The sequence below is a fragment of the Triticum urartu genome, chromosome 4, assembly GCF_003073215.2.
Source record: "Triticum urartu cultivar G1812 chromosome 4, Tu2.1, whole genome shotgun sequence".
In the NCBI taxonomy this organism is placed as follows: Eukaryota; Viridiplantae; Streptophyta; class Magnoliopsida; order Poales; family Poaceae; genus Triticum; species Triticum urartu.
The window spans coordinates 7,991,940-8,062,612 of record NC_053025.1 but is presented as its reverse complement, the minus strand read 5'-3'; the positions used below and the strand labels follow the sequence as shown (position 1 = coordinate 8,062,612).

At 46.8% G+C, this 70,673-nt stretch overlaps 4 protein-coding genes and 1 pseudogene across 6 annotated transcripts; 1 reads left to right on the top strand and 4 right to left on the bottom strand.

Moving 5' to 3' along the window:
* Positions 1-27,831: 27,831 nt before the first annotated feature.
* LOC125553373 lies at positions 27,832-29,286 on the bottom strand (annotated as a pseudogene).
* Positions 29,287-40,057: 10,771 nt separating this feature from the next.
* Positions 40,058-42,338, bottom strand: LOC125550195 (protein PHR1-LIKE 3-like). Its single transcript, XM_048713135.1, has 8 exons — positions 41,835-42,338; positions 41,205-41,374; positions 41,004-41,089; positions 40,820-40,905; positions 40,628-40,688; positions 40,510-40,542; positions 40,384-40,419; positions 40,058-40,275 (listed from the first exon to the last, which is right to left on the bottom strand). Exons 2-8 carry the CDS (start codon positions 41,371-41,373, stop codon positions 40,237-40,239), a joined length of 510 nt encoding a protein of 169 aa, XP_048569092.1. The 5' UTR covers position 41,374; positions 41,835-42,338; the 3' UTR covers positions 40,058-40,236.
* Positions 42,339-42,488: 150 nt separating this feature from the next.
* On the bottom strand, positions 42,489-47,063 carry LOC125550194 (chlorophyll(ide) b reductase NOL, chloroplastic-like). 3 transcript variants are annotated; one of them, XM_048713134.1, is made up of 13 exons: positions 46,617-47,063; positions 46,303-46,371; positions 45,863-45,966; positions 45,689-45,775; positions 45,338-45,405; positions 45,223-45,226; positions 45,005-45,090; positions 44,610-44,667; positions 44,013-44,063; positions 43,718-43,768; positions 43,576-43,617; positions 42,856-42,966; positions 42,489-42,751 (listed from the first exon to the last, which is right to left on the bottom strand). In XM_048713134.1, the coding sequence occupies exons 1-13, from the start codon at positions 46,867-46,869 to the stop codon at positions 42,704-42,706; spliced, it is 1,032 nt and encodes a 343-aa protein (XP_048569091.1). In that variant the 5' UTR covers positions 46,870-47,063; the 3' UTR covers positions 42,489-42,703. The 3 variants fall into 3 exon arrangements, with proteins under 3 accessions (XP_048569091.1, XP_048569089.1, XP_048569090.1); XM_048713132.1 differs by having other exon boundaries at positions 45,178-45,226; positions 46,617-47,058; XM_048713133.1 differs by having other exon boundaries at positions 45,178-45,226; positions 45,905-45,966; positions 46,617-47,055.
* A 4,231-nt stretch (positions 47,064-51,294) lies between these two features.
* LOC125550193 (membrin-11-like) lies at positions 51,295-54,311 on the bottom strand. Its single transcript, XM_048713131.1, has 4 exons — positions 53,889-54,311; positions 52,040-52,160; positions 51,795-51,944; positions 51,295-51,682 (listed from the first exon to the last, which is right to left on the bottom strand). The coding sequence occupies exons 1-4, from the start codon at positions 54,170-54,172 to the stop codon at positions 51,521-51,523; spliced, it is 717 nt and encodes a 238-aa protein (XP_048569088.1). The 5' UTR covers positions 54,173-54,311; the 3' UTR covers positions 51,295-51,520.
* A 2,190-nt stretch (positions 54,312-56,501) lies between these two features.
* On the top strand, positions 56,502-60,686 carry LOC125550192 (co-chaperone protein p23-2). The gene is made up of 6 exons (XM_048713130.1): positions 56,502-56,672; positions 58,286-58,466; positions 58,905-59,061; positions 59,524-59,561; positions 59,664-59,700; positions 60,293-60,686. The coding sequence occupies exons 1-6, from the start codon at positions 56,668-56,670 to the stop codon at positions 60,325-60,327; spliced, it is 453 nt and encodes a 150-aa protein (XP_048569087.1). The 5' UTR covers positions 56,502-56,667; the 3' UTR covers positions 60,328-60,686.
* The last annotated feature ends 9,987 nt before the right edge of the window (positions 60,687-70,673 follow it).

The window sequence follows — 70,673 nt, the reverse complement described above, 5'->3', positions numbered from 1 at the left end:
GATGGTAGCAATTACACGGACTGGGTCCGTAACTTGAGGATTATCCTCATTGCTGCACAGAAGAATTATGTCCTGGAAGCACCGCTGGGTGCCAGGCCTGCTGCTGGAGCAACACCAGATGTTATGAACGTCTGGCAGAGCAAAGCTGAAGACTACTCGATAGTTCAGTGTGCCATGCTTTACGGCTTAGAATCGGGACTTCAACGACGTTTTGAACGTCATGGAGCATATGAGATGTTTCAGGAGTTGAACTTAATATTTCAAGCAAATGCCCGGATTGAGAGATATGAAATCTCCAATAAGTTCTATAGCTGCAAGATGGAAGAGAACAGTTCTGTCAGTGAGCATATACTCGAAATGTCTGGGTATAATAATCACTTGATTCAATTGGGAGTTAATCTTCCAGATAATTGCGTCATTGACAGAATTCTCCAATCACTGCCACCAAGCTACAAGAGCTTCGTGATGAACTATAATATGCAAGGGATGAACAAGACTATTCCCGAGCTCTTCGCAATGCTGAAAGCTGCGGAGGTAGAAATCAAAAAGGAGCGTCAAGTGTTGATGGTTAACAAAACCACTAGTTTCAAGAAAAAGGGCAAAGGGAAGAAGAAGGGGAACTTCAAGAAGAACGGCAAGCAAGTTGCTGCTCAAGAGAAGAAACCCAAGTCTGGAACTAAGCCTGAAACTGAGTGCTTCTACTGCAAGCAGACTGGTCACTGGAAGCGGAACTGCCCAAAGTATTTGGCGGATAAGAAGGATGGCAAGGTGAACAAAGGTATATATGATATACATGTTATTGATGTGTACCTTACTAATGCTCGCAGTAGCACCTGGGTATTTGATACTGGTTCTGTTGCTAATATTTGCAACTCGAAACAGGGGCTACGGATTAAGCGAAGATTGGTTAAGGACGAGGTGACGATGCGCGTGGGAAACGGTTCCAAAGTCGATGTGATCGCGGTCGGCACGCTACCTCTACATCTACCTTCGGGATTAGTATTAGACCTAAATAATTGTTATTTGGTGCCAGCGTTAAGCATGAACATTATATCTGGATCTTGTTTGATGCGAGACGGTTATTCATTTAAATCAGAGAATAATGGTTGTTCTATTTATATGAGTAATATCTTTTATGGTCACGCACCCTTGAAGAGTGGTCTATTCTTATTGAATCTCGAGAGTAGTGATACACATATTCATAATGTTGAAGCCAAAAGATGCAGAGTTGATAATGATGGTGCGACTTATTTGTGGCACTGCCGTTTAGGTCATATCGGTGTAAAGCGCATGAAGAAACTCCATACTGATGGACTTTTGGAACCACTTGATTATGAATCGCTTGGTACTTGCGAACCGTGCCTCATGGGCAAGATGACTAAAACACCGTTCTCCGGTACTATGGAGAGAGCAACAGATTTGTTGGAAATCATACATACAGATGTATGTGGTCCAATGAATATTGAGGCTCGTGGCGGATATCGTTATTTTCTCACCTTCACAGATGATTTAAGCAGATATGGTTATATCTACTTAATGAAACATAAGTCTGAAACATTTGAAAAGTTCAAAGAATTTCAGAGTGAAGTGGAAAATCATCGTAAGAAGAAAATAAAGTTTCTACGATCTGATCGTGGAGGAGAATATTTGAGTTACGAGTTTGGTGTACATTTGAAAAATTATGGAATAGTTTCGCAACTCACGCCACCCGAAACACCACAGCGTAATGGTGTGTCCGAACGTCGTAATCGTACTTTACTAGATATGGTGCGATCTATGATGTCTCTTACTGATTTACCGCTATCATTTTGGGGATACGCTCTAGAGACGGCCGCATTCACGTTAAACAGGGCACCATCAAAATCCGTTGAGACGACGCCTTATGAACTATGGTTTGGCAAGAAACCAAAGTTGTCATTTCTGAAAGTTTGGGGCTGCGATGCTTATGTGAAAAAGCTTCAACCTGATAAGCTCGAACCCAAATCGGAGAAATGTGTCTTCATAGGATATCCAAAGGAAACTATTGGATACACCTTCTATCACAGATCCGAAGGCAAGACTTTTGTTGCTAAATTCAGAAACTTTCTTGAGAAGGAGTTTCTCTCGAAAGAAGTGAGTGGGAGGAAAGTAGAACTTGACGAGGTAACTGTACCTGCTCCCTTGTTGGAAAGTAGTACATCACAGAAAATTGTTTCTGCGACACCTACACCAATAAGTGAGGAAGTTAATGATAATGATCATGAAACTTCAGAACAAGATACTACTGAACCTCGTAGATCAACCAGAGTAAGATCCGCACCAGAGTGGTACGGTAATCCAGTTCTGGAAGTCATGCTACTAGATCATGATGAACCTACGAACTATGAAGAAGCGATGGTGAGCCCAGATTCCGCAAAGTGGCTTGAAGCCATGAAATCTGAGATGGGATCCATGTATGAGAACAAAGTATGGACTTTGGTTGACTTGCCCGATGATCGGCAAGCAATTGAGAATAAATGGATCTTCAAGAAAAAGACTGACGCTGACGGTAATGTTACTGTCTATAAAGCTCGACTTGTCGCAAAAGGTTTTCGACAAGTTCAAGGGGTTGACTACGATGAGACCTTCTCACCCATAGCGATGCTTAAGTCTGTCCGAATCATGTTAGCAATTGCCGCATTTTATAATTATGAAATTTGGTCAGATGGATGTCAAAACTGCATTCTCGAATGGATTTCTGGAAGAAGAGTTGTATATGATGCAACCAGAAGGTTTTGTTGATCCAAAGGGAGCTAACAAAGTGTGCAAGCTCCAGCGATCCATTTATGGACTGGTGCAAGCCTCTCGGAGTTGGAATAAACGCTTTGATAGTGTGATCAAAGCATTTGGGTTTATATAGACTTTCGGAGAAGCCTGTATTTACAAGAAAGTGAGTGGGAGCTCTGTAGCATTTCTGATATTATATGTGGATGACATATTATTGATTGGAAATGATATATAATTTCTGGATAGCATAAAGGGATACTTGAATAAGAGTTTTTCAATGAAAGACCTCGGTGAAGCTGCTTACATATTAGGCATAAAGATCTATAGAGATAGATCAAGACGCTTAATTGGACTTTCACAAAGCACATACCTTGACAAGATTTTGAAGAAGTTCAAAATGGATCAAGCAAAGAAAGGGTTCTTGCTTGTGTTACAAGGTGTGAAGTTGAGTCAGACTCAATGCCCGACCACTACAGAAGATAGAGAGAAAATGAAAGATGTTCCCTATGCTTCAGCCATAGGCTCTATCATGTATGCAATGCTGTGTACCAGACCTGATGTGTGCCTTGCTATAAGTTTAGCAGGGAGGTACCAAAGTAATCCAGGAGTGGATCACTGGACAGCGGTCAAGAACATCCTGAAATACCTGAAAAGTGTTGGAAATATGCCCTAGAGGCAATAATAAAAGCATTATTATTATATTTCCTTGTTCATGATAATTGTCTTTATTCATGCTATAATTGTGTTATCCGGAAATCGTAATACATGTGTGAATAACAGGCACCAACATGTCCCTAGTAAGCCTCTAGTTGACTAGCTCGTTGATCAACAGATAGTCATGGTTTCCTGACTATGGACATTGGATGTCATTGATAACGAGGTCACATCATTAGGAGAATGATGTGATGGACAAGACCCAAACCTAAACATAGCACAAGATCGTATAGTTCGTTTGCTAGAGTTTTCCAATGTCAAGTATCTTTTCCTTAGACCATGAGATCGTGTAACTCCCGGATACCGTAGGAGTGCTTTGGGTATACCAAACGTCACAACGTAACTGGGTGACTATAAAGGTAGACTACAGGTATCTCCGAAAGTGTCTGTTGGGTTGACATGGATCAAGACTGGGATTTGTCACTCCGTATGACGGAGAGGTATCACTGGGCCCACTCGGTAATGCATCATCATAATGAGCTCAAAGTGACCAAGTGTCTGGTCACGGGATCATGCATTACGGTACGAGTAAAGTGACTTGCCGGTAACGAGATTGAACGAGGTATTGGGATACCGACGATCGAATCTCGGGCAAGTAACATATCGACTGACAAAGGGAATTGCATACGGGGTTGATTGAATCCTCGACATCGTGGTTCATCCGATGAGATCATCGTGGAGCATGTGGGAGCCAACATGGGTATCCAGATCCCGCTGTTGGTTATTGACCGGAGAGTCGTCTCGGTCATGTCTGCTTGTCTCCCGAACCCGTAGGGTCTACACACTTAAGGTTCGGTGACGCTAGGGTTGTGAAGATATGTATATGCAGTAACCCGAATGTTGTTCGGAGTCCCGGATGAGATCCCGGACGTCACGAGGAGTTCCGGAATGGTCCGGAGGTAAAGAATTATATATAGGAAGTGCTGTTTCGGCCATCGGGACAAGTTTCGGGGTTATCGGTATTGTACCGGGACCACCGGAGGGGTCCTGGGGGCCCACCAGGTGGGGCCACCTGTCCCCGGGGGCCACATGGGCTGTAGGGGGTGCGCCTTGGCCTACATGGGCCAAGGGCACCAGCCCCACTGGGCCCATGCGCCTAGGGTTTCCATGGGGGAGGAGTCCACCTAGTGGAAGGCACCCCTAGGTGCCTTGGATTGCATATGGGGTTGATTGACTCCTCGACATCGTGGTTCATCCGATGAGATCATCGTGGAGCATGTGGGAGCCAACATGGGTATCCAGATCCCGCTGTTGGTTATTGACTGGAGAGTCGTCTCGGTCATGTCTGCTTGTCTCCCGAACCCGTAGGGTCTACACACTTAAGGTTCGGTGACGCTAGGGTTGTGAAGATATGTATATGCAGTAACCCGAATGTTTTTCGGAGTCCCGGATGAGATCCCGGACGTCACGAGGAGTTCCGGAATGGTCCGGAGGTAAAGAATTATATATAGGAAGTGCTGTTTCGGCCATCGGGACAAGTTTCGGGGTTATCGGTATTGTACCGGGACCACCGGAGGGGTCCCGGGGGCCCACCGGGTGGGGCCACCTGTCCCCGGGGGCCACATGGGCTGTAGGGGTGCGCCTTGGCCTACATGGGCCAAGGGCACCAGCCCCACTAGGCCCATGCGCCTAGGGTTTCCATGGGGGAGGAGTCCACCTAGTGGAAGGCACCCCTAGGTGCCTTGGGGGGGAGGGAAACCTCCCCTTGGCCGCTGCACCTAGGAGATTGGATCTCCTAGGCTGCGCACCCCCCCTTGGCCCTCCTATATATAGTGGGGGAGAGGAGGGACTTGACACACCCAGCCCCTGGCGCCTCCCTCTCTCCCCGTTACGTCTCTCTCTCGTAGTATAGGCGAAGCCCTGCTACTGTGACGCCCTGCATCCACCACCACGCCGTCGTGCTGCTGGATCTTCATCAGCCTCTCCTTCCCCCTTGCTGGATCAAGAAGGAGGAGACGTCTCCCGTCTCGTACGTGTGTTGAACGCGGAGGTGCCGTCCGTTCGGCGCTTGGCCATCGGTGATTTGGATCACGTCGTGTACGACTACCTCATCCCCGTTCTTTGAACGCTTCCGCACGCGATCTACAAAGGTATGTAGATGCATCCGATGACTCGTTGCTAGATGAACTCCTAGATGGATCTTGGTGAAACGAGTAGGAAAAATTTTGTTTTCTGCAACGTTCCCCAACAGTGGCATCATGAGCTAGGTCTATGCGTAGTTCTTCTTGCGCGAGTAGAACACAATTTGTTGTGGGCGTAGATTTGTCAACTTTCTTGCCGCTACTAGTCTTATCTTGCTTCAGCGGTATTGTGGGATGAAGCGGCCCGGACCAACCTTACACGTACGCTTACGTGAGACCGGTTCCACCGACTAACATGCACTAGTTGCATAAGGTGGATGGTGGGTGTCTGTCTCTCCCACTTTAGTTGGAGCGGATTCGATGAACAGGGTCCTTATGAAGGGCAAATAGAAGTTGACAAATCACGTTGTGGCTTTAACGTAGGTAAGAAGACGTTCTTGCTAGAACCCTAATTCAGCCACGTAAAACTTGCAACAACAATTAGAGGACGTCTAACTTGTTTTTGCAGCAAGTGGTTTGTGATATGATATGGCCAAAGTTGTGATGAATGATGAATGATCTATATGTGATGTATGAGATGTTCATGCTATTGTAATAGGATTCACGACTTGCATGTCGATGAGTATGACAACCGGCAGGAGCCATAGGAGTTGTCTTTATTCTTTTATATGACCTGCGTGTCATTGAGAAACGCCATGTAAATTACTTTACTTTATTGCTAAACGCGTTAGCCATAGTAGTAGAAGTAATAGTTTGCGAGCAACTTCATGGAGACACGATGATGGAGATCATGATGATGGAGATCATGGTGTCAAGCCGGTGACAAGATGATCATGGAGCCCCAAGATGGAGATCAAAGGAGCTATGTGATATTGGCCATATCATGTCACGTTTATTATTTGATTGCATGTGATGTTTATCATGTTTTGCATCTTGTTTACTTAGAACGACGGTAGTAAATAAGATGATCCCTCATAACAATTTCAAGAAGTGTTCTCCCCTAACTGTGCACCGTTGCTAAAGTTCGTCGTTTCGAAGCACGCCGTGATGATCGGGTGTGATAGATCCTTACGTTCACATACAACGGGTGTAAGACAGTTTTACACATGCAAAACACTTAGGGTTAACTTGACGAGCCTAGCATGTACAGACATGGCCTCGGAACACAGAAGACCGAAAGGTCGAGCATGAGTCGCATAGAAGATACGATCAACATGAAGATGTTCACCGACGTTGACTAGTCCGTCTCACGTGATGATCGGACACGGTCTAGTTAACTCGGATCATGTAATACTTAGATGACTAGAGGGATGTCTAATCTAAGTGGGAGTTCATTAATATTTTGATTAGATGAACTTAATTATCATGAACTTAGTCTAAAATATTTTACAATATGTCTTGTAGATCAAATGGCCAACGTAGTCCTCAACTTCAATGCGTTCCTAGAGAAAACCAAGCTGAAAGATGATGGCAGCAACTATACGGACTGGGTCCGGAACCTGAGGATCATCCTCATAGCTGCCAAGAAAGATTATGTCCTACAAGCACTGCTTGGTGACGCACCCGTTCTCCCTGCAGAACAAGATGTTATGAACGCTTGGCAGGCACGTACCGATGACTACTCCCTCGTTCAGTGCGGCATGCTTTACAGTTTAGAGTCGGGGCTCCAAAAGCGTTTTGAGAGACACGGAGCATATGAGATGTTCGAAGAGCTGAAAATGGTTTTCCAAGCTCATGCCCGGGTCGAGAGATATCAAGTCTCCGACAAGTTCTTCAGCTGTAAGATGGAGGAAAACAGTTCTGTCAGTGAGCACATACTCACTATGTCTGGGTTGCATAACCGCTTGACTCAGCTGGGAGTTAATCTCCCGGATGATGCGGTCATTGACAGAATCCTCCAGTCGCTTCCACCAAGCTACAAGAGCTTTGTGATGAACTTCAATATGCAGGGGATGGAAAAGACCATTCCTGAAGTATTTGCTATGCTGAAATCAGCAGAGGTAGAAGTCAAGAAGGAACATCAAGTGTTGATGGTTAATAAAACCACTAAGTTCAAGAAGGGCAAGGGTAAAAAGAACTTCAAGAAGGACGGCAAGGAAGTTGCCGCGCCCGGCAAGCAAGCTGCCGGGAAGAAGCCAAAGAATGGACCCAAGCCCGAGACTGAGTGCTTTTATTGCAAGGGAAGCGGTCACTGGAAGCGGAACTGCCCTAAATATTTAGCAGACAAGAAGGCCGGCAAAAAACAAAAGGTATATGTGATATACATGTAATTGATGTGTACCTTACCAGTACTCGTAGTAACTCCTGGGTATTTGATACCGGTGCCGTTGCTCATATTTGTAACACACAGCAGGAGCTGCGGAATAAACGGAGACTGGCGAAGGACGAGGTGACAATGCGCGTCGGGAATGGTTCCAAGGTCGATGTGATCGCCGTCGGCACGCTACCTCTACATTTACCTACGGGATTAGTTATAAACCTCAATAATTGTTATTTAGTGCCAAGTTTGAGCATGAACATTGTATCAGGATCTCGTTTAATACGAGATGGCTACTCATTTAAATCCAAGAATAATGGTTGTTCTATTTATATGAGAGATATGTTTTATGGTCATGCTCCTATGGTGAATGGTTTATTCTTTATGAATCTCGAACGTAATACTACACATGTTCATAGTGTGAGTACCAAAAGATGTAAAGTTGATAATGATAGTACCACATACTTGTGGCACTGCCGCCTTGATCACATAGGTGTCAAACGCATGAAGAAGCTCCATGCAGATGGACTTTTGGAGTCTCTTGATTATGAATCATTTGACACGTGCGAACCATGCCTTATGGGTAAAATGACCAAGACTCCGTTCTCAGGAACAATGGAGCGAGCAACCAACTTATTGGAAATCATACATACTGATGTGTGCGGTCCAATGAGTGTTGAGGCTCGCGGTGGCTATCGTTATGTTCTCACCCTCACTGATGACTTGAGTAGATAAGGGTATGTCTACTTAATGAAACACAAGTCTGAAACCTTTGAAAAGTTCAAAGAATTTCAGAGTGAGGTTGAGAATCAACGTGACAGAAAAATCAAGTTTCTACGATCAGATCGTGGAGGAGAATACTTGAGTCACGAATTTGGCACACACTTAAGAAAATGTGGAATAGTTTCACAACTCACGCCACCTGGAACACCTCAGCGTAACGGTGTGTCCGAACGTCGTAATCGCACTCTATTAGATATGGTGCGATCTATGATGTCTCTTACCGATTTACCGCTATCTTTTTGGGGCTATGCTTTAGAGACTGCCGCATTCACTTTAAATAGGGCTCCGTCGAAATCCGTTGAGACGACACCGTATGAATTATGGTTTGGGAAGAAACCTAAGCTGTCGTTTCTAAAAGTTTGGGGATGCGATGCTTATGTCAAGAAACTTCAACCTGAAAAGCTCGAACCCAAGTCGGAAAAATGCGTCTTCATAGGATACCCAAAAGAAACTATTGGGTACACCTTCTACCTCAGATCCGAAGGCAAGATCTTTGTTGCCAAGAATGGGTCCTTTCTAGAGAAAGAGTTTCTCTCGAAAGAAGTAAGTGGGAGGAAAGTAGAGATTGATGAAGTGTTACCTCTTGAACCGGAAAATGGCGCAACTCAAGGAAATGTTCCTGAGGTGCCAGCACCGACTAGAGAGGAAGTTAATGATAATGATCAAGATACTTCTGATCAAGCTCCTACTGAAATTCGAAGGTCCACAAGGACACGTTCCTCACCAGAGTGGTACGGCAACCCTGTTTTGGAAATCATGTTGTTAGACAACAGTGAACCTTCGAACTATGAAGAAGCGATGGCGGGCCCGGATTCCGACAAATGGCTAGAAGCCATGAAATCCGAGATAGGATCCATGTATGAAAATGAAGTATGGACTTTGACTGACTTGCCCGTTGAACGGCGAGCCATAGAAAATAAATGGATCTTTAAGAAGAAGACAGACGCGGATGGTAATGTGACCATCTATAAAGCTCGACTTGTCGCTAAGGGTTATCGACAAGTTCAAGGGGTTGACTACGATGAGACTTTCTCACCGGTAGCGAAGCTAAAGTCCGTCCGAATCATGTTAGCAATTGCCGCATTCTACGATTATGAAATATGGCAAATGGACGTCAAAACGGCATTCCTTAATGGTTTCCTTAAGGAATAATTGTATATGATGCAGCCGGAAGGTTTTGTCGATCCTAAGAATGCTGACAAGGTGTGCAAGCTCCAACGCTCGATTTATGGGCTGGTGCAAGCATCTCGGAGTTGGAACATTCGCTTTGATGAGATGATCAAAGAGTTTGGGTTTACGCAGACTTATGGAGAAGCCTGCGTTTACAAGAAAGTGAGTGGGAGCTCTGTAGCATTTCTCATACTATATGTAGATGACATACTTTTGATGGGAAATGATATAGAACTCTTGGACAGCATCAAGGCCTACTTGAATAAGAGTTTTTCAATGAAGGACCTTGGAGAAGATGCTTATATATTAGGCATCAAAATCTATAGAGATAGATCGAGACGCCTCATAGGTCTTTCACAAAGCACATACCTTGATAAGATATTGAAGAAGTTCAATATGGATCAATCCAAGAAGGGGTTCTTGCCTGTATTACAAGGTATGAAATTGAGCTCAGCTCAATGTCCGACCTCGGCAGAAGATATAGAAGAGATGAGCGTCATCCCCTATGCATCAGCCATAGGTTCTATTATGTATGCCATGCTGTGTACCAGACCTGATGTAAACCTTGCCGTAAGTTTGGTAGGAAGGTACCAAAGTAATCCCGGCAAGGAACACTGGACAGCGGTCAAGAATATCCTGAAGTACCTGAAAAGGACTAAGGAAATGTTTCTCGTTTATGGAGGTGACGAAGAGCTCGTCGTAAAGGGTTACGTCGACGCTAGCTTCGACACAGATCTGGATGACTCTAAGTCACAAACCGGATACGTGTATATTTTGAATGGTGGGGCAGTAAGCTGGTGCAGTTGCAAGCAGAGCGTCGTGGCGGGATCTACATGTGAAGCGGAGTACATGGCAGCCTCGGAGGCAGCACATGAAGCAATATGGGTGAAGGAGTTCATCACCGACCTAGGAGTCATACCCAATGCGTCGGGGCCGATCAAGCTCTTCTGTGGCAACACTGGAGCTATTGCTCTTGCCAAGGAGCCCAGGTTTCACAAGAAGACAAGGCACATCAAGCGTCGCTTCAACTCCATTCGTGAAAATGTTCAAGATGGAGACATAGAGATTTGTAAAGTACATACGGACCTGAATGTAGCAGATCCGTTGACTAAACCTCTCCCTAGAGCAAAACATGATCAACACCAGAATTCCATGGGTGTTCGATTCATCATAATGTAACTAGATTATTGACTCTAGTGCAAGTGGGAGACTGTTGGAAATATGCCCTAGAGGCAATAATAAAAGCATTATTATTATATTTCCTTGTTCATGATAATTGTCTTTATTCATGCTATAATTGTGTTATCCGGAAATCGTAATACATGTGTGAATAACAGGCACCAACATGTCCCTAGTAAGCCTCTAGTTGACTAGCTCGTTGATCAACAGATAGTCATGGTTTCCTGACTATGGACATTGGATGTCATTGATAACGAGGCCACATCATTAGGAGAATGATGTGATGGACAAGACCCAATCCTAAACATAGCACAAGATCGTATAGTTCGTTTGCTAGAGTTTTCCAATGTCAAGTATCTTTTCCTTAGACCATGAGATCGTGTAACTCCCGGATACCGTAGGAGTGCTTTGGGTATACCAAACGTCACAACGTAACTGGGTGACTATAAAGGTAGACTACAGGTATCTCCGAAAGTGTCTGTTGGGTTGACATGGATCAAGACTGGGATTTGTCACTCCGTATGACGGAGAGGTATCACTGGGCCCACTCGGTAATGCATCATCATAATGAGCTCAAAGTGACCAAGTGTCTGGTCACGGGATCATGCATTACGGTACGAGTAAAGTGACTTGCCGGTAACGAGATTGAACGAGGTATTGGGATACCGACGATCGAATCTCGGGCAAGTAACATATCGACTGACAAAGGGAATTGCATACGGGGTTGATTGAATCCTCGACATCGTGGTTCATCCGATGAGATCATCGTGGAGCATGTGGGAGCCAACATGGGTATCCAGATCCCGCTGTTGGTTATTGACCGGAGAGTCGTCTCGGTCATGTCTGCTTGTCTCCCGAACCCGTAGGGTCTACACACTTAAGGTTCGGTGACGCTAGGGTTGTGAAGATATGTATATGCAGTAACCCGAATGTTGTTCGGAGTCCCGGATGAGATCACGGACGTCACGAGGAGTTCCGGAATGGTCCGGAGGTAAAGAATTATATATAGGAAGTGCTGTTTCGGCCATCGGGACAAGTTTCGGGGTTATCGGTATTGTACCGGGACCACCGGAGGGGTCCTGGGGGCCCACCAGGTGGGGCCACCTGTCCCCGGGGGCCACATGGGCTGTAGGGGGTGCGCCTTGGCCTACATGGGCCAAGGGCACCAGCCCCACTGGGCCCATGCGCCTAGGGTTTCCATGGGGGAGGAGTCCACCTAGTGGAAGGCACCCCTAGGTGCCTTGGGGGGGAGGGAAACCTCCCCTTGGCCGCCGCACCTAGGAGATTGGATCTCCTAGGCTGCGCACCACCCCCCCTTGGCCCTCCTATATATAGTGGGGGAGAGGAGGGACTTGACACACCAGCCCCTGGCGCCTCCCTCTCTCCCCGTTACGTCTCTCTCTCATAGTATAGGCGAAGCCCTACTACTGTGACGCCCTGCATCCACCACCACGTCGTTGTGCTACTGGATCTTCATCAACCTCTCCTTCCCCCTTGCTGGATCAAGAAGGAGGAGACGTCTCCCGTCCCGTACGTGTGTTGAACGCGGAGGTGCCGTCCGTTCGGCGCTTGGCCATCGGTGATTTGGATCACGTCGTGTACGACTACCTCATCCCCGTTCTTTGAACGCTTCCGCACGCGATCTACAAAGGTATGTAGATGCATCCGATGACTCGTTGCTAGATGAACTCCTAGATGGATCTTGGTGAAACGAGTAGGAAAGTTTTTGTTTTCTGCAACGTTCCCCAACAAAAAGGACTAAGGATATGTTTCTCGTATATGGAGGTGACAAAGAGCTCACCGTAAAAGGTTACGTTGATGCAAGCTTTGACACTGATCCGGACGATTCTAAATCGCAAACCGGATACGTGTTTACATTGAACGGTGGAGCTGTCAGTTGGTGCAGTTCTAAACAAAGCGTCGTAGCGGGATCTACATGTGAAGCGGAATACATAGCTGCTTCGGAAGCAGCGAACGAAGGAGTCTGGATGAAGGAGTTCATATCCGATTTAGGTGTCATACCTAGTGCATCGGGTCCAATGAAAATCTTTTGTGACAATACTGGTGCAATTGCCTTGGCAAAGGAATCCAGATTTCACAAAAGGACCAAGCACATCAAGAGACGCTTCAATTCCATCCGGGATCTAGTCCAGGTGGGAGACATAGAGATTTGCAAGATACATACGGATCTGAATGTTGCAGACCCGTTGACTAAGCCTCTTCCACGAGCAAAACATGATCAGCACCAAGACTCCATGGGTGTTAGAATCATTACAGTTTAATCTAGATTATTGACTCTAGTGCAAGTGGGAGACTGAAGGAAATATGCCCTAGAGGCAATAATAAAGTTATTATTTATTTCCTTATATCATGATAAATTTTTATTATTCATGCTAGAATTGTATTAACCGGAAACATAATACATGTGTGAATACATAGACAAACAGAGTGTCACTAGTATGCCTCTACTAGATAGCTCGTTAATCAAAGATGGTTATGTTTCCTAACCATAAACAAGGAGTTGTTATTTGATTAACGAGGTCACATCATTAGTTGAATGATCTGATTGACATGACTCGTTCCATTAGCTTAGCACCCGATCGTTTAGTATGTTGCTATTTGCTTTCTTCATGACTTATACATGCTTCTATGACTATGAGATTATGCAACTCCCGTTTGCCGGAGGAACACTTTGGGTGCTACCAAACGTCACAACATAACTGGGTGATAATAAAGGAGTACTACAGGTGTCTCCAAAGGTAGATGTTGGGTTGGCGTATTTTGAGATTAGGATTTGTCACTCCGATTGTCGGAGAGGTATCTCTGGGCCCTCTCGGTAATGCACATCACATAAGCCTTGCAAGCATTGCAACTAATGAGTTAGTTGCGGGATGATGTATTACGGAACGAGTAAAGAGACTTGCCGGTAACGAGATTGAACTAGGTATTGGATACCGACGATCGAATCTCGGGCAAGTAACATACCGATGACAAAGGGAACAACGTATGTTGTTATGCGGTCTGACCGATAAAAGATCTTCGTAGAATATGTAGGAACCAATATGGGCATCCGGGTCCCGCTATTGGTTATTGACCAGAGATGTGTCTCAGTCATGTCTACATTGTTCTCGAATCGTAGGGTCCGCACGCTTAACGTTACGATGACAGTTATTATGAATTTATGCATTTTGATGTACCGAAGGTTGTTCGGAGTCCCGGATGTGATCACGGACATGACGAGGAGTCTCGAAATGGTCGAGACATAAAGATTGATATATTGGAAGCCTATGTTTGGACATCGGAAGTGTTCCGGGTGAAATCAGGATTTTACCGGATTACCGGGAGGTTACCGGAACCCCCCGGGAGTCATATGGGCCTTATTGGGCTTTAGTGGAAAGGTGAAAGGGGCTGCCCATAGTGGGCTGCGCGCCTCCCCCCCTCCCCTAGTCCTATTAGGACTAGGAGAGGTGGCCGGCCACCTCTCTCTCTCTTTCCCCCTTGGGAGTCCTATTTGGAATAGGATTGGGGGGGGAGTCCTACTCCCGGTAGGAGTAGGACTCCTCCTGCGCCTCCATAGGGCTGGCCGCACCCCTCCCCCTTGGCTCCTTTATATACGGAGGCAGGGGGCACCTCTAGACACACAAGTTGATCATTGAGATCGTTCCTTAGCCGTGTGCGGTGCCCCCTGCCACCATATTCCACCTCGATCATATCGTTGTAGTGCTTAGGCGAAGCCCTGCGTCGGTAGAACATCAAGATCGTCACCACGCCGTCGTGCTGACGGAACTCTTCCCCGACGCTTTGCTGGATCGGAGCCCGGGGATCGTCATCGAGCTGTACGTGTGCTAAGAACTCGGAGGTGCCGGAGTAACGGTGCTTGGATCGGTCGGATCGGGAAGAAGACGTACGACTACTTCCTCTACGTTGTGTCAACGCTTCCGTTGCAATCTACAAGGGTACGTAGATCACACTCTCCCCTCGTTGCTATGCATCACCATGATCTTGCGTGTGCGTAGGAAATTTTTTGAAATTACTACGTTCCCCAACAGTGGCATCCGAGCCTAGGTTTTATGGTTTGATGTTATTTGCATGAGTAGAACACAAGTGAGTTGTGGACGATACAAGTCATACTGCCTACCAGCATGTCATACTTTGGTTCGGCGGTATTGTTGGACGAGACGACCCGGACCAACCTTACGCGTACGCTTACGCGAGACCGGTTCCCTCGACGTGCTTTGCACATAGATGGCTTGCGGACGACTGTCTCTCCAACTTTAGTTGAACCGAGTGTGGCTACGCCCGGTCCTTGCGAAGGTTAAAACGGAGTCTATTTGACAAACTATCGTTGTGGTTTTGATGCGTAGGTGAGATTGGTTCTTGCTTAAAGCCCGTAGCAGCCACGTAAAACTTGCAACAACAAAGTAGAGGACGTCTAACTTGTTTTTGCAGGGCATGTTGTGATGTGATATGGTCAAGGCATGATGCTGAATTTTATTGTATGAGATGATCATGTTTTGTAACCGAGTTATCGGCAATTGGCAGGAGCCATATGGTTGTCGCTTTATTGTATGCAATGCAATCGCGATGTAATGCTTTACTTTATCACTAAACGGTAGCGATAGTCGTGGAAGCATAAAATTGGCGAGACGACAACGATGCTACGATGGAGATCAAGGTGTCGCGCCGGTGACGATGGTGATCATGATGGTGCTTCGGAGATGGAGATCACAGGCACAAGATGATGATGGCCATATCATATCACTTATATTGATTGCATGTGATGTTTATCTTTTTATGCATCTTATCTTGCTTTGATTGACGGTAGCATTATAAGATGATCTCTCACTAAATTATCAAGAAGTGTTCTCCCTGAGTATGCACCGTTGCAAAAGTTCTTCGTGCTGAGACACCACGTGATGATCGGGTGTGATAGGCTCTACGTTCAAATACAACGGGTGCAAAACAGTTGCACACGCGGAATACTCAGGTTATACTTGACGAGCCAAGCATATACAGATATGGCCTCGGAACACGGAGACCGAAAGGTCGAGCGTGAATCATATAGTAGATATGATCAACATAATGATGTTCACCAATGAAACTACTCCATCTCACGTGATGATCGGACATGGTTTAGTTGATTTGGATCATGTGATCACTTAGAGGATTAGAGGGATGTCTATCTAAGTGAGAGTTCTTAAGTAATATGATTAATTGAACTTAAATTTACCATGAACTTAGTACCTGATAGTATCTTGCTTGTTTATGTTGATTGTAGATAGATGGCTCGTGCTGTAGTTCCGTTGAATTTTAATGTGTTCCTTGAGAAAGCAAAGTTGAAAGATGATGGTAGCAATTACACGGACTGGGTCCGTAACTTGAGGATTATCCTCATTGCTGCACAGAAGAATTATGTCCTGGAAGCACCGCTGGGTGCCAGGCCTGCTGCTGGAGCAACACCAGATGTTATGAACGTCTGGCAGAGCAAAGCTGAAGACTACTCGATAGTTCAGTGTGCCATGCTTTACGGCTTAGAATCGGGACTTCAACGACGTTTTGAACGTCATGGAGCATATGAGATGTTTCAGGAGTTGAACTTAATATTTCAAGCAAATGCCCGGATTGAGAGATATGAAATCTCCAATAAGTTCTATAGCTGCAAGATGGAAGAGAACAGTTCTGTCAGTGAGCATATACTCGAAATGTCTGGGTATAATAATCACTTGATTCAATTGGGAGTTAATCTTCCAGATAATTGCGTCATTGACAGAATTCTCCAATCACTGCCACCAAGCTACAAGAGCTTCGTGATGAACTATAATATGCAAGGGATGAACAAGACTATTCCCGAGCTCTTCGCAATGCTGAAAGCTGCGGAGGTAGAAATCAAAAAGGAGCGTCAAGTGTTGATGGTTAACAAAACCACTAGTTTCAAGAAAAAGGGCAAAGGGAAGAAGAAGGGGAACTTCAAGAAGAACGGCAAGCAAGTTGCTGCTCAAGAGAAGAAACCCAAGTCTGGAACTAAGCCTGAAACTGAGTGCTTCTACTGCAAGCAGACTGGTCACTGGAAGCGGAACTGCCCAAAGTATTTGGCGGATAAGAAGGATGGCAAGGTGAACAAAGGTATATATGATATACATGTTATTGATGTGTACCTTACTAATGCTCGCAGTAGCACCTGGGTATTTGATACTGGTTCTGTTGCTAATATTTGCAACTCGAAACAGGGGCTACGGATTAAGCGAAGATTGGTTAAGGACGAGGTGACGATGCGCGTGGGAAACGGTTCCAAAGTCGATGTGATCGCGGTCGGCACGCTACCTCTACATCTACCTTCGGGATTAGTATTAGACCTAAATAATTGTTATTTGGTGCCAGCGTTAAGCATGAACATTATATCTGGATCTTGTTTGATGCGAGACGGTTATTCATTTAAATCAGAGAATAATGGTTGTTCTATTTATATGAGTAATATCTTTTATGGTCACGCACCCTTGAAGAGTGGTCTATTCTTATTGAATCTCGAGAGTAGTGATACACATATTCATAATGTTGAAGCCAAAAGATGCAGAGTTGATAATGATGGTGCGACTTATTTGTGGCACTGCCGTTTAGGTCATATCGGTGTAAAGCGCATGAAGAAACTCCATACTGATGGACTTTTGGAACCACTTGATTATGAATCGCTTGGTACTTGCGAACCGTGCCTCATGGGCAAGATGACTAAAACACCGTTCTCCGGTACTATGGAGAGAGCAACAGATTTGTTGGAAATCATACATACAGATGTATGTGGTCCAATGAATATTGAGGCTCGTGGCGGATATCGTTATTTTCTCACCTTCACAGATGATTTAAGCAGATATGGTTATATCTACTTAATGAAACATAAGTCTGAAACATTTGAAAAGTTCAAAGAATTTCAGAGTGAAGTGGAAAATCATCGTAAGAAGAAAATAAAGTTTCTACGATCTGATCGTGGAGGAGAATATTTGAGTTACGAGTTTGGTGTACATTTGAAAAATTATGGAATAGTTTCGCAACTCACGCCACCCGAAACACCACAGCGTAATGGTGTGTCCGAACGTCGTAATCGTACTTTACTAGATATGGTGCGATCTATGATGTCTCTTACTGATTTACCGCTATCATTTTGGGGATACGCTCTAGAGACGGCCGCATTCACGTTAAACAGGGCACCATCAAAATCCGTTGAGACGACGCCTTATGAACTATGGTTTGGCAAGAAACCAAAGTTGTCATTTCTGAAAGTTTGGGGCTGCGATGCTTATGTGAAAAAGCTTCAACCTGATAAGCTCGAACCCAAATCGGAGAAATGTGTCTTCATAGGATATCCAAAGGAAACTATTGGATACACCTTCTATCACAGATCCGAAGGCAAGACTTTTGTTGCTAAATTCAGAAACTTTCTTGAGAAGGAGTTTCTCTCGAAAGAAGTGAGTGGGAGGAAAGTAGAACTTGACGAGGTAACTGTACCTGCTCCCTTGTTGGAAAGTAGTACATCACAGAAAACTGTTTCTGCGACACCTACACCAATAAGTGAGGAAGTTAATGATAATGATCATGAAACTTCAGAACAAGATACTACTGAACCTCGTAGATCAACCAGAGTAAGATCCGCACCAGAGTGGTACGGTAATCCCTATTCTGGAAGTCATGCTACTAGATCATGATGAACCTACGAACTATGAAGAAGCGATGGTGAGCCCAGATTCCGCAAAGTGGCTTGAAGCCATGAAATCTGAGATGGGATCCATGTATGAGAACAAAGTATGGACTTTGGTTGACTTGCCCGATGATCGGCAAGCAATTGAGAATAAATGGATCTTTAAGAAGAAGACTGACGCTGATGGTAATGTTACTGTCTACAAAGCTCGACTTGTCGCAAAAGGTTTTCGGCAAGTTCAAGGGATTGACTACGATGAGACCTTCTCACCCGTAGCGATGCTTAAGTCTGTCCGAATCATGTTAGCGATTGCCGCATTTTATGATTATGAAATTTGGCAGATGGATGTCAAAACTGCATTCCTGAATGGATTTCTGGAAGAAGAGTTGTATATGATGTAACCGGAAGGTTTTGTCGATCCAAAGGGAGCTAACAAAGTGTGCAAGCTCCAGCGATCCATTTATGGACTGGTGCAAGCCTCTCGGAGTTGGAATAAACGTTTTGATAGTGTGATCAAAGCATTTGGTTTTATGCAGACTTTTGGAGAAGCCTGTATTTACAAGAAAGTGAGTGGGAGCTCTGTAGCATTTCTGATATTATATGTGGATGACATATTGCTGATTGGAAATGATATAGAATTTCTGGATAGCATAAAGGGATACTTGAATAAAAGTTTTTCAATGAAAAACCTCGGTGAAGCTGCTTACATATTAGGCATTAAGATCTATAGACATAGATCAAGACGCTTAATTGGACTTTCACAAAGCACATACCTTGACAAAATTTTGAAGAAGTTCAAAATGGATCAAGCAAAGAAAGGGTTCTTGCCTGTGTTACAAGATGTGAAGTTGAGTAAGACTCAATGCCCGACCACTGCAGAAGATAGAGAGAATATGAAAGGTGTTCCCTATGCATCAGCAATAGGATCTATCATGTATGCAATGCTGTGTACCAGACCTGATGTGTGCCTTGCTATAAGTTTAGCAGGGAGGTATCAAAGTAATCCAGGAGTGGATCACTGGACAGCGGTCAAGAACATCCTGAAATACCTGAAAAGGACTAAGGATATGTTTCTCGTATATGGAGGTGACAAAGAGCTCACCGTAAAAGGTTACGTTGATGCAAGCTTTGACACTGATCCGGACGATTCTAAATCGCAAACCGGATACGCGTTTACATTAAACGGTGGAGCTGTCAGTTGGTGCAGTTCTAAACAAAGCGTCGTAGCGGGATCTACATGTGAAGCGGAGTACATAGCTGCTTCAGAAGCAGCGAACGAAGGAGTCTGGATGAAGGAGTTCATATCCGATCTAGGTGTCATACCTAATGCATCGGGTCCAATGAAAATCTTTTGTGACAATACTGGTGCAATTGCCTTGGCAAAGGAATCCAGATTTCACAAAAGGACCAAACACATCAAGAGACGCTTCAACTCCATCCGGGATCTAGTCCAGGCGGGAGACATAGAGATTTGCAAGATACATACGGATCTGAATGTGGCAGACCCGTTGACTAAGCCTCTTCCACGAGCAAAACATGATCAGCACCAAGGCTCCATGGGTGTTAGAATCATTACAGTGTAATCTAGATTATTGACTCTAGTGCAAGTGGGAGACTGAAGGAAATATGCCCTAGAGGCAATAATAAAGTTATTATTTATTTCCTTATAATCATGATAAATGTTTATTATTCATGCTAGAATTGTATTAACCGGAAACATAATACATGTGTGAATACATAGACAAACAAAGTGTCACTAGTATGCCTCTACTTGACTAGCTCGTTAATCAAAGATGGTTATGTTTCCTAACCATGAACATGAGTTGTTATTTGATTAACGAGGTCACATCATTAGTTGAATGATCTGATTGACATGACCCATTCCATTAGCTTAGCACCCGATCGTTTAGTATGTTGCTATTGCTTTCTTCATGACTTATACATGTTCCTATGACTATGAGATTATGCAACTCCCGTTTGCCGGAGGAACACTTTGGGTGCTACCAAACGTCACAACGTAACTGGGTGATTATAAAGGAGCATTACAGGTGTCTCCAAAGGTAGATGTTGGGTTGGCGTATTTCGAGATTAGGATTTGTCACTCCGATTGTCGGAGAGGTATCTCTGGGCCCTCTCGGTAATGCACATCACATAAGCCTTGCAAGCATTAACTAATGAGTTAGTTGTGAGATGATGTATTACGGAACGAGTAAGAGACTTGCCGGTAACGAGATTGAACTAGGTATTGGATACCGACGATCGAATCTCGGGCAAGTAACATACCGATGACAAAGGGAACAACGTATGTTGTTATGCGGTCTGACCGATAAAGATCTTCGTAGAATATGTAGGAGCCAATATGGGCATCCAGGTCCCGCTATTGGTTATTGACCGGAGACGTGTCTCGGTCATGTCTACATTGTTCTCCGAACCCGTAGGGTCCGCACGCTTAAGGTTACGATGACAGTTATATTATGAGTTTATGCATTTTGATGTACCGAAGGTTGTTCGGAGTCCCGGATGTGATCACGGACATGACGAGGAGTCTCGAAATGGTCGAGACGTAAAGATTGATATATTGGAAGCCTATGTTTGGACATCGGAAGTGTTCCGGGTGAAATCGGGATTTTACCGGAGTACCGGGAGGTTACCGGAACCCCCCGGGAGCCATATGGGCCTTCATGGGCCTTAGTGGAAAGGAGAAAGGGGCACCCAGGCTGCGCAGAGGTGGCCGCCACCTTCTCCCTCTTTCCCCTCGGGGAATCCTATTGGAACTAGGATTGGGGGGGGAGTCCTACTCCCGGAAGGAGTAGGACTCCTCCTGCGCCCTCCTCCTGGCCGGCGCCCCCCTCCCCCTTGGCTCCTTTATATACTGAGGCAGAGGCACCCCAGAAACACACAAGTTGATCCACGTGATCTATTCCTTAGCCGTGTGCGGTGCCCCCAGCCACCATAGTCCTCGATAATACTGTAGCGGAGTTTAGGCGAAGCCCTGCTGCTGTATGCATCAAGATCGTCACCACGCCGTCGTGCTGACGGAACTCTTCCCCGACACTTTGCTGGATCGGAGTCCGGGGATCGTCATCGAGCTGAACGTGTGCTCGAACTCGGAGGTGCCGTAGTTTCGGTGCTTGATCGGTTGGATCATGAAGACGTACGACTACTTCCTCTACGTCGTGTCATCGCTTCCGCAGTCGGTCTGCGTTGGGTACGTAGACAACACTCTCCCCCTCGTTGCTATGCATCACATGATCTTGCGTGTGCGTAGGAAAATTTTTGAAATTACTACGAAACCCAACAGTGGCATCCGAGCCTAGGTTATTTATGTTGATGTTATATGCACGAGTAGAACACAAGTGAGTTGTGGGCGATATAAGTCATACTGCCTACCAGCATGTCATACTTTGGTTCGGCGGTATTGTTGGAAGACGACCCGGACCAACTTACGCGTACGCTTACGCGAGACCGGTTCCCCCGACGTGCTTTGCACATAGGTGGCTTGCGGCGACTGTCTCTCCAACTTTAGTTGAACCAAGTGTGGCTACGCCCGGTCCTTGCGAAGGTTAAAACGGAGTCTATTTGACAAACTATCGTTGTGGTTTTGATGCGTAGGTGAGATTGGTTCTTGCTTAAGCCCGTAGCAGCCACGTAAAACTTGCAACAACAAAGTAGAGGACGTCTAACTTGTTTTTGCAGGGCATGTTGTGATGTGATATGGTCAAGACATGATGCTAAATTTCATTGTATGAGATGATCATGTTTTGTAACCGAGTTATCGGCAACTGGCAGGAGCCATATGGTTGTCGCTTTATTGTATGCAATGCAATCGCATGTAATGCTTTACTTTATCACTAAGCGGTAGCGATAGTCGTAGGAAGCATAGATTGGCGAGACGACAACGATGCTACGATGGAGATCAAGGCGCCGGTGACGATGGTGATCATGACGGTGCTTTGGAGATGGAGATCACAAGCACAAGATGATGATGGCCATATCATATCACTTATATTGATTGCATGTGATGTTTATCTTTTATGCATCTTATCTGCTTTGATTGACGGTAGCATTATAAGATGATCTCTCACTAAATTATCAAGAAGTGTTCTCCCTGAGTATGCACCGTTGCGAAAGTTCTTCGTGCTGAGACACCACGTGATGATCGGGTGTGATAGGCTCTACGTTCAAATACAACGGGTGCAAAACAGTTGCACACGCGGAATACTCAGGTTATACTTGACGAGCCAAGCATATACAGATATGGCCTCGGAACACGGAGACCGAAAGGTCGAGCGTGAATCATATAGTAGATATGATCAACATAGTGATGTTCACCAATGAAACTACTCCATCTCACGTGATGATCGGACATGGTTTAGTTGATTTGGATCACGTGATCACTTAGAGGATTAGAGGGATGTCTATCTAAGTGGGAGTTCTTAAGTAATATGATTAATTGAACTTAAATTTATCATGAACTTAGTACCTGATAGTATCTTGCTTGTTTATGTTGATTGTAGATAGATGGCTCGTGCTGTTGTTCCGTTGAATTTTAATGCGTTCCTTGAGAAAGCAAAGTTGAAAGATGATGGTAGCAATTACACGGACTGGGTCCGTAACTTGAGGATTATCCTCATTGCTGCATAGAAGAATTACGTCCTGGAAGCACCGCTGGGTGCCAGGCCTGCTGCTGGAGCAACGCCAGATGTTATGAACGTCTGGTAGAGCAAAGCTGATGACTACTCGATAGTTCAGTGTGCCATGCTTTACGGCTTAGAATCGGGACTTCAACGACGTTTTGAACGTCATGGAGCATATGAGATGTTCCAGGAGTTGAAGTTAATATTTCAAGCAAATGCCCGGATTGAGAGATATGAAGTCTCCAATAAATTCTATAGCTGCAAGATGGAGGAGAACAGTTCTGTCAGTGAGCATATACTCAAAATGTCTGGGTATAATAATCACTTGATTCAATTGGGATTTAATCTTTCAGATGATTGCGTCATTGACAGAATTCTCCAATCACTGCCACCAAGCTACAAGAGCTTTGTGATGAACTATAATATGCAAGGGATGAACAAGACAATTCCCGAGCTCTTCGCGATGCTGAAAGCTGCGGAGGTAGAAATCAAGAAAGCGCATCAAGTGTTGATGGTCAACAAGACCACTGGTTTCAAGAAAAAGGGCAAAGAAAAGAAGAAGGGGAACTTCAAGAAGAACAGCAAGCCAGTTGCTGCTCAAGCCAGAAGCATACTAACAAAACAATCATGTCTTCTCAAAATAACATGGTCAAAGAAAATTATTCCTACAAAATCATATAGTCTGGCTATGCTCTATCTTCATCACACAAAATATTTAAATCATGCACAACCCCGATGACAAGCCAAGCAATTGTTTCGTACTTTTGATGTTCTCAAAATTTTTCAATCTTCACGAAATACATAAGCGTGAGCCATGGACATAGCACTATATGTGGAATAGAATGGTGGTTGTGGAGAAGACAAAAAAAAAGATAGTCTCACATCAACTAGGCGTATCAACAGGCTATGGAGATGCCCATCAATAGATATCAATGTGAGTGAGTAGCTATTGACATGCAACGGATGCACTAGAGCTATAAGTGTATGAAAACTCAACGAAAGAAACTAAGTGGGTGTGCATCCAACTCGCTTGCTTACGAAGACATAGGGCATTTGAGGAAGCCCATCATTGGAATATACAAGCCAAGTTCTATAATGTAAAATTTCCACTAGTATATGAAAGTGACAACATAGAAGACTCTCTATCATGAAGATCACAGTGCTACTTTGAAGCACAAGTCGGTCGCCGCCCATTGATCTGCTCTTCTCCCCGCAACACGGTCGCCGCCGGCCTTTCCCCGCGACCCGCCGCCCAGAGAAAAACGCCAGCTCCGTCCGCCCGCCGTCTCTGCTCGCTCGCAGATGGCGTCTGGATTATCCCCTTCTTCTTCTTCTTCTTTTTCCGGCGGCTCTCACTCTCGGAGGGGGCTCATCTCGTGCCTGCACAGCCTCAACTGCCGCGACGAGGAGGCGTCTCTTCCCCACGACGACGATTTGCAAGAAGCCACGCGCGAGCTCATCGTTGGTTTCTACGACGACGCGTTCCGCCGGCTCCGGCTGCCCTGCAAGGCCCTGCCCGACCTCTACGGCCTCCTCAACACCGCCGGCCTCTGCCTCGGCCTCCTCGACCCCGTCTCCAACATCATACTCAACACCCTCGCCCTCCTAAACCCCAAAACCAAGCCCCTCAGCGACGCCGCCGCCGCCAAAACGGGGTCCAAGAAGAGGCACAGACCCGGTTTCGACCCCTGGCACGAGGTTGCAACATGGCTTTCCTTGTGGCATACTTCGGATGCATCAATTATGTATGGTATTATAACTGAGATGTCACATAAGTATGCGTGAGCAGAAATACAACTTGTGTGGCTTTGATCTCCAAGAGCTTAGCTAGCTATCATTTGTTTGCTACTATTCACATTTCTGAGAAGAACGACCACGACATCTGTCCTTCCTTCTTCAGTCACACCAGAAGCTAACAAGAGCCAGCCAACAACACTTTCTTGAATACTGGGAGGCGAATGGCCAAATCATTTTCTCCTCATGCCGCCATCTATTTACATGTGATAATGCTCTCTCAGCGGAGCTTGAAGCATGTAGAGAAGGGTCCGCCCTTGCAATTGAGTGGAGCGCACAACCGTTTATGCTCGAGACGGATAGTTCGGAGGCGGCGGCCATGATCTTGCAAACTGATACTAATCGGTCTATCCATGCTGGACTGGTACAGGAGATAAAAGCAACCATCCATGGTGAGCGGGAAGTGAAGGTGATGGTTGTAGGGTGCGGTAGTAATTGTGTGAGTCATGAGTTAGCTTGAATTGCTCGGACATGTGTTAAAACAGCTGTATGGCTGCGCTCGGACCGGAGGAAGTTGAAACTTGTGTGCTTTGGATCATCTTGATGCACCTTGATTAGTGAAAGCTCTTTCCAACCGCAAAAAAGGTGGTATAAACCATATTAGCAGGAAGCGGGGTCGATGTCGCGTTCCATGACCCAAGGTTGATCGACCCAGATCGAGGGTCGGGAATGACAGCGGGTCGACGTAGGTCGGTCACCGGGTCACGATCCCGTTCCATGGTTGCTGAGTCCTAATGAGTACCCAAGATAGCAGGCATCCCTTGCAATCCGCCCGCGCGCCATATGCACGCCAAGTACGCCGTCGCTCCGAGTCTCCATCCTGCTAGGTACGCCGGCAGCCGGCCGGATGGTCACAGTCCCACACGGGGAAAAGGGCTAAAATAAACCTTGAACTCGTAGAGGAAAGCAAAATCAAACCCTAAACTTCTAGTCCCTGAGATCAGCACAACGCGAACTCTTCGACCCTGGTCTATTTTGAATCTTGAGCACGTTCCCAAACAGGGTCTACGGACGTGACAGCTCAAACCCGGGACTTGACTGCGGCCGTCCACTCCCCCGACATAAGACTGTTTTGTGCTTTCAAGAATATTTGGATTTCAAAATTATTGACAATTTTCAAAAAGATATTAAAAATGTTGTCAAATCTCGATGTTGTGGAATGTGGTTAAATATTTTCGTGCTTCTCATCTATCACTAAATGTAGGTTGGCTAGGGGGAGCGGTTCTAAAGCACGAGCACCCAAGTTCGATTCTCTTGAGTAGGTCTAGTCGCGTCCGGCTGCAGCCAGACCTACCATGTAGACAATCCCCCTGAGAACATGCTCAAGGCTCAAAATAGACCGGGCCGGCCCAGCCGCGTCCGGCTGCAGCCATACCTGCCATGTAGACCATCCCTCTGAGAACATGCTCAAGGTTCAAAATAGACCGGCCCGGCCCAGTCGCGTCTGGCTGCAGCCAGACCTACCACGTAGACAATACCTCTGAGAACACGCTCAAGGTTCAAAATAGATCAGGATCAGAGAGTTTGGTGTGTTGATTTTAAGGATTAGAAGTTCAGGTTTCGATTTAGCTTTTTTTTTTTTTGAATTTTCTATTTCGATTTAGCTTTCGTCTACAAGTTCAAGTCCCTCAACGGCCGCCAAAGCTCACACGGCCGTCACACCGCGGCCTGTTGTGCTCCATTCTTCCATCGTCGTCATCGCCACCTGGGAAGTCGCTAGGGGAGGTCGGAGACTCGATGGCACCGCTTGGCGGGAACATATGAAGGATTATTGGGATGTCATTTTTTAGGGGAGGGATTGGGGATGGCTTTGTGCGTGCTCTGCAGGGAAGAAGCAAATCAGATGCGTCGAGTACTAATTAATTGACGTTGACTCCATGGCACTGCTTGGCGGGAACATATGAAGGATTGAGTTTTATCTTTTACGAAACTGTTTGCCGAGAGAAGATCTCCCTTCATGAATCAACCCAGGTCATCGACCCGAAATTAAGTGGATCGTGACCCACGTAAGAAATTGGCGTCCCAGAGATGTATAACCCTTGTTCGCTCGGAAGACGATCCTCGGCCCCGTTCCTCCTCGACCCGGGCCATCCGGATTTCTGGCAACTATGGTATAAACACCTAGTAAATCAGAAACCAGCATCAAGAATCATATCCTATAGCTAGAAGTAGGACCAAGCAATACCTTAAATAGGAATAACTCAATCTTCAGGTTAAGCCACATTAAATGAAATTTTGGTTCAAGGTTTAGATTAATTAATTCAACCAAACCCAGGACAGAGACATATGGTCAAGCACATGATCAATATGCAGGTATTAACAGAGATTTTGGACTAGTAATTAGCCCAAAAAATACTACTAATTATGCGACAAAACCACGAGCGAACAACAATGGATAATAGCCTTTATGGGATTGACGTGATAGGATAGGGTTGGCTACTGCCGGTGGCAAACTCCTGGCTAATAATCTGAAGCACAATACGTAAAATTGATCAGCAATAAGGACCAACCGACGTGCACAACATGGCCCAGAGGTTGTTTCTAATCAGCCAGGCTGAGTCGGGCCACAGATGCAGGGGGCCTAAATTTAATGCAAGCAATCAAACAGGTCTTGAGGGAAAGCCCTCCGAGTATTCGCGTCCAAGAAAAAAGAATAAAGAGGTATTGTTGGCTTCACCTTCAAGGAAAAATAATCTTATAGGTTTGTTTGGATCAAACTTAAACTCTTTATTCAATCCAAGTGTAAAAACTTAAAGCAGGGGCTGCAAAAACTTAAACTGTCTATCATATCTGAGGTGATATTCATGCATCATGGGACGTCACTGCTTGGTAGCGCTTGACCAAACGATGCAGGTTTATGAAAGAAGATCCGCCCTCCTGGCCGACCTCTCGCACCTTCGTCGCGAGCGCCGTCGCCCTCCTCCGCCTCTCCGCCGCCTCGTCTCCTCCGCCCATGATGCTCCTCACCGCCTCCTCCACCACCCCTCGCTCCACCACCGCCACCTCCACCCCCTCCTCCTTCGACCACTCGACCCCGATGCTCACGCCGGTCTCCATCGAGCGCACGGCCAAGGCCTCGTTCAGGAACTGGTGCGCCAGGTGCGGCCATGTCACCATTGGAAGCCCGGCCGCAACCGCCTCCATCATCGAGTTCCACCCGCAGTGCGTCACGATGCCGCCCACTGACGCGTGGGACAATATCAGCTTCTGCGGTGACCAGCCCCTGATCAGCAGGCCGCGACCGCTGACCCGGGCCTCCAGTTCCTCAAGGAACCTGCGGATCTCCTGGTCCTGTCCGGCATTCTCCGATGATACCACCCAGATGAACGGGTGCTCTGACGCCTCGAGGCCAAGGCCGATCTCCATGACCTGCTTTGGAGCCGCGTGCACGGCGCTGCTCCCGAAGCTGACGTAGATGACGGAGGACGACTCCTTGTCGTCGAGCCACCGGAGGTACTCGTCGGCGTCGATGGTGGGCGCGTTCCCTCTTGCCGCCAGCGCCGCCGCGTTCTGGTGATAGTGGAACAACGACACCGGACCGACGGCCCACACGTTGACGTTCCTGACCTCCATGCAGCTCATGACCGTCTCCGGCTCTAGCTCCAAAAAGGTGTTGAGGATGACACCATCGACCTCGACACATGCCCGCTCGACAGCGTATGCCAGCTTCTCGTATGCCAGCTTCTTGCACGCCGGTAGCCGCAGGAACCCAGGGGCCGCGGTGGGCATTTTCACCTCAACCGGCTCCTCGGGGATGAGGTGCCAGTGGTCAACGGCGGCATAGGCGTTGCGAATGGCCGCGGCATGGTGCTCCGTCTGCAGGCAGAGGAGGCAGCAGGCGGACATGCCGAGGAAGCTGAGCCGCGGGACACCGAGGCTGGCGGCGAGGCCGGTGGTCCACGGGTGGCATATGTCCGACACGACGCACGTCACAGGCGGCGCGTGCGCGCGGAGGTGGTGCTCCAGCGGGGCCCGGAGGCGCGACGCGGCGAGGAGGTAGGCGGCCTCCTGGTCCGGGGGGATCCGGTCGACGTCGTCTGTGCTGGCGAGGTCGAGCGGGAGTTCCACGAGCCGCACCGGCAGGCCCGACGACTCGACCGCGGGGCGGAGGCGCGCGGTGTACGACGGCGTGACGACGATGCTAGCGAGCGCGCCGTGGGCGGCCAGCTGCAGCGCGGCGTCCACCGCCGGGATCAGGTGGCCGTGGTGCATCAGCGGAACGAACACGAAATGCGCTTTGGCAGCGCCTTCATCGGAGTTTGCTCCCCGGCAGGCCATCCTCTCACCGTCCACGGTGTGCCTTGGGCGTTGGAATGGCGGTGTGTTGCTAGCCCGTCGTGCTAAAAGATGGCCGGGTTTGGGGTTGGATCGCCACAGGCGCAGATACCTGCAGGCGGCAGCCATCCTATCCTATGTGATCCTAACCTGCTGCGCTAGCTGCTGTTATATGGCCCTGATATGATATGTTTAAGACTGACCAGGTTACATAGTATGTTAAGACTGACCAGGTCTTGGCTTTGGATCATTTGCTTGTCCACTGTCCTGTCCAGGCCATCAGCGATGGTACCAAGGCCAGGGTCGGAGCGATTGTTAGACGAAAACCGAAAAAACTACAACATGCACGGCTAAACATGAAAAAACTACAACATGCACCAAGATGCTTCGTGCCACCAAGAGTTGTATCTATTCTTATTAGTTTAATATTTGATGTTAAATTTATTTTTCATAGAGAGGGGCGCACCCCAACCAAGCTGAAACCAATATAGTGCTCACATAGATGCAGGTCAAAGTGAACCATACTGCTGAAACAAGGGATCACTGTATGCTTCATAAGCTGTACAAAGGGAAATCCTTTTTTTTAGCAATACTGTATATAAACCGTATCAGTTCGTGCACTTTACAATGAACAAGATGGTAGCTAGGTTTTCAAGATGATATACAGGCTTAGTCTTGCGAAGATGCTCATGAGGATAGAGTGTTCGTATGTACGTTTACAAGAGTGAGTGTATGTATATGCGTGTGTATATAAATGTTTACGTCTGTATTGTGTTAAAAAAAGAGAGAGACGTGCGTGTGACTAGTCTTGAAGACGTGAGGCCGAGTCAACGACGACGAGACGAGACGAGCGAGGGAAAGAGAAAACGTAGACGCGCGCAGGTGAGGTGTCGGTCGTCGACCGCTAAAACGTGTACGCGTACGTATTTGGGGACCCGTTTACAAGTGGATCTCGATCTCAAGGTTTGCAAAACGGCCGACTCGTTCACGGCGTGGCTGCATGCCAATAAAGGGAGAAAGGGGCATATATATACTATATGGTAATATACGTTTATATATGGTAATATATATATTCATATTGTACGTATTCGGGGACAAAGGAGGCAAGTCACGACCAATGAACGAACTCATCCCACTCCATATAATATCTCCCCATCAGACCGACTCGATCACACGGTCGCCGCTGCCCAGAGAAAAACACAAGCTCCGTCCACCGTCTCTGCTCGCTCGCTCGCTCGCTCATAGATGGCATCTGGATCCATTTCTTCTTCTTCCGACGGCTCTCACTCTCGGAGGGGGCTCATCTCGTGCTTGCACAGCCTCAACTGCCGCCACGAGTATGCCCCTCTTCCCCACGACGACAATTTGTGCCAAGCCACGCGCAACCTCATCGTCGGTCTCTACGACCAGGCGTTCCGCCGGCTCCGGCTGCCCTGCAAGGCCATTGCCGACCTCTACGGCCTCCTCAGCACCGACGGCCTCTGCCTCGGCCCCCTCGACCCCGTCTCCAACATCATCCTCAACACCCTCGCCCTCCTCCCCACCACCACCCTCGACGTCGAGCCCAAGACGGAGTCCGATGAGAGCACCCTCGCCCTCCATCCCACCACCACCCTCGACGCCGAGCCCAACACGAAGTCCGATGAGATGGAGTCCGATGATGAGAGCATGAGGTCCGAGAAAAAGAGGCACAGACCCGGTTTCGACCCCTGGCACGAGGTTGCATGCAGGTCCAGCCACAGTCTCATGGCTTTCCTTATGGCATACTTTGGATGCCTCAGCGAGCCACAAGCCTTCCGCTACCTCTACAAGGCCAACGCCAATCTCCTCCTCGCTGTCAAGCTCGTCCAGCACGATCTCTACCATGCGGAGCCGTCCAAGGCACTCGACCCTGAATCCGACAGGACCAAGGCTGCCCTTGAGTGTGCAGCCACCGAGGCAGGCCACCGTTTGCCCGCCACCTTGGTTCAGGTCATGGCAATCCGGCTCAAACATGGCGACTTCGACCTCTTCAACAAGCATCTGTTTTCGGCCAATGGCACCCCTCTCACGGCTGAGGATGTCCGAGCAATCCACCGTGTGCTGCACATGACCATGACCCCGATGTGTGTCGCCAACATTAGCAACACCAAAGATGGGCTGGTCGTCCATGTCCGTCACAACCTCGATGACGGTGCTATCTCGTCCGAGACAAAGCCCCTTGTCGTCTCTAGTAGTGCAACCGCTGGCGCCAGGATCAGCTCCACCACCTTCCGCCTGGACGGGACCGCCATCTCGTATCTGCAGTCCGGACTACCTAGCAAGCTGCAAGCTTGCCTCACGATAGCAGATTTCCAGAAACACTTTCTCAAGGCCTCGTGCGGTGGCGACGACTGCGATTACCTGCGCTCTCTCAAGATGTACCTCCATGGCATGATCCACCACCTGTACGTCCAAGCCTTCAAGATGCTGCACGCACCCTCGGGCTCTCTCATGCGCGGCATCCTCATGGCCGGCCACTGCTATGGCCCCTGTGACCCTCTCTCCAACATCATCATTAACTCAGTCTGGCATGAGACCTGTGGCTCCGTTCTCCCGGCTTCTGACCGCATGATGTTGAAAGAGTACAATGACGTCATGGACCCCCTATCTCTGATCTGCCTAGTTGTCCGTTCCCTCGAGGGGCTTGCAAACCTTGCCTTGTTCGCCGACCCCCAGTCCTCAATTGCTTGTGCTCTAGAGAAACTCTGCAGTGCAAAATGCGACCTTGTTGACATGTTATCATCTACAACAAAGAGGTCTGAAAAGAACCCCTTCCACGAGGCGGCCATGGCTGCTATTCACCCGTTGCCCCTTCAGCTGGGCGAATTTCATCAGATGCTGCTGCTCGAGCCCGATGGCCGAAGCAAGCTGCTCTCACATATAACCAAGGCGCAAACTAGTGGTGTTGTGTTGTGCGCGATGACATCAGAGCTCTTATGTCGGCCTTATGGTTCGAGTTCAAAAAAACATTCAGGTCTCAAACTAGTGGCACCATGCAAGCTCCTGCCCCTGAACTTTGTGCAGAGGCCGCCTTGAGGGTGGTATCAAGCGAGAGATCACAGTATGAGGAGCGGAGGAGCTGGTTCCGTTCAAAGATTGAACAGTTGCTCAAGGATTACACGGACCAACATTTTTGGGTAGGCATTGAACTTCCTCTTCTGTTTTCAATCATTAGTTGCTACTTACATACGTATATTGGCTTTACCTTGATTTGACCAACAAACACTCTTGCTTTTTAATTTCTTGCGCACTGATACGTGCAACCACGTGAACTTCATGGCAACTTGTGATGAGAATGTTTCGAGGACCCTATTTTACGCCGAGTTGTGGGACATAACACGCAAGCCAAGGACAGCAGCATTCTGCTGCCCTCTGCCCTATGCATATGCGGGTAAGTCCTCTACTTTTCTGCCGCGGCACGGCTGATTAGCAAGTGATAGCGGCATTTGATTAGTACTTTGGGTCACGGCGATCTGCTTCTCACGATGCTTGAATGCACTATTCATCATGAATCTGAATTGGCTTATTATCATCTTACTGATCCGGGTTTTATTCTGTTAATAGGACGTTGCTACTATGACATGATTTGCGCAAGGAAGATGGTGTATCCAGATGACGGCAAGTACTTCCGCGACGATATCACCCATGAGGGAACCGGCAACGTGGATGGCGTGCTACAGATGGACCTCGTGCACTTCAGCTCCGAGTTGGACGTGGAGCTCGCGCGGGATTTGAACATGTCAGATTCACAGGATGAGCCGTATGAGCCCAGTTCCAGTTCAGATTCATGGAAGCCCAGTTCAGATTCAGAGGATGAGTCTATGTCTCAGGATTAGTGAGTCATCTCTCCTCCCTCCGTGGCCACGGCTAGATACGAGTGTGTGATGCTATCAGCTGTGAAGTGAGACCATATATATATATATATATATATATATATATATATATATATATATGATGCTTCCTGCTGTGTGTGTTATCATGTCCTAATTAATTAGCGAGCATTCTGCCATGAAGCACGTTTGGTTTCCATAAACTAGCTAGCTGCTACTACTGCTATGTGTCGGTCGCTGCCTTAATTTGTTCACTGCTTGGCCTTGTTAAATGCGCTATTCTTCAGTCGTTGGATTCACATTTCCCCCATCTGTTGACATATATAAATCCTTGTTTGGCATTGTGTTGCTGGATGGGATTGTGTTGGGCTGGGGGCTTTCTGGAGTGGGCGGCCAGCTCCACCGCCGGGATCAGGTGGCCGTGGTGCATCAGCGGGACCAACACGAAGTGCGCTGCCGTCGGAGCTTGCTCCCCGGCACGCCATCCTACTCCTAGAGCGCGACGGCGAGGCAACGACGGTGTGCCGTCGTGCTAAAAGATGGCCGGGTCTGGGGTTGGGTTGCCACAGATGCAGATACCTGCAGGCAGCGGCCATGCTATGATCCTAAAAACAATTCTAGCAGACCCCGCAAAACGCCGGCCTGCAAAACGTGTTTGCAGTTCGCGCAAAACCGCTTTTGCGGGCCGGCGCGAGCTGGCACAGATGCAGATCCCTAAACGGATCCGTTAAAAAGTATATTCGTAAAATATGTTTTTTTTCGGGTCGGCTATGCGGGTTTTGCTCGGGCACCAGCGCAACGACCCGCAAACAGAAAAATTACAAATCTGAAATTTGTCATAGGGTTTCACAAACAAGTTCAAATTCAAATGACATAAACAGTTTGCGCACAAATAAAAACGAAGTTCATTACGCAAAAGAGGGCATGCAAAGGTATGTGCCCATGTCCGGCATCATCTTGGGGGTCGATCTTCACTCCGCGTCATGGAGTCCATCTTGAAGTTCATCGGCGCCACCGTAGCCACCTCCGTCGCTTGTTCCAACTCCCGCACCGAAATCATCCACATTGCCACCATATGGAGCATAGAAAACATCACCGGAACTGGCAGACGGACCGGCCGAGGCGACCATTCTCCTCTTCAAGATCTCTCTCCTTGCCATATCATGCCATGTTTTGGTGACGTCGTCAATGTCATTGCGGTTCATTGACATGATCTTGTTCTCTTCGGCGAGCAACAACGACATCGATTTGTTTTCAGAGGCGCGTGCTTTTATCTCCTTAATGGCAGCTCTGCGCAGCCCCTCTTCCTTGAGCATTTGCCATTTTTCTTGCCTCTTTTTTGCCTTCTTCTCGGCCAACTCTTTCTTGATCTCCAACGAATTCAACATCAACTTGTTTGATTGCATCATGGCATCAATCTTCTCCCTCAAGCTCGATGCTTCTTGCTCTCACTTCATCTTCTCTTTAGTCTTCTTGTCGCCATCGGGCTTGTGCAAATTTCTTGGGCCATCATCATCCTCATCTTCATCCATGTTTGTAAGTGAGCCTCTCTTTGGTGGGGATTCTTTGTCGATCAACTTCCAATTCTCGCACTTTTGGAGCAACTCCCAATAATGCTCTAATTTGAAGAATTTGCCTTTCGAAGCTTCCATGTCCTTGTATCTATGTTGAGCAATCTTGTCCTACACAATGTGAACAAAGTGATGCAATCATTTCTCATGATACATTATGATGATGCACAACTCGAACAAAGGCAAAGCAAACTCACATAGTCAGACTCCACGGTGCCACTTGGAGGTGCATTGCGTACTTGTGTGACGCCCCCGATTCAATCGTACACTAATCATACACGCAAACGTGTACGATCAAGATCAGGGACTCACGAGAAGATATCACAACACAACTCTACAAATAAAATAAGTCATACAAGCATCATATTACAAGCCAGGGGCCTCGAGGGCTCGAATACAAGAGCTCGATCATAGACGAGTCAGCGGAAGCAACAATATCTGAGTACAGACATAAGTTAAACAAGTTTGCCTTAAGAAGGCTAGCACAAACTGGGATACAGATCGAAAGAGGCGCAGACCTCCTGCCTGGGATCCTCCCAACTACTCCTGATCGTCGTCAGCGGGCATCACGTAGTAGTAGGCACCTCCGGTGTAGTAGGAGTCGTCGTCGACGGTGGCGTCTGGCTCCTGGGCTCCAGCATCTGGTTGCGACAACCAGGTAGAAGGGATAGGGGGAAAAGAGGGAGAAAGCAACCGTGAGTACTCATCCAAAGTACTCGCAAGCAAGGAGCTACACTACATATGTATGCATTGGTATCAAATGGAATGAGGCTATCATATGTGGACTGAACTGCAGAAAGCCGGAATAAGAGGGGGATAGCTAGTCCTTTCGAAGACTACGCTTCTGGCAGCCTCCATCTTGCAGCATGTAGAAGAGAGTAGACTGAAGACCTCCAAGTAGCATCGCATAGCATAACCCTAACCGATGATCCTCCCCTCGTCACCCTGTGAGAGAGCGACCACCGGTTGTATCTGGCACTTGGAAGGGTGTGTTTTATTAAGTATCCGGTTCTAGTTGTCATAAGGTCAAAGTACAACTCCAAGTCGTCCTGTTACCGAAGATCTCGGCTATTCGAATAGATTAACTTCCCTGCAGGGGTGCACCACATACCCCAACACGCTCGATCCCATTTGGCCGGACACACTTTCCTGGGTCATGCCCGGCCTCGGAAGATCAACACGTCGCAGCCCCACCTAGACCAACAGAGAGGTCAGCACGCCGGTCTAAACCTAAGCGCACAGGGGTCTGGGCCCATCGCCCTTAGCACACCTGCACGTTGCGAACGCGGCCGAAAGCAGACCTAGCCTAGTGGCCTTCCAGTCCAATCCGGCGCGCGCCACTCGGTCGCTGACGTCACGAAGGCTTCGGCTGATACCACGACGCCGGGATACCCATAACTACTCCCGCGTAGATGGTTAGTGCGTATAGACCAAATGGCCAGACTCAGATCAAATACCCAGATCTCGTTAAGCGTGTTAAGTATCCGCGAACGCCGACCAGGGCCAGGCCCACCTCTCTCCTAGGTGGTCGGAACCTGCCCTGCCGCTCCGCCTCAGATCTCCACTCGCGGGTGCTCCTCAAGCCGACCCGTCTTTAGTCACCACATGTATCATGTATAAAGTATATAGTATATACCCGTGATCACCTCCCGAGTGATCACGGCCCGATAGTATAGCACAGCAGACGGACAAGAATGTAGGGCCACAGATGGAAATACTAGCATCCTATACTAAGCATTAGGATTGCAGGTAAAGGTATCAACAGTAGTAGCAAGGACAGGCTATGCATCAGGATAGGAATAACGAAAACAGTAACATGCTACACTACTCTAATGCAAGCAGTATAGAGGAGAGTAGGCGATATCTGGTGATCAAGGGGGGGCTTGCCTGGTTGCTCTGGCAAGAGAGAGGGGTCGTCAACACCGTAGTCGTACGGGGTAGCAGCGGCGTCGGTCTCGGTGTCTAGAGAGAGAAGAGGGGGAAGAAACAATAAATATAATGCAAGCATATGCATAGTGATGCATGACATGACAAGTTACGGCGTTAGAGGTGCCCTAACGCGGTAGTAGGTGATACCGGTGAAGGGGGATAACATCCGGGAAAGTATCCCCGGTGTTTCGCGTTTTCGGACCGGTGAACCGGAGGGGGAAAGTTGCGAGTTTGATAGGTTAGGGATGCGTGGCGGACGAACGGGCTGCGTATCCGAATTCGTCTCGTCGTTCTGAGCAACTTTCATGTACAAAGTTTTTCCATCCGAGCTACGGTTTATTTTATATTAATTTTAAAAGATTTAAATCATTTTTAGGATTTATTTATTTAATTTAATCAACATTATCCAGAATAGTGTCTGCTGACGTCAGCATGACGTCAGTAGTTGACTTGGTCAACCTGACAGGTGGGTCCCACTAGTCATTGACTGATTAGGCTAATCAGGGGTTAATTAAGTTAATTAGTAATTAGATTAATCTAATCAGGATTAATTAATTTAATTAATTCTTTAATTAATTAATTAATTAATTATCATTTTAATCAATTTTAATTATTATTTATTAATTCTTTTTTTAATTCATTTAATTAGTATTTTTTTTTTGTTCACAGGGGGTGGGCCCCGTTTGTCTGTGGCACAGAGGCCATACAGGGCGCGGACGACGGGTAACGGGCGCGCCCCGTTCGGGCGCACGCCCAGGGGCATGCGGGCGTGGGCGGCGGACCTGGCAGGTCGCCAGGCCGGCGTGGGCGAGGCCAGCACGGGGCGGCCGGTGAGCGAGCGGCGGCGAGCTCGGCCCCGTGCGGGCGGGCGCGCATGAGCGCGCGGCAGGGCTGCAGCAAGGGGGGCACGAGGCGCGGTGCAGGCGGCGCAAGGCGCGGCGCCAAGGGCGGGCGAGCGGCGCAGAACAGCGTGCAGCGAGCGGTGGAGTAGCGGCCGTGGGCGAGAGGCGGGGCACACGGCGACGGGCGCGGCAGACGCGGGCCCGTCCGGAGCTCGGGCGCGGGGCGTACGGGGAAAGGGAGGCGCGCGGCGCGAGCGCCCGCGGGGTGCGGCCAAGGAGGCGGGGCCAAGCACTCCCAGGCGAAGCGGAGACGACGGCTACGGGCGTGGCCAGCGGACGGCCGGAGCGCGACGCGCGTGTGCGCGTGCGGGGCAAGGCAGAGTGCGGGCGAGGCGCGCGCGAAGAGAGGAGGGAGTGGAGGCCGAAGGTGCCCTCAACGGCGGGGAGTAGGGTCCAGGGCAGTGGGCTCGATGGAGGTTGAGGCGGCGGAGTCCGGCGAGGGCGAGGGCCGTTGTGGAGGGGGACGGGGACGACGTCGACGTGGGGGAGCAGGCCGGTGGGGAAGGGCGCCGGCGAGGTCCAGGCGGGGAAGGGGAGGCGACGGCGTTCGGCGGCGATGAGGGCGAGGCGGCGGCGTCGAGCCCGATCCGATCTGGATCGGGGGAGAAGGGGGCGCGTCGTGGGGGGGGGAGTGGGTGGTGGCCGATTAGGGTTTCCCCCCTGGTGGGGGTTATGGAGGGGGGTAGCGGGCCGGCCGGCTGGGCCTGGGGGTTGGCCCAGTTGGGCCACGGCCCAGGGGGGTTTCTCTTTTTTTTTTGTTTCCTGTTTTCCTTTTTTTTATTTCCTCTTCTGTTTTAAATCATTTTAAATTACTTAGGCATTTTATAAAAATGTGTTTGCTTCATTATAATTACCCTGGCATTTAACTGCACACCCCGAACATTTTAGTTTAACATTTTGAAACTTTTGCCGTTTGACATTAATTTGAATTTGAATTTGACGCGGTTTCGAATTAACCCGAGATTAGTAACAGTAATCGCAGATGGCATGGCACCATTAGGAGAGTTTTACTGTAGCTTGATTACCCGGGCGTTACAACTTGCTCCAAGCAAGCTTCCCAACGGCTGCACATAGGCTTGATGTTCTCCCAACAACCTTGAAGCGACCGAAATGTGCGTGGAGTCCTATTGGGGTAGTTTTTCATAATGCGAAAGTATTGATCTTCGATCCTTTGCCAATATCTCTTGGAGTTTTGAAAAGTACCCGTGCATGCATCAAGAGACACCGCACTCCATGCTTTGATCAAAGTTTGATCTTCCAAGATCGTGTAGTTCTTCGATCTTTGGCTTTTCCCAGTTTTTGCTTGTGAATGCTCAAACGCTTCCGCTTCGATCTCCTCCAACTCGTCCGCACAACCATGATCGTCCACGCCGCCCTCCGTTTCATTGTAGTCGAATGGTTCGAAAGGGGCTTGATCAATGTCAACCGCGTTCATGTCCAACAAGTTCACGAATTCGGTTGTTGCATTGTTCGAACCACCGCTATAGCGAACGATAACAAGTCACGAGCTATCGAGAACAATGGCAAAAAATGAAAGAGAATCGCCGAAGACCGAAGAGATATACCTTCCGGCCATTTCGTCGAACACCTTGCTCGCGGTGGGAGCGTCACCGTTGAGCGGCATCGCCGGAGCACCTCCTTGCGGGGGGTGGAGTGAGAGGTTGAAGAAGATGGCTTCCTTGAAGCTGGAACCTTCCTCCGCTTTGGGCCCGCGGCCTTGCCGGCCTTCTCCGCTGCCGGCCGGGATCGCACTGCGGCATTGGCGCCCGGAGCGCGGACCATCGCGGCGGGGGCAGCCGGATTCCCGCCCTGCACAACCACGTTGCACTGCCGCTTGCGGGCAGGCGCGGCGTGTGCTTGGGCGGCGGCGGCGGGGCCAACATGGCCGGCGACGAGATCCGCCCGAGGGGAAAGGGCGTGCGCGACCTCGACGGTGACGGGGGACAGCATGGGGTCGTTCATGGCGGCGAGGGACGGCCGGGGAGGAGCAGCCAGAGCTTGCGGAGGGGGGGCAATGGTGGCGGAGGGTGCGGGGAGCGGGAAAGGGCGCACGGAAATGTCCCTCCCGCCAAATCTCACGCCGGATAGGGGTTGAGCTCGGGTCGGCCTCCCAGCCCGTGAAGATAGAGGTTGGGGGAGAAGATTTGCCGCGCCCCGCAAAAATTTTTATGGGCCGGTGCGGGATGCGGGGTCTGATCGTGCAGATTTTCTGACCCCGACCCGCAATTTGGTGGTTATTTTGCCGGCCGGGGCGTATTGCGGGGTCTGCTAGAGTTGCTCTAACCTTCCTGACATGGTATGGCAAGTGTGTTCCCTCTCCTGTTATATGGCCCTGAAATGTACTACTATAAAACTGACCAGATCTTGCCTTTGGATGATGGTATATGCTTGTCCACTGTCCAGGCCAGGCTATCAGCGACGGTATCAAGGCCAGATCAGAGCGATTGTCTGATGAAAACCGAGAAACTACAACAGGCATGGCTAAACATACGGCTGCCGACTGTCCGACCGCGAAGCAGTTCTTATCAGTTTAATATTTGATATGCGGGACATGTGCACACAAACGACGTTAAATTCATTTTTCACAGGGGGCGGCGCACCTCATCTTACAAGGAACAAGATGGTAACTAGGTTTTCCGAGAACAATGCTGCACAATTCATTCATGCCTGGATTGCATTCATCAATTCCTTCTCCATCATCTGTATCAAAATTTATTTTTCGGTTTAATTTACATAAAACAAGAGCCGTGTAGTAGTGCATTAGCACATAAATAAATCTTAGGTAATATGCCTATGCTTTCAATGTACCTGCAACTGATCTGCAGAAAATGCGGTATCCACCATCTGCGAGAGGCAACACAGATAGCAAAGTAGGTTGTTATCACACCTTCACATAGATCAAGTGCATTCCCAGGCATGTGAAGAAAACTGTACCTCCGTGTCATCCATAAGCAAATAGGTCGCCATCTAAATCACAGGTAAGATAGACTCAATTAGGAACAGGTGATGCAGGATTTCCAAAACTTCAGTTGAATAAAAAGAGAATTTATACCTCCATTCCAGTCAGATTCATTGCTGCATCATTGTCCACCACCGTCTCGGCCTCAGATGTCCTGCACATCAGAACAAGTTACAGAACTTATGAACAAGCACAGTAATCAGTCAGTCAGTCAGTTATGAAAAACAGAATAGAGAACACAAAGGCATGCAGATCCAACAATCTCACTACATCAAAGAACCATACACATTATCTCCTGCCTTGCTTGGTGATGCAGTGCCTAGGACATCCCGAGGAGATTCGGCTCCTAAATTGCACTTCTCCCTGTATCTCTGGCATGGAAGAGCAAAGCCAAGTGTTGAGATCCTGCACGGCGGAACGAAAACCCTCAAAATTAACTGATGAAGAGCTGCAAGAGGGCAGGAGGTACTTGGAGGTGGCTTTTTATGTTCCAGATTGTCAGGCCTGTGACTCCCATAGCTTCCATTCTCTGCTTCACCGCAGTTGGCTTCGCCTCTAAGGAATTGGGACAGTTGAACAGCACAGCATCAGTTTCATCGAGAAATTTCCGATCCAAGGAACAGAGAATGAATTGTTTGACATTGTCTGCTCAAAGTTCAAGAAACCAAACCATAGGGGCCTCCTTGATACTCTACAGCTTCCACGAAGATCTTATGGAGATCGTCGGTCCAGCGAAGTAAACTCCTTGTCGGCTGCATTGCCCTGAGTAGACAGCTGGCCAGTATGCCTGACATGTAAGAAGAATCACTGTTTTCTGTCGGCTTGCCGTTGGACATCATTCTGCAAATCAAGCTCACCACGTGTCAGTAAAGATCAAGGAAATCAGAAAAGATTATATTGTGCAACTCTCTTTAGAAGCAAGGCATTGCAAACTGGCAAAAGGACAATACAGTATGGCTGTGTGCATCAGGATGATGCAGAAGCCGGTGTTATCCCCTTTCCGAAAAAAGAAGGATGTGTGCATCATGATGATGCAGTATGGCTGTGTGTTGAGATTCTGTAACTAAAAAGACAGAATCAATCGTAAAATTTGTATATTTCGTTAACGTGGGCATGTGCCCATATAGATACAGAAAATATTTCCAAATACAAAGTGGAGATCAAGCAGAACATCAATTCTCTGGCATCCTATATTAGAAAAAAGAATGCACTAAAATACCATAAGAGAAACTAAAACAAATTGTGATGCTCATAACAGTATGTGCGAGGAAGCAAAAGGAACTGGGAATGTATGTCATACCTTTAGCGAGAAGAGTGAGTGATAGTGTCCTTCTCTATAAAGCCAGTCACCCTTTTATACAGTTCTTGTAAGAGACTAACATAACTCATCACAATTCACAGTTGCTTTGTATGGATGGAAAGGTTGGCAGAGAAGTAAAGCTTTCTCAAAATGGTAAGGAAGCAACAAGGATGATTATCTAATATGAGCATACGCTGCCAAATCCACGAATGGCGCACATCACATTAACTTATCAGGAAGGTGATAGAGAAGTAAATAACCAGAATGATAATTTAGGTGCAGTAGTAAGTGTTGCGGTTGACTTATCAGGCAATCTGGATGTGTGAGATGTGATCAAAGTCCTATCCTATTACGCCAAACACCTAGCAGCAAGGTAGCAGCATGCCAGCATGAGTGCATGACCATGTCCTGTCGTTGCAATGCCATCCTACATGCCTTTCAATGAAAAAAATGTTGCACAAACATAATAAATTGATCATAGGTGCTTAATTGCACGACGAACTCGCCCCAACAGATAAGTTAGGCAAGACTACACAAGTTATAGGAAGTAGCAAGGAAAAATGGCTTCAGCCTTAATGTGTAGGTGCATAGATGTATCATGGGCTCCTCTTGCATTGAAAATGCAACCTGCAACTAGATCACAAGGTCCATAAATAATCCAGTGAACTGTGAATGATTCAATCAATGACAATAAATTTGATGAGGTTTAATCAAATTACATGTATTGTATATATGAGGAGTACATTGTTGTGCTCTCAAGGTGCCCTCAGTGATACATCCTATTTTTACAGCAAAAGAATGGACTTCTAAAATATGATAACAAGAATATCCCTAGGTTTCTTCTGGGTTGGAAGATGGCAGTAAGAAAACTAATCCTCGGCAACATACTTGTTCCTACGAGCACCAAAAGCAATTCTCTGCAAACAAAATCAGGAAGAATGATTATCACAGTAAATTTGACATTGGTTGGGGATGTCCAAGATTAATAAAAGACCCTCCCCAGGTTTCAGATAGTTCTTACTGAAAATATTCTGGAGTAGGCTTTCAAGCCTGTGAGAAAGCGAATGTAAGTCGGCTTCATGGATTGCTTGGTAGGGATTTCTCTGATGTTTGGAACAAGGTAATCCGCAACCTATTTTAATAGTCAACATGATTATTATATTACCATATTACCAAACAGATAATATGATAAAAAAGTGTAAAATAACATTAAAGGCAGGTAAGCTGAATCATTAACAGATATCCATCGCAAATGAACCTAGAGGATACTGCTCATTTGCTGTACAAAGAAAACGTGTCTGTCATGGACAGACTAACATTTTTAAGCGAAGTTATAAGCTTCGAAAGCTAACTTTGACAATTTATATTAGATCAACTATTTTTTTTGTTCAGAACTTCAGATCGACACATTTGATAACACATGTCTGCCTTGCAACATCATATGAAGAACTTGAAGTTACCATTTTTTAACTTTGTTAAAGCAAGCACAAAAGGTTAACAGCCCTTCAACAACGACCAAATCACAAATTTCAGGAACGTATAAACAAGTCTGGAGACCACGTTCAAGCTAAGTGGTCGGACTCTTCTACACATCAAATGGACACAGGCCTAAAGCAGCTAAAAATGATTACTACTGCAGCCAAACATAAGCTTTAGAGTTTAGAAGAAGAGTCAACATTGTTCTGGAGGAAAAGGACCAATGGCCCTGTAAAAAAAACAGGAACAATGGCATAGCTCTCACCACATCAGGAGTTTCAGCTAATATATTGATGAAAAACTTTGCCTGCCATCAGTAAAATTCACAATTTAGTAACCATGAATTATCTTATCGACAATGGCAAAAAGAAAAAGAATGTCAGAAAGAGATTGTGTTTATCCCTTACTTGCTTTGTGGTAGCACCAGACATAAGAAGATCAGTCGTAACCATGCCAGGCTGCAAAAATTAGTTATGTACTTACTGTTAGTGTGTGACTATCCTTTTCAGAGTTATAAACAGAACTTAGAAACAAAAGGCGATCATTTACTTATACGGATATTCCATTGACCAATACTTACAACCTTACACAAACTAGTTAGTTAAACCACACCAACTTCTAATTATCTTTATGCGAGAGATTAGTTAAGAACTCTAGAATAGTGGAGTAAAAGATATCTAAAGAAAGGGTGGAGCCATATACCGATAAATTATGCACCACGACATTATTCACTTCATTCATCTGCAACTCAGCCTGCAATAAGAATCGTGTTATCTTCTCCACACAGTTTCTAATAATGCTGCAAATCTGTGACCTGCACCAGTATACTGCCTTGATTTATTTTGCTTGCTTGTACTTTCTGTCTTCTCTTTTGGGTTCTCACAGTTTTTGTGAAGTTTCATCTCTAGCCTACCCCAATTTGCTTGGGACAAAAGGCTTTGTTGTTGTTGTGGAAATAAATGTGAACTTAATAAAAATTCGTGCCACTGAGCCAAGTTCGAGCACACAGCAATAAATCGCCTATTATTTTCTCTATGGATGATTACAGCTTTACGATGTCCCAAATATGAGTTTGTGCCAGTTATTAATGAGCAACTACTTGGGAATTTAACATGGCTCTAAATATTGATAAAACAGTAGTTATCTCATTGTACTGCTGAATGTTTGTGCTTAGAGGCTATCGACAATTTCATGAGGTTACAGTACAGCAAATAGTTCATTATTTCAAAATGCGCCATTGGAGCTGCTCAAACAGAAACTAATCATTTCAGGTTAAATCGCCACACATGTTATCTTTACCTGTAGAGACTTTGTAAGGTGCACCACACTTCTCTTCGTTGCACCATAAGCGGCAAACCTGGTGATTATAATAATAATTACTTAAAATTCAAGACTACTAGTTCACCAAAAGATGATTGAGTCTGTCTTCTTCGTATTTCGTTTTGTCACAACTTTCATTTAATACAAATAACTGATACTGCCATATGGCCATGCAAATTCAGTATGTCAAGTACAATACACACATGTGGAGAAGAACAAAAGGAGATACTTATATCAGCCAAAAGAACAGGACACATCGCACTATGTTCAATTCCTCAGGTTCAAACTATATGAGCAGTTAAACGAAATCATGTGACAGCACACTCAGCTGAGTATCCAGAATTACTACATATGAGAACAAACGGAAATGGTACCTTGGGGTTGGCCTTCCATCAGAGCCAGCACCATCAATGTTAAATATGTGACCACCTCGAGGTTGGTTCCACATCATATTTATTGCCTAAGATGGCAAGACGATGAGTGTTGGAATTCTTCAGCAGTCACCATGCTATACGACAAATATCTAATATTGAGTGGAAAGCAATACCTCACGACAACATAGCATCAATCCAAGAGTGTTAGTGGTGATCACCTCACTGTTAAATCAAAGAAAAAAGGAAAAAGTCAATGAACTATTGGCACTCGAAAGTACAACTGAATGAAGGTGTGCATGTTCAAGCCTTGCCAATATAGAGATAGAGAATTACATTAGAGCCTCATCAGAGGTTTCCACCAATGGTTTGTAACTATATGCATTTGATCCGGCATTGTTGATCTGCATCAATAGAAATAATTCAGAAGAAATTCCAATTTGTTTGAGCCCTTCAATTTAATGCATGAACTTTAAACAGTTAAGGAAAGCTGAGTATCAATTTCCAAGCACAATTCATACATCAAGCACTGAACTACCAAATATTTCAAATAAGGGTAAGTATGCAGCGAGCATCAGTGTCATTTCATAGCAAGTGGTTGTCATAGTTGTACATAAAAAAAGAAGGAACAGGAATAAAAGTGCATGTGCAATGCAAGTGCTTGATGAGGGAGAGGTGACTATGTACCCAAATATCAATATACTCCAGCTTGTCACGCGCAAAATCCACAAGCGCCTTCACATCCTTTCCTTCTCTAACATCACAGACAGTCCCCTATGATAGCACAAAAAAGGCGACAACAGAGACTATGGAGTTAAACGTGTTGCACTGTACTATTTTGACGATTTTTATGAACAAAACCTGAATGAAAATATAGGGACCAAGTAGCTCAGCAGTAGGTACCCACACATGTTGCTCTCCGAATTCCTTTTTCAAGTCACTGGCTACAGATTCTACCCTTTCAGCTGCAGAGGATAGAGTAGACCGCATGTCAAGAAAAGACTAAGCTGGTATAAATCGGAACTTGCATGTGTCCATTTCATTCTTTATGGAAGTTGTCTCAACAATATCGAAACATTTGATTTGTTTGTCATTTAGAACAATCATAAAAAGCCTCTTTGAACAGATCAATGATCTAAAAGAGTTGGAACCTGCCTAAACGCGGATCGTATATATTATTACAATATATAAGTGCAGGAACTGCTAAACGCGGATCGATTTGACATGCATCTTAAACATCAATTTGTTTTATGAAACACCTAAAGAAAAGTAACAGTTAAAAGCAGGTGTTTCTTTCTGACCTGATCTTGAGCATATTACAACATTATCACCAGCCTTGAGGAACTTCCTTGCCAGCGCGTATCCTATACCTGTTGAAGAAGATGCATCCAGAGGTCACTGAGCAAGCAAGAGCTAACGGATGTTAACTGAAGCCAATCAATGTAATTTCCACAAGTGATGTGTTACGCCTCTATCATCCTCTACAATGTACGCCACGATTGAACCACAAATCAATCCTTGTCCCCAATTTCAAGCTCGGCCATCCGTCCATTGATTGATTCAGCGGAACTCTTGTTCAGAGACAAAATCGGTGTGAAACGAACAAAGGCAGCACCTTTGGTGGAACCGGTGATGAGGACGTTGTAAGGAGGCGCCATGGGCTCCCTCCGCGGCGGTCCTCCGCCGCCGCCGCCGGAGAGAGCCTCCGCCCGGAACCACCCCGCTGGTTCCCGGGGCCGGCCCCTCGCCGCCAGCCCGCGCTGCCACGGGCGGCCGGGGAAGAAGGCTGCGTCGGAGGGCAGGCGGGACGGCGCCGGGCCCGCGCGGGCGGCGGCCCGGAGCGGGAGCGAGGCGGCGACGGTGGCCATCGGGGAGGAGGAGGCGCCCGGGCGAGCGAGCGAGCGAGCGACGCGTGTGCGCGCTGCGGTGCTCTGCTCGCCGAGATAACGAGCCGGGGAGAGCCTGGCGTGCCCGACGGCGCGATGGCCCGCACGTCAGCGTCGGCGAGCGGTCCGTCGTCCGCGAACTCCCGGGGTTCAGTTGTCGTCTTCCTCGTCTCCTTTTTCATTCTCCGACGAACAAAGTTCTCAATTTTTCTTTGTTATAAAATCGGCCGATCACAACGCAGACGATGCTTATCGAAAAATCGGGTTAAAGTTATGGAGTTTTAAGGTCGACGAAACCATCACAGACCCTCGTTATCCATAAAAATGTCGCTTCTCACTGAAATAATAATCCGTATATTAATGAAAACGCACGGCGTCAACTTTATGATTTTTTTATATGCTTAATGGATGGTGATAAGTGGTATTATCCGCCTTAATCATCCAACTACTGATTGATTAATGTCGGTTTGAAGTAGTACCGCTAGTTGGCATGAAGGGCTATGTAAAACTTTTGCCCATGCAAAAATCTACTCCCTCCATTCATAAATATAAGTCTTTTTAGAGATTTGAATATAAACTACATATGAATGAATGTAGACGTATTTAAAATTGTAGATTCACTCATTTTGCTCCGTTAGTAGTCTATATAAGAATCTCTAAAAGAACTTGTATTTAGGAATGGATGGAGTAGTATAAGAAAAGGTAGCTAAATTCCAAACTTGTTTTTGGTTTTAGCGGGTCGACATCGCAAGGCCAGTGATTGAGTTTTGCACGAAAAGTTTTGGTTTAATGGACCGTAGTATGATGTGGTGTGTATTTGTTGCATTCCGAGTACTGGGTCAGGTAGGTGTTCCATAGGTTTGAGCAAAATAGTTCAATCGATCACGGCCACAAAATTCAATTTAATAAGAAGGTAGGCAGTATCCCTTTGCTCGCATGCAAGGGCACCGGCCGCCAGGGTTTCCCGTGCCTTCCATCGACGCCGGCGCTAGTCTCTCTTGTCTCTCCTGTGGCCTTGTGACCACGGAGGTGCGGTGGATACCAACCGTTTTTTCTATTGACCATGGAGGATTCCGTTTTCCAGATTGCTCCAAAATATATGTAGACACAAGAAAACAAAAAAAACTAGTAAAACCAAATAAAATCATAAATGTGCAATGCTCGCTATGAAAAATGCAAAAAAATCAATAATCATACATATTAGACACGTATTTAGTTTCAATGGGACATAATATATGAACAGAACATGCAAATAAGTTATAAAAATGCTTAAACTATAGAGCCATTATCTGCGCCTCCACGCGCTCGATCCCGAGCCTCCTCCGGCACCGTCGACACATGTTGCTTGATGCTCGCGTCAATGTCGGTCGCGAGCCGTCTATGTGGTCCTGCCTGCGACGCTTAGGGAGACCCAGGTGAGGGCCTTCCCCGACTGTGGAGAAGTCGCCTCGGCCCCGACACGTCCCCATCCGTGGCCGCCACCATAGTCGGTCGCTGCCATCACAATGGCACAGAGGTCGAGATGCAGCAAGGAGGAGCGCCTAGCCGGCACGGAATTTGTTGGTGTTTGTCAACGGTCCCTGTCAAAGGTCGCCATCGCGGCCATCAGAAACCTTCTTCTTCTCTCCCTGCTATGCTCTGCTATCTCTCGCTATTTGAGAACTCAATGAAGGGGGATGGGGGACAATACGATGGAGGGAGGGCAGGTTTGTGTGTGAGTAGACGTGTGCGCATGCGCAATGGGCATGTTCCCAACGAACGAGTTGGTTTTCTGACGTGGCAACTTGCAATGGGTAGGTGATCTATGGGTTTGAGCAAAATAGATCGATCGATCACGGCCACAAAATTCAATTTAACAAGAATATAGGCAGTCAAAAGGATTAGGGGGAGCTCGTACCCATTCGCGTGCACGCAAGGGCACCAGCCGCTAGGGTTTTCCGTGCCTCTCGTCGGCGCCGGCGCTAGTCTGCCTTGTCTCTCTTGTGGCCTTAAGACCATGGAGGTGCGAGGGATACCAGCCCTTGCTGGCAGGAGGGCTCCTTTTTTTTATGTTTTTTTAAGTTTTGATAGGGTTTGTGTCCTCCTTATAGAGGTGAGGCGGCAGTGGCATTCTGAAGATGGAGTAAAGGTTCTCCCCGCATAACTTCCATCGTGGCAATGCTTGCAGCGTCGTCGGAGGGCATGAGAAGGTTTGTGTCCGGCGGATCTCATGGGATTCGGTCGCGTTTGTCTTCGGTGGATCCACATGGATTTAATCTTCGTTTGTCTATGTTCGTGTGTCTACAGGTTGGATCTGATCTACGCTTCTCTTCATCGGTCGTGATTGTTGTTCTGATGCGCTAGTCCAATAGGGCAGGACTTCCCAACTATCTACTACAATGAAATTTGCCTGCCTCGAATGAGGAAGGGGGATGAAGGCAACATGCCTTCGTCTTTACTAGGTGGTCTACAAACCTGAATATAAATTTTTTATTTCTGGTGTTATTTGTGCTAATGAATAGATGTTAAGTTTTCCAAAAAAGGGAGTAGAGAGAAGTATGTTTTTGTCCCTCGAGTGGAAGACCTAGGTTGCTCCAAAACATCTATAAACAAATGAAAACAAGTAAAAAACAAATAAAGTCACAAATGTGCGATGCTCACAATAAACAAGCAAAAATCGGTAATCATACATATTAGACACATATTTAGTTTAGATGGGGCATAATATATGAAGAGAACATGCAAATGAGTTATAAAAATCCTTAAAATATAGAGCCATCATTTGTGCCTCCACGCTTTCGAGCCCGAGCCTCCTCCGGCACCGTCGACACACGTCGCTTGACGCTCGCATCAATGCCGATCACAAGCCGTCTACATGGACCAGCCTATGACGCTTAGGGAGACACACTCGCGGGGAGACAACGTCGTCAGGTGAGGGCCTTCCCCGGCCATGGAGAAGTTACCTCGGCCCAGGCCTCGGGGTGGAGAAGGGGCCCGTCGCCGTCCGCGTCCGCCACCATAGCTGGCCCTGCCACCGCGACCGCATGAAGGTCGAGAGGCAGCGAGGAGGAGCTCCTAGCCAGCATGGAATCTGATAGTGTTCGGCAGCGGTCCCTGTTGCGGCCACCGGAAACCCTCTCCCTACTCTGCTTTGCTCTCTCTCAATATCTGCAAAGTCCATGAAGAGAGATGGGGGACAACACGATGTGGGAGGAGGGGCACCAGCTTTGTATGTGAGTCGGCGCTGGCGCATTTGCGCTGGGCATGTTCCCAGTGAACGGGTTAGATTCTAAAAACACATTAAAATTTACATCGAGGACCATGCACCACCGAACGATCACTACTATCAGAACGAGTCGCCGCTTCTCTACCAGAGCCAGCTTGATGACAATCAGAAAGTTTTTCGCTCGCATGTCTCTATGGACTAGCAACCCAGAGCCTCCGTCGTCACCATTGGACCCGTAGATCAATTTGATGAAGCAGCTGACATCAAACCTCGTCGGTGCGCACGCGCGCACGATGAGAAACCCCGCCCTAAAACCTCACCGCCCCAAAAAGATGGCATGAATCAAGCCAGAGCCGGTGCGTGCGGTCATATGTTTATTTTTTCAAGGTTATATATACCTATTTGGTTAATAGCAAAAAAAAGAAAAGAAAAAAAGGAGTAGATTATTTTTCATAAAAATATAGTGATTTTTTTCGAATATAAAATTATGTTATGTGCACGTGTTGTTTTCCGCAGTTTTATAACATTGAGCCCGCGTTTTCTACTCCTTTCGTCCGAAAATTCTTGTCTTAGATTCGTCTAGATATGGATGTATCTAATACTAAAACATGACTTGATACATCCACGTTTAGACAAATCTAAGGCAAGAATTTTGACTTGATACATGACTTGATGTATCGGCCTCTGTCTCCACCCCTTCCACAGATTAGCTCCTTGCGCTGCTGTGCATCACTGTGATGATATCTGCTGCGTCCGCAGAGACGAGATAGCTGGGTGCAGCGAGAAGGGAGATACCGGCGGCGCCGGTCATCAACCAGACCCTCGGCTACGCGAGGGAATTGGAGAGGATCGTGTGATCTGTTTGCCTCTTTTTTCTTCATCCTTGGACTGAATTTCCTATGAAGAGGTGGATTATTGGATTGCCCTGTGGCTCGGCTGTACTACTTTGTTAAATCGTTTGTTTCACCCACTGTTTCCAAAGATACTCAACTGTGAAATGAATGGAGTACATTGTCTTCAAGAAGACAAGTTACAGAATTCTGAAAACGCAATACGGAACACTGTTTATCCAATAGAGAACCGCAAAAGCGCAAACTAAAACAGGATGAAAGAGAGGTCATAAACAGCAGTATTAGCATACTTTTTGCATGCAAGATGTGCACGCCCAGTATATAATAGTAACAAAACAGGCCACTGTACTGTGCATGCAGAAGAATATATCTGATCTGAGGGTTGTCAACATCTTTTCATAGTCCGCGCTATACACACAGTATATAATAGTAGTACAAAGAAGATAGATCAGTAACCGAGCAGAGTTGTGCCTGCTACACAAGGAAGGGCTACAGATAGCAAACTTTAAACTGAACAAGAACCCCCTTCCTTAATTCCTCATGCGCTACTGTGCCCACCTCTAGAGAACATCGAGAACTAGTGTGTCCATCGCCAAAACGCAACCATCAGCACGACCGTGATGATCATGCCGCCGTACGCGATCCGCTTGTCGACTCGGTGCCGCTTTTCGATAAGCTTCAAGACCGAGTTTGACAGGCCAACGGTGTTCAGGACATCTAGAGCCTTCCTTTGCGCGCTCTGCAATCAAGTGCAAGGAGATGTTACTTCTACTACTATCAGGCAGGCACATTCTTCCACCATGCCAACAAAGGCCAGCAGGGTGCTGTGCAAGTTGAACTGTTTCGTTTACCTTCAGACGATCCCTCTGGTCAGAGTACTTGTGGAGGATGGCCACTCCTGTCTCAAAGGCTTCGTCAAGCATTCGAGAAGAGCTGCGGGCCGATTGCATTGCCTGGGCTTCGTCGTCAAATATTTGAAGGACATGCGACGACTCACCATTCTACAACAGTAATTTCCAATTCATTAATGCTGCAACGAAATTATCCTGCAGGAAAAAGCAACTGCTCATGCTTTGTTTGCTTCAAGACTACTTACAGCTCTCTCAAATAGCTCCGCCCTTTCCTTGGCTTCCAAAATCCGCTTTCGTTGCCGCAATGAGTGCTTGTCGAGGGTTTCCTTCAATGAATCAACCTCTTCAGATAGCTGCTCCACTTTTCTGCCAGGATAGCATCAAACAATGTTAAAAACTTGGAACACCAACCTACATAACTCCTATTCAGCTCTTCCTTTAAATTGTGCACACTGTCGAAATTAAATATGCAACAGGACAAAAATTTCACAACATAGTGCATACCCTAAAGTAATTCTCGAGAGTTGCTCTAGCAGCCACAAATATAACTTTTATACAGAACTCCATTTCTACAAAACGGATAAAAGGAAATATAGCATCCTTGACGACGGATGAACCTAGCATGGGCGTCTAACTATCTCAGTGTGACACATGGCCACACATGTAGAGTGACAAGAGCTTCAGATCTAAGCTGGTGAATTCCAGAGAAAGATTAACACAAGAAGAAAATACGTGTACTTAATAATTTATTTAGTACTGCTGCAACTGTGAATTCTTACAATAAAGGAAAGGGAATTAGAGAAAATGTCATCTTAATAGCAAGAAAACAATCCAATCTAATGTGTATAACTCCTATACATTAAAGGAATGTAGGTAAAGCACTCCCTCTCACGTGCATTTCAAGATGGAAATATTTGGTACAAGCAGAGGGCAAAATCAAGGTTCAAAGATGTATTATCCTAATACCTGCTGTAGGATTTCCACTGTACCCAGAAGGTGGATGGATAGATCAATTAATCAATAACTACTGATAAGTTAAAAAAGCAACAAATTAGATTGCAACTTTCTGTATGCTATGTTGGTTATGCCAATTCCTCTGAAGAAAGGCTAGTTTTCAATATGAACTATCAAGTTCCTACATCAAAATATTCCTGCTTGCTGACTAAATCCTGAAGTGTAATGATACTCGGGGAGTTATTTATTGCTTGTGTATGGTGGGTACTTGAATTAAAACAATATGACCCTGGTTAAGTCTACAAAGAATTGTACATGACAACATACAAAGCAGAACTAACATCATGAAAGGCTGAATTAGGAATTCTTATTTGAGGGTGTCTATGTGGAGGCCAAGGTGGTTCTGGCACTGGCATCCCTAATCAGTCACAGTGCACCTATAATTTGCCAATGCAAGATTGCTAAAAAGTATCTACATGAAATACAATTAAAAAAAACCTCGGCGACTTGCCCCTCTGAACCACCAAGAAGGGCGCAACTAAAATTTGCAAAGAGTTCTTTTTGCGACAGGAACTATTTGTTATGAATCTAGTGCCAATGTATCTGTCTACCAACAACAGGCAGATTCAGTGGCAAGAAAACTGATAGTGGTCAAGCTAAATAAGTTCAAACCGGCATACTGAACAGCCCAATTTCAATTTCCTCAAAGCATAACTGAAGCCTACCATACCAAGTTAGGCACATTGAACAACCAAACTTCCATATCCTCAACAGCATAACTGAAGCGTACCAAAGTTGGCACGTCGAACAAACCTAACTTACAGCTCCTGAAAAGCATAATGGAGGCCTACCGACCAAGTACTAGCACACAAGTTGAATACATGGCACAGATTACACATGCTCCTCAGTCCTCACCATTAACGCCAAATCCACGCTCAAGTAACAATAACGACAGAATGCAATACACTAAAGCTGTGATCTACGCCCGCCGCGCCGACGACTCGTCGGCGCTTGGAGATCCCACTCCGCCTCATCGCCGATTCACGCGGCATGGAGAAGGAACTCGTGACGGAGCAGCTAAATGGGACTAAGTAAGGGCCTAAGCAGAGGAGGGAGAGGAAGAGGAGGAGTGTCGCTCACCTCTTCCAGAGGTCGCGCTGGCCCTTGGCCGGGATGGAGCGCCAGAGGCGGTCCATCTGCGCGCAGAGGCCCTGGATCTGCGCCACCTCCCTCCGCACCGCCTCCGCGCCCGCCGGGTCCGGCGCGCCGACGAGCGGCGCCGAGGCGGAGTAGGAGGAGGAGGCGGGCGCCGAGGCGAGCCGCTCGACGCGGGCCACGCCGTCGCGGGCCGACAGCAGCAGCCGCCGCGCGCTCTGGTACATCTCCGACAGCGTCGCGCCGCCGCCCCCGCCGGAGAAATCCATCGCCGCGGTCGAGATCGATCGATCGATCGAGGGTTGCTTCCGGTGTCTCGGATCGGGCTTGGGAGGGCCGCGATCTCCTTCGGGCCGCCGAGCGAGGCGTTGTGACGTGGCTGGTGGCGGGTGCTGGCCGCTTGATTGGGCACGGACGGCGTGATGGTGGTGGCGTCGATGCCGTGTGGGCCCTCGCCGTGCAGCCTGCCTGCCTTCCTTCCTTCCACCCCAAGGCTCCATACGAGTTGCCTTAAAACACACACTCCACACACATCATCTATTTCTCCCGAAGAAAACATTGGGTTTTCTTTCACTGAGATAGAATTACAGTCATTCTTTCGGAAGCATTTGTATACAGTGCAACCAACAAGCGATGCTACCACACGGAGACTAAACTTAACTGGACTATGAGCAACCCTATTTTCGTTTGCACTTCAATATTTAAAAAAGAACACTCACACATTCCCGCAAGTCTATTAGCCTCATTGACAAGATGTCCATAAACTGAACGATTGAGTGGTTGGTCTGACAAAGTACTGATTGCCATGAAACATTATCATGTTTCACCATGATCGGCAGGTCGAACCATCTGATGGTGCAATCTGAAACTAACACCGGGTCAGTCTCAGGGCCCAACACGCCAAGGCATAGTCTGGGCCCCGCATGACGTCTGACTTCTAGAAGATCATCATCTTGACGTGCAAGTTAGGGATGCCATAGGGCTCTACGTTGGTTAGTAAATTGTGTAACCCTAGGTCTCGTCGACGATTGCCGATATTGTCATCCAGTTCATTGCCACCTCATGTGATGTCCTTTGCGGGGAGCCGACAAGCTAGGAGTCGCGTCTTCCTAGCAACCAGTTATATCGGCATGATATGTGTTATGGGATGGGTCGAGGAGACGGCAACATCGGCCTTTTCTCCGCCCAATTCGCCTCCGTCTCGACAGTGTTTTCTCTAGCGCAACCTCAAGGGCCGAGGAGGTTTGTACATGAGTGGATTGGTCGATGGGTGCCGCCATGTGCGACGACGACATCATGCGGGGGATGATGGCATTCTAAGATCAAGGGATGCAGTCTTAAAGCGGTGGATCTAGTGTTCTGCACTGACTTTGTCAAGGACAAACGATGAGTTTGAGGCTAGAAGGGTACGCGAATGAACCCCGACCGATGCACCACCCTGATAATGGCACCGCCAATGGCGATCCTCTTCGTCGGGTCACAAAGCCCCTTCGGGAGATGGTACTCCTTCATGTTCGACGAAGGTGCGCCGTGTTGCCGGTGTTAGCAGGAAACTCCAAGGACTATGTTGTACTCCCTCCGTCCCATAATATAAAAGTGTTTTTAACATTACATCAGTATAAAAAACGCTCTTATACTATGGGACAGAGGGCTTTCTTTTGAGGCGTTTTTTGCTTTGGTATTGGATATATGGTCTTTCTTGCTTGTTTTTTTTGCGTGTGTGGCTTACATTCCTTTTTTTATTGACAAATGATGAGGTTTGGTTCACCTTTCAACCCCTCCTATATCTATTGTGTCGAGTGCACTATCGCCGGCCACATAGAAAAGGACTGTCAGAAATTACGAAGACCCGTCCAAAAGGGAAAAGTCAGATCGATGCACAGGTATCATTAGATAAAGGGGAACCACAAAAGAAACCAAGTATTCATTGTACATCCTAGTAATTTGGTTGATATCCTTTAAGTGTGAGTGGTTACGAAGTTATGAGCACGTACTATTTGTACTACATTTGGTAGAACACATGTTCTACTTTGCTAGTAAGAGAAAGGTAAAATCTTTTAGGACGGGTAGTCGAGTGAATTTTTTTTTGGTGTAAGTCATTTTTTATGGGCCGGCAGATCTTCATCCAACGATCAAGACCAGTGTCGCCAATGCTCATCTTGTTTCTCCCAAGCCGCCTCCCAGCACAGCCCCATCTATCGGCCACCGCCCCCTGCGTCATGCCGCCCTCTCCCCATCGCTCAAGGCTAGCCCCGTAAGCCCCAATCCTCATGTTCGCCATCGCATCGCCATCCGTGTATGTTAACCTATTTTCTCGCCTCCGTCTCGGACGCTACATCTCGCCACTTCTCGCAGTGCCATCCCTGTCTCCGAAGATTTCCTGGCTCGGCCTTGCCGTCAACGTCGTGGCTCCCTGCCGTTCGCAACGTCGTCGCCCGGCTCTGGCCTCGAGCTCCGCCATGTCCTCCTCCTTCCTTCACACGCGAATTCGACTTACACAAAAAATAAATAAATAAAATTCAAATTACTTGCATATAGCCCGTGCGAGATTGTTTCAAAGTGTAGGGGCATTTCGGGGCACATCTTTGCCCCAAAATAAAGCTGCAACACCAAAGCGACGGGGAAACAGTGCGCTGCTCTGCTCTCCTCACCGTCCTCTCCTCTCCCCTGCCGCCGCCGCGCCCCCGCTTTCCCCACCGCGCCCCGCAAACCCTACCCCTCCTCCTCGCTCCCCGGCCCGCCGCCCGCCGCCCGCCGCGTCGCCATGAGGTACCCCTCCATCCTCTCCCCTCAACCCGAATCACGCGCCGGTGTTTTTTTTTTCCTTTCGACGTCGCCCCCGCCCAATGCGGCGCGGGGCTGGGGCGGGGCGGTTCCTTTCGCTCCAGCAGCTTTCGTCCTCTGCCCCAAATCGGGACGGAATTCCCACCGCCTCCTGGTCCGTCAAATCCGCGCCGAATCCCCTTGGAGTCACGGGCTGTAGGGCGTTTACGATTTTTTGGGGGGCTTGGTTGATCGTGTACATACATGCGGAGTAGATCGATCGGGTGTTGGAAGTGGCCGTAGGATCGGAGGCCGTCCACGGGTTCCTCCGCCAGCTCTAGGTGTTTGTTTGGGGGCGTCATGTTCAGCGAGCATTGGTCCTGGAAGCACCTGAAACGGATTCAGCTCACATCCAGTTCTCTTGTGCTCTGGCCACTGCACTGTTCAGTTTAGCCGTTTCGGTACAAAAATAAGCTGTTTCATCCATGTTGGAAAGGATGCCTGTCGTCTGTTGCTGCACGCTGTTACATTGAAATGTTTGCCATTTTTAGTGTAGCATGTGGGCGGGCGTCTGTTGAACATGCCGGAGGAGCGCCTAGTAGGATATTAATCTGGTTATCGTTAAGTAGTATGATCGCCTTTTGTTTGCACTCCCATAGCGTTTCTTGTTTTTTCCAGTGGCACGGGGGAAATGCGTAGACTAGGCGTGCATTATATCACATGGTTTACCTTGATGATTTGACTACAGCACTATTTTGAGCCTTGCCTGTTAGCATGAGTTACATTTTCAATTATATGTTCTTGTTAGACTGATGCACTTTGTTGCGACAGCCAATCTGTTATTTCCAACTAGGAAATGTTCAGCCAGATTACCTCTTTATAATATAATTACACTTCCTGGGGGGCGTCATATTCGGCATTGGTCGGGGAAGCACCTGAAACGTGTTCCTGACTGCGCAAATAGGACCCGCATTGCCTTGCTAGATCGCTTGCCCAGTGTCTCTTGTGCTCTGGTCACTGCACTGTTTAGTTGTTTCAGTACAAAAACATGCCGATTCATCGATGTTGAAGCAGTTGCCTGCCAGTCTACCGCTGCACACTATTACATTGGAATACTTGCCAGTTTTAGTATTGGATGTGGGCGCGTCTGTTGAACACGCCAGGGTGTGCCTAGGATATTAATCTGGTTATTTGTTAAGTAGTTTGATCTCCACTCATTTGCGGTCCCACAGCGTTCCTCATCTTTTCCAGTGACGCGGGGGAAGGAAATGTGTAGACTTGGCGTGCATTATATCACATGGCATACCTTAATGATTTGACTATGCCAATATTTGAGCCTTGCCTGTTACTAGTATGAGTGACATTTTCAGATAAGTTCTTGTTAGACTGATGCAATTTGTTGCGACAGCCAATCTGTTCTTTCTGACTAAGAAATGTTCAGCCAAATCACCTCTTTAGAATATATTACACTGAAGTATGCAAAAAAGAAGATAGTACGCCTCCCATGATACTTATTCTAGGGCTTTTTTTTAATGTTTTTCTGTTGTAAGTAAGTGACTAGGTGCACACTTTTTTTTGGATGCTGTGGCACAACATGATGCATTTTCTGTGGCATGCAGTCGTCAACCTGAGGTGCTCTGGGCTCAACGCGCGGAAAAGGTTTACCTGACTATCTCAGTCCCAGACGCAGAAGATGTTGTGATCAAGACTGAACCTCAGGGCATCTTTAGCTTCTCAGCTGTTGCTCATGGGGAATCTTTTAGCTTGGCCTTGGAGCTATTCGATTCCGTACTGCCTGAGGTAAGTATTTGTGGTCGTCAGTTCCACATTGTAATACAGGGCTGGTTTCAGTTGATGTTAATTTCGGTTCAGTTTTTACCTCTGGGTTGTTGCTTGGATACATGTTAGAAAGCTACTGAATGGACATATATAATACTTAGAATGTTGTCGCTTGTCTTTCAGTCTTTGGTAACAGAGCCACTTAATCATAGGAACTTGAGTCCACATATAGATGATCTACTTTGTAATATTTATATGCATGCCACTATGTTTGAAGGAACTAATCGATGCATGTTGTAAAGTGTAAGCTGTGGCGTCAACAAATTATCATTGAAGTGGACCTTTATATTTGAGCTACTAGCTGCTGAATAATTTCCTGTGCAATGTTGATGAGGACGATCATCACTTTATTTTGTGAACTGTTAGTGAAGTAACCCTTTTTTTTTAACTTGTCTGTAGGGAAGCAAAACAAAGACAAAGGTGGGTTCGCGAAACATAATCTGTTCGATCCAGAAAGATAAGAAATGTTGGTGGAAGCGGTTGCTGAAGTCAGAGGCAAAACATCCATACATCAAAGTTGACTGGAACAAATGGTGCGATGAGGATGAAGAGTCTGGTATGTGCTAATGATAATATGCTATAAATGAACAATATAGACATTTTTCTTGTACCAACTCGTGGAGTTCATCATAGAAAACGGATTTGAAAAGAAAGTGAGATATAATTAAGTAGATCACATTTGGTTGTTGTCTGCGTCAAGTATTATGCTTTACACAAAATCAGGGTGAATTAAATGTCATTATGGGGGGGTGGGACATACCATTCTTCCTGAAGGTCACATGTATGCCATTCCCAGTTTTCTCATATTGCAATGTATTGTTATGTGACAAGCAATTTGCTGATAAGCTAACTAAGTTTATACTCTTTCGAAGCTGGTTTAATGATGATAAGTACTCTGGCTATTTAATCTGTGATCCCATCATGTAGCTGCTATGAGGCTCTACTTTCTTCACTTTTATCTGCATTTTAGTTCATTATGCATTATGCTTCGGTCAATCTAACACATAATCCCTTTCAGATAATTCGGGTTCAGACGATGACTTTGATGGTGGTGAGGTATGAACCATGATCAACTTTCTGTGCCCCCTCATTTCCTTGCTTGGTTCATGTCTAATCCTCAGTGTAGAGTTACTTATTGTTATCCTCACGCCGTCGCAGGAAAATGACGAAAGCGATGCTGATGATGGAATGCTGTGTGAGTGCCCATCTTGTACTTTGAATGCCACATACGCCTGGCCTTTACGTTATGCTGCTTCTGACGATCAAATTTGAACCTGATTAATTTACCAATATGGACACAACTTTCTGTACACAAACCTGTATATATGGTTTGGAGCGTGAGCTAATCTGTATTTGCGTAGCATCACGATAGGATTTTCGTTAGACTTCATTATCTTAAACACTCCCTCCGTTCCAAAATAAGTGTCCTAACTTTGTACTAACTTTAGTACTCCCTCCGTAAAGAAATATAAGAGTGTTTAATGCTCTTATATTTGTTTACAGAGGGAGTACAAAGTTGTACTAAACATTAGACACTTATTTTGAGATGGAGGGAATATAATTCTGCACAGTTGGAGAGTTCCTTTGATAACTTAGTTTGTACTGTTGACCATTCAGTCTCTTACCACACTTGACAAGGATTAGTTTCTGCCGACAGTCAAATTTCATCATATGCGTAAACTATATAGTGGTTGTAGCATCCCCTCAACAAGGAGTCTGAAAAAAAGTCGCAATCAGAGGACATTTGTGCTCCTTGTAACTAACCCGACGGCTTTGTTTGGCTGCAGATCTCCCTGACCTTGAGAAGCTGAGAGGGAAATGAGCAGGCAGGCCGGGCTGGACATATGAAGGAAGTAGGTCGTGCTGCTGTAGCAAGTAGGCAATCGTTAACGCTATATAGCAAGTAACCGTTAGCGCTAAAAAGCTGGGATGGTGGTACCAGACTTGTGACATGGTGCCATGTCTTCTTATCTACCCGATTACTACTCTTTGGTCGTCGCTGAGCTAGGGTTCTGAAATCTGAATGTAGTAGCCATGAGTCATGGTTTGTGGCCGACTTGGTTATCGGTGTTATGTGGCAAGAAGATGTCGGACATGTATGCTGAGCACCTTGCGGTTTCTCTGACATGATGGCAGATCATACTCATGGGCACCTGAAGAATTAGTGCTAGTATTATTATATGTCGGATGTTAATTTTTTTCTTGGGTTTGTGCATGGTAGATGCTGGCTGCGGATTGCCTCATGGAAACATGATATTTCGATGATTTTTGCAACAAGTTCTCAGTTTGTGGTTACCTGCGCAGCACAGTAGTGCGGATTTGGGTGTTGGGTGCAAATGCACCGGAATTAAGAAAACATAGAATTTGAAAAACGTCAAAAAGAATCTGAATTATGTTGGGAACAAACATGATATAGTGTTACACATGTGACAAGTTTCGTGAAAAAATGGCTTTTGTGGCATTTCGGGCAAAAGGAAACAAAATTAAAAGTCACTATTCATGCATTTTTTTTACTCGCTTCTTTTTTGGCCTGAAGTCAATTGGAGTCATTCCTTCGTGAAACTTTTTTATACGAGCATAACACCACCATGTTAAAAATAGAGAGTACTCCCTCCATCTGAAAATACTTGTCATCAAAATGAATAAAAAAAGATGTATTTAAAACTAAAATACGTCTAGTTACATCCCCTTATTCATCTTGATGACAAGTATTTTTGAACGGAGGGAGTATTATTTTTAAACTTTTTTTTGCAATTTCTAAATTATTTTTCAATTCAGTTTCAGTGGGACCCGAGACCCACTAGCACAGACGCTAGAATCATAGTAGCAAACTTTTTCCCGAGCAGAGGTTTTGGGGGCTTGCGGCTGTGGATGAGTGCTTTTCATCGTGCACGCAGCACGCATGTCGACACGGAATCCGATTCGATTCTATTCCCCAGTAGTAATAATTGTGTCAAAACGAATCCGATCTGAAAAAACGAAAAGAAGGGAAACGACAGGAGAAAATAGGTAGGGAATATGGAGAGATAGTGGAGCGCAATTTGCATCCCGCTGAGTTTGTACGGGGACGACGATGGATGATGGGAGCATTATTGTAGGAGCATCTTCAACGGCACATAACTTTTTTTTTTTTTGCATCCATTTGGTAAAAAACTGATTTTTTTTGGGGGGGGGGGGGGGGGTAAAAGCCACCCTGAAATTTTGGATTTTTTTCTGGCATAGAAAAGGGCCTCAACAACAGAGAGCCTGCAATTCGACCAATCTTTTTAGGCTATAGCCTATTGCCGTAAGATTGAGAAATACGAGTAATTTGAAATGGCGCGCTCCAAGCCTAGCCGCCGCTTCACCCGCAAAAAAAAAAACCTAGCTGCTGCTTGATGGACTTTCACTGCCGCCCGCGACATCTCATCCCGTCTCCGTGGTGGCCAATTCTGGTCACCGCCGTCGCCCCGAGCCCTGCCGCAACCCCGATGACCGTTACTGAGTTCCCGCGCGTCGCCGCCCAGTTTCGACACTCCACCACCGGATCCGCCCACACCGCCATCACCGAGTTCCCGCTGTTGTTCCCGAGCACCGTGCCGCCGTCCCTGAAATTGCCCATCACATGATTCCACCGCCATTGCCACTATGCCCGCCGAGCTCGTCCTCGCCGTCGGATCCGCCTCCCGACCTCCCCGCCGTGGCTGTAAATATCTCCAAACTATGCGCACGTTGCCGGATTTCATGCTACATATTTTTGGTTAAACGTTTAATTTTGGATGTTTGTTGTCCCTCACGAACACATACTAACTGGCTTCTAGGAGGCAAAAATTGAGAAGGAAACAAACATCATACATAAACGCATACATAAATGGACAAGGATTAGGCAATGGTTGACTAACATTTATACACAGTTTAGGGCACATCCGGTGAAAACATATATGCTTGCACGTCCAATAAAGTAATACAAAATAAATTGTCTCCGAGCCGAAGCAAAGATATCCGCGGAGGCCGGTTCGTTCGTCCGCGCTCTTCAAATGTGCTTCTTCCCCCTTCTCCCATAGAGAAAACGAGTTCTTCTTTCTTTTATTACTTAGGAGCCGTGCAGCCGCTGTTCACCGGGCCTTCGGTCACCGGCTTCTCTCCGTGACCCCTGGACGCTGAGGGCGTTCTTGGATTGTTGATTCTGGTTCATATGAGGGCATGATAAACCATCGACGCTTAAAAAATATAGACATTTACGTGTCATGGCAATAATCTTTAGTTTTTTTTTGCGGAGGAATAGAGTCTTTAGTTTATCTCCATTGCGATGGAGAATCCTGCATATATCACAATAGAACAGGAATTTAGAACATTTATACAACAATGACTTCATGGTTAGCACACACGATAAAAGCATACACAGAAGCATGCATGCCTGGATGCCGAACGAAGTATACCTTATTTTTATTGTCTGAAGTCGATAACTCAAAATAAGGATTGCGTGTACGATTTTTTTTATTATTAGTATGATATTCTAAAGGTAAGGTTGTTCACGCGATTAGTTCACTAGGATTCATGCGTCACAAGTTTCAAATTAGGGCCCTAAAAAAGTGACATGGTTCGCTGTAATTAGGCTCGTAGGTAGAGGATATGTTTGATGATGACAAAAATGATGATTAATTAACAGTGGGATTTTTGCTAGTATATATAATCTATACTACCTCCTCGCCTCTGCAAATTGGGCATGCGTTCTTCAATCACAGCCACTTCTAAACGAAATGAGGGTGGTAATAGTGCTCGCAGTCGAGGAGCATCAGGGTCTCGCCCACGACGAAGTCCTCCAAACAGATCTCACAATCGCGCCTGTCGGGCTGCCCCTGCTTCAGGTTCGGCACTGTGTAGTTCATGGTCCTGAGCGATGCGATCTTCTCTGCATCTGCACCCCGCGCCGACGGTGGGTGCTCGATCTGCTGCTGCGCGCGCTTCGCCGCCTTGCGCCGCCGTATGTAGAAAAAGACGGCGAGGCAGGCGATGATTGTTAAAACTATCCCTACAACTACCTAGAGCATGTCGCCCACCGGCGTCCTCCCACCCGCTGGGAAGAGGGACTGGGGACGACGTCGATACCCCTCGCCATAATGCATGCAAAAAAGTATACAATAGAGCAGTGGCGGAGCTATGTTGAGGCGTGCCCCAGCTTTTGAGAAAAGTCTGAAGGAATTCTTTTAGGGCCTGAATGAGAGGGAAAATAGTATATATAATCTACGCTACCTCCTCGCCTCTGCAAGTTGGGCATGCATTTTTCAATCGCAACCACTTCTGAACACAATGAGGGTGGTAGTAGTGCTCGCAGTCGAGGAGCGTCAGGGTCTCGCCCTCGACGAAGTCCTCCAAACAGATCCCACAATCGCGCCTGTCAGGTTGCCCCTGCTCCAGGTTCGGCGCTGCGTAACTCATGGTCCTCAGCGATGCGATCTTCTGTGCATCCGCACCCCGCGCCGATGGTGGGTGCTCGATCTGCTGCTGCGCACGCCTCGCTGCCTTGCGCCGTTGTACGTAAAAAAAGACAACGATTGCTAAAACTATCCCTACGACTACCCAGAGCATGTCGCCCACCAATGCTCCTCGCTACAACTTGCAGTTGTGGAGCTATGTTGAGGGGGGGGGGAGGCAGTGCCCCCTTCCCCAGCTTTGAAGAAAAGTCTGAAGGAATTTTTTTACGGGCCTGAATGAGAGGGAAAATAGTATATATAATCTATGCTACCTCCTCGCCTCTGCAAGTTGGGCATGCGTTTTTCAATAGCAGCCACTTCTGAATACAATGAGGGTGGTAGTAGTGCTCGCAGTCGAGGAGCGTCAGAGTCTCGCCCTCGACGAAGTCCTCCAAACAGATCTCACAATCGCGCCTGACTGCCCCTGCTCCAGGTTCGGCGCTGCGTAGTTCATGGTCCTCAGCGATGCGATCTTCTGTGCATCCGCACCCCATGCTGGTGGTGGGTGCTCGATCTGTTGCTGCGCACGCCTCGCTACCTTGCACCGCTGTACATAGAAAAAGACGACGATTGATAAAACTATCCCTACGACTACCCAGAGCATGTCGCCCACCGACGCTCCTCGCTACAACTTGCAGTTGCGGAGCTATGTTGAGGGGGGGGGGGGGGGCAGTGCCCCCCTCCCCCGGCTTTGGAGAAAAGTCCGAAGGAAATTTTTTTACGGGCCTGAATGAGAGGGAAAATAGTATATATATCCTCGCCTCTGTAAGTTGGGCATGCGTTTTTCAATCGCACCCACTTTTGAATACAATGAGGGTGGTAGCAGTGCTCGCAGTCGAGGAGTGTCAGAGTCTCGCCCTCGACGAAGTCCTCCAAACAGATCTCACAATCGCGCCTGTCGGGCTGCCCCTGCTCCAGGTTCGGCGCTGCGTAGTTCATGGTCCTCACCAATGCGATCTTCTATGCATCCGCACCCCACGGTGGTGGTGGGTGCTCAATCTGCTGCTGCGCGTGCCTCTCTGCCTTGTACCGCCGCATGTAGAAAAAGACGACGATTGCTAAAACTATCCCTACGACTACCCAGAGCATGTCGCCCACCGATGCTCCTCGCTACAACTTGCTGTTGCGAAGCTATGTTGAGGGGGGGCAGTGCCCCCCTCCCCCCAGCTTTGGAGAAAAGTCTGAAGGAATTTTTTTACGGGCCTGAATGAGAGGGAAAATAGTATATATATATCCTTGCCTCTGTAAGTTGGGCATGCGTTTTTCAATCACAGCCACTTTTGAATACAATGAGGGTGGTAGTAGTGCTCGCAGTCGAGGAGCGTCAGAGTCTCGCCCTCGACGAAGTCCTCCAAACAGCTCGCACAATCGCGCCTGTCGGGCTGCCCCTGCTCCAGATTCGGCACTGCGTAGTTCATGGTCCTCACCGATGCGATTTTCTATGCATCCGCACCCCATAGTGGTGGTGGGTGCTCGATCTGCTGCTGCGCGCGCCTCTCTGCCTTGTACCGCCGTATGTAGAAAAAGACGACGATTGCTAAAACTATCCCTACGACTACCCAGAGCATGTCGCCCATCAATGCTCCTCGCTACAACTTGCTGTTGCGAAGCTATGTTGAGGGGGGGGGGCAGTGCCCCCCTCCGCCCAGCTTTGGAGAAAAGTCTGAAGGAATTTTTTTACGTGCTTGAATGAGGGGGGAAATAGTATATACAATATATGCTACCTCCTCGCCTGTGCAAGTTGGGCATGCATTTTTCAATCGCAGCCACTTCTGGACACAATGAGGGTCGTAGTAGTGCTCGCAGTCGAGGAGCGTCAGAGTCTCGCGCTCGAAAAAGTCTTCCAAACAGATCTCACAATTGCGCCTGTCGGGCTGCCCCTGCTCCAGGTACGGCGCTGCGTAGTTCATGGTCCTCAGCAATGCGATCTTCTGTGCATCCGCACCCCACGCCGGTGGTGGGTGCTCGATCTGCTACCGCGCACGCCTCACTGCCTTGCACCGCTGTATGTAGAAAAAGACGACGAAGCAGACGACGATTGATAAAACTATCCCTGGTATACAATTGAGCGGTGGCGGAGCTATGTTGCACCGGGGGGGGCAGTGCCCCCCTCCCCCAGCTCTGGAGAAAAGTCTGAAGGAATTTTTTTTACGAGCCTAGATGGGAGGGAAAATAGTGTTTTGCCCCATAGATCTTTGTCATTGAACTTCGCATCCCCCTCCCAATGGTTTTTGTCTAGCTCCGCCATTGCCGCCGCCGAATCGTCATGTTTCACGAGGTTTTGAAAATATGGGTATATCCAATTTTAGGCCTGCTGTAAAAGCAGCCAATATTTTGGCTACCTAAAACTCTCTCTCTCTTCACAGCTACAAAGTTGTTTTTAGGTAGCCAAATTTCGGTCTACTACCGTTGAAGATGCTCTAATGTGGGCTACTCCCTCCGTCCTTGAAAGAGTGTACTTTCAACTTTGTTGGAGGGTCAAACTATCTCAAAGTTTGACTGAGTTTGTGCAAAAATATGTCAATGCTTGTGAAACCAAATAGGTATATGACGAAAATATATTTTATCATGAATCTAATGCTACTAATTTGATGGCATAAATGTTGGTCTATTATTGTATAAATACGGTCAAATATAAATAAGTTTGACTTTCCAACAAAGTTGGAAGTACACTCTTTTAAGGACGGAGGGAGTAGGTGTGTTTGTGAATGCGAGGCCATTTCTCATGGCTGGACGCGTCGGTGAAGCTGGGTCAGCTCCAATGGGCCCTTCACCACAAACGGGGACGCCCCACTTGGCAGGCAGGCAAGCCTCCAAGCTGGTCCAATGGAGAGCGAGACAAGTAGATGAAGAACAAGGACGGGCGGACGGTGACCAGTTGTTGCCTGCACGATACAGAACGTGGCCGGTGCCGCCTACCCTACTGGCCGGCCGGCCGGCGCGCGGCACGACTCCCGAACTAGCCCAGCCAACTCGCTGTGCCGACAACGCCGTCCAAGTTTACTATTCCTACATGGAGCTATCTATCCAAGCTGCCGACATGTGACCGACCCCCACCTCTCCTCCCGTCCGTGTATCATAACATCCAAGATGGAGAGAGATACTGCCACCTGGACCGCGCAAAATGCTAGGCGTCCCCCAGACGCTACTCGCTCGTGCATGCAGTTCTTCGGTTTTCACTAATACTCAATCCGTTTCAAAATAAGTGTTTTAACCTTAGTACAACTTTATAGTAAAGTTAGTATAAAGTTTAGGATACTTATTTTAGGACGAAGGGAGTAGTAAAAAACGGAAACCTTTTTTTTCGAGGGAATGCCATCATGGCCGGCTACTTTAGTGCATTGGTAAAATTGTTACATCGTTTGCAAGGGCCCCTGCTAAGAAATCTTCGGGGCTCGTCAACCCAATTACAAGAAGAAATATTATCGGAAGCAAATTTAGCTGAAAGACGGGCTGCTCCATCCGTCCCATGAAAACAACGAATAAAATGAACGCCGCAAGTCATACCAGCCATCAGAAGCAATGTATGCCAATTTGCGTGAGGGCGGCAACAAGAGCCAATGGTCACAAGGTACACTACAAGAAATATGTCAACTTATGACCACCACTATTGGTCACTGAAAGGTCACAAATTTCCATTTATGACCTTTTTGTGACCAAAAACATAAGGTCAAAAGCTGGGCGTCGTAAACTGACTATAGCGACCTTTCTTCTGGAATGGTCGCAAACGTTTATGACCAAAATAAGTCCACTGTGGCGTTTTGGTCACTAGCAACCTCCCCAGGCCACGTAGGCATCCAGCGTGGCAAGCTGATGTGGTACAAGATTCAGCCCGGTCCAATTCGATTTTCTACATGGGCCTAGCCCAACAATTCAGCCTATTTGTGTTTTTTTTCTGTGTGTCAATTTTTGGTTGGGTTCATGGGCCAAGCCCAATATTGCAGCCTTTTTATTGTTGGGTTGTGGCCTTTTTGTCTAAACGAATTTAGTTTTTCTTTTTTTTTCCAAAAGAAGGGTCCACTAGTCAGATGGATCCCAGTTGTCAGGTTCTAGTAACAGGTTCCCATCAATTCAGACTCATATTCTTCATATTTCAAGCATTATTTAGATTTTCGGAGACAAAAACACACATGATACTTAAATAAGAGCAACCAGATCACATAATACAAGCTCTATCCATTCCAATACAGAAGATCATACTGCTTTACAAGCTCTACAAGTGTAACAAGCTCTACAATTGTAATACTAACAAACTCTACAAGTTCTTAGATTCAGACTCCTAACAAGCTCTACTAGATGAACAACATGCCGGACTCGCTCGACGACCATAGTCAGGGCTGGGAACAAACAAAACAACAACATGGCTTCCACTGTCATCCTGTTACATGAATCAGAGAAGAATTAGAATAACTGGGGAAAATATATGTCGTAGCTAACAAAGTAAGAAACAATAGTTAACAAGTCTGAGTCATAGAAGCTAGAAGTGTCTCTTCAGAGAGACGAGAACTTAGAATTGATGCATGGATCTTATTCTAAACAGCATAAACACCATGGCAATAACAAATTAACAGTAACAAGATCAGTGTTAGCAGAATTAAGTACAAGGCAATCACGGGTACCAATCCAGTGCAAGTTAATAGAGAAAATATGTCAAAGTTACTCAGATTTACTAATGTGTTTTTCATACTACCAAATTGAAGGTAAAAGATGTGTACTGATCAACACTGCAAACTGATTTCTGAAAGCTTTACCAAAACATTGTTTAGTCGCTTGGTGCTAAAGCGATAGATGTTGAACACTAACTGCCAGCGATAGTAACAACCAGCAGGTACTGCACCTGCGACCGCCATCACTAGCTTGGAAGCAATAAGCACAGCATAGGTAGGATAGGAATCATCCTGGTTGTGTGTTCACGAATCACCTAATAGGTGATGTGCCGCATAATTGATTTCTTGAACTCAGTATGCTACACTTGTCTGTCCCAAATCAGGGCTCATGAATCCTCATCAAAGTGTGAAATTTTACCTGAAGTAGGGCAGTGGCCACGTCGAAAACCACGTACAGGTCAATGGTCTGCGGGGCATGAGAAGCACATCAGGAACCCGGCAGTCGCAAGTGGCAGACGAAAAAAAAAATACTGCTAGGGAATCTGTACACGAATGAGGCATAGAGCAGCAAAATAAGGTATATATTCATGATCTTCACAGCATGAATCCAAATCCTACGGCTGATAGTGGCCCTTTTTATACTACAAAAGACACCTGTACACGACCATTGACACCGTTGAAGAATCACAACAGCACACTAAGAACAATGACAGGCTCCGCATGCCTGTGACATACTGTACACGGCAATAGGAGCAAAAATCTAATAAATTCATTACAGGCTTGCCAATAAAAATAACAAGTTACCTACACACAAGGAAACATAAACTTGAGAGGTTGAGATCAAGGCCTATCAACTACATCATATATATATGCATCAAAAAACAAGGCCATATGGACCAATGCATCATAATTATCAGTTTTAAACACTACAGGATCAGACCGACTGACCAAGCCTGATGAATCAATAGGTGTGAAATGCATTGACACTTTGCTCTATCTTAAAATTGACAGCTATATTAATTCATATTTATACTCACTAGAGATAGTCATAATATTGGGACGTGGACACACATCAAGATAACTCTAAAAGAGTTTGACAAGATATGCAACCGAAGTCATAGATCCAGAACAATAAAAATAATCACATTTGATTCTGATGAACACTTATTTACGCTGGATCTCGAACATCATAAACACTATAGTTGTCGGGCAACTCTATCTACACCATTCTAATGCTTAAACACTGTCTACATGAGCATTTTAATACCACTCACCGTTTCATTTGACCACACAAATAATCTGACAAGCACGATGCAGATGCCACCCAGGTAGGCGATCAGTTTTTCTAGACAATAGACAATAGAGCAATCATGCCCTGTGCAAGTTAACAAATGCAAGGGAAACAAGAAGCTTCAGCAGCTTTTAGCTGGCAAACTCTCAAGGTTGACCACCCCAACAGCTTCAACAGCAGCTTTTAGCTGGCAGACAAATCAAGTTAGTTGGTTCGATAAAGGAAAACAAAGCAAGCTTATTTTCTTGACTATTTACAGAACTTGTAATAGAAAAGTAAAGTGTTGGGCGTGCAGAAAAGGGCAAAGAAGAAAGTCGATGCCAATCACAACTTCTATAGATGGAGATAAACAGAAATAGATAACATTTCTTACATATCTAGCTACAGCCCAACTTGTAAATCATATTCAGTCATGTCATAGTTGAGAGTAAATGTTGACAGTTTATGGACATTTTGCTAGAAGGACATGTCACACTTGTATTCACATCCACATTGATCTAATGGATCAATTGAAGGCAGTTTTTATTTATTTGCATGCACTTTAAGTCAAATGGGATAATCAAAGACAGACACTCTCTATCCAAGTGATTTTAGTACTAGTGCCCGGAACCAACAGGTGGTTTACCTGATTCAGAAATTCATCCAGCCTCCTAACTAGCCGTATGATGCTTCCTTCAAAAATGTCAGTCATTTCTGTCACCTCTCCGAAGGTGGCGCCCTGTGAGGAAAATGTTTTAGGACTCTACACAGAATATAACTACAATAACTACAGCAGCAATACAGATGCAGAGTATGATTGCATCCGATGTCGAGATTA

What these genes read in the sequence shown, in the direction of transcription:
- LOC125550195 (XM_048713135.1), bottom strand. Translation starts at nt 41,373, where the DNA reads ATGATGTCCAACGGCAAGCCGACAGAAAACAGTGATTCTTCTTACATG. An exon ending in ACATAAAAAGCCACCTCCAA is followed by an intron (nt 40,906 to 41,003) that starts GTACCTCCTGCC and finishes CTTCCATGCCAG; the next exon opens with AGATACAGGGAGAAGTGCAA. An exon ending in TGAATCTGACTGGAATGGAG is followed by an intron (nt 40,543 to 40,627) that starts GTATAAATTCTC and finishes CCTGTGATTTAG; the next exon opens with ATGGCGACCTATTTGCTTAT.
- LOC125550194 (XM_048713132.1), bottom strand. Translation starts at nt 46,869, where the DNA reads ATGGCCACCGTCGCCGCCTCGCTCCCGCTCCGGGCCGCCGCCCGCGCG. An exon ending in ACCTCTGATGAGGCTCTAAT is followed by an intron (nt 45,227 to 45,337) that starts GTAATTCTCTAT and finishes TTGATTTAACAG; the next exon opens with TGAGGTGATCACCACTAACA. An exon ending in CCTACTCCAGAATATTTTCA is followed by an intron (nt 42,752 to 42,855) that starts GTAAGAACTATC and finishes TTTTGTTTGCAG; the next exon opens with AGAATTGCTTTTGGTGCTCG.
- LOC125550193 (XM_048713131.1), bottom strand. Translation starts at nt 54,172, where the DNA reads ATGGATTTCTCCGGCGGGGGCGGCGGCGCGACGCTGTCGGAGATGTAC. An exon ending in CAGCGCGACCTCTGGAAGAG is followed by an intron (nt 52,161 to 53,888) that starts GTGAGCGACACT and finishes CTATCCTGGCAG; the next exon opens with AAAAGTGGAGCAGCTATCTG. An exon ending in CGGAGCTATTTGAGAGAGCT is followed by an intron (nt 51,945 to 52,039) that starts GTAAGTAGTCTT and finishes TTACTGTTGTAG; the next exon opens with AATGGTGAGTCGTCGCATGT.
- LOC125550192 (XM_048713130.1), top strand. An exon ending in ATGACTTTGATGGTGGTGAG is followed by an intron (nt 59,562 to 59,663) that starts GTATGAACCATG and finishes ACGCCGTCGCAG; the next exon opens with GAAAATGACGAAAGCGATGC. An exon ending in TGCTGATGATGGAATGCTGT is followed by an intron (nt 59,701 to 60,292) that starts GTGAGTGCCCAT and finishes GTTTGGCTGCAG; the next exon opens with ATCTCCCTGACCTTGAGAAG.